We start from the raw sequence: 71,853 nt of genomic DNA, 5'->3' as shown, positions 1-71,853 counted from the left end.
CTGAGATTCTGGGGCTCAGGTTCATTATCCCCAATGATTGCTATGTGTGTGCGTAATATTTCTCTTAGATTGTTAGAGTGTGAGTAGGATATTATATGTGTTGATGTTTTACTTTGAGTGAACCTGCATTCAGTAAAAGCTGAGTGCATAGTATGGTTACCTCATGTGATTCTTGTCTGTACCTTGGTGCTGGGAAGCTCAGCAGGCAGCTAGTCAAGCAGTTGCCCAATGGACTTATAGGACAGACTAAATCATGAACATACACTTATGACACTTGTCACCAACAGAACATGCCAAGAGTGTCACTTTTTAGATAAAGTTATGAGAAAGTGTAACTTTTATCTTTCACTTGTTCTTCTTACTCATATGCAGAAAGCTGCCCGTGAAGAAGTCCAATTGCAACAAACACAACATGGCCATTATTCAATGGTCCCCAAGTAGCTGAGGCCTTCAGCCCAACAGTCCACAAGGAACAAAATCTTGCCAAAAGCCAAACAAGTGATCTTGGAAGAAGTTTATCCCATTGACAAACCTCAAGATGACTTGTGTTGTCCTACCCAAAGTCTGGACTGCACCTGAGAGTGACCTTGAACCAGAGATGCAGGAAAGCTCTGTCTGGATTCCTGACCCTCAGAAAATATGAGATAACAAAATGTTGTTGTCTAAAGCCACTCAGTTTAGGGTAATTTGCTATGCAGCAAGAGATAACTAATACAGGTCCTTTTTACCTAAAGATCAACCAAAAACCTCGTGGAATCAATGAGAATTCAATAAACTGAAAGGATGGTAGACAATATATTCAGCAAAACCTGTATTTAAAAATAATTAACCAGAATAGATCACACCAATCATAGCCAAAGCAATAAAATACTTAGAAGTAATTGTAACAAAAATATGCAGAGATATTTGTGGAAAATTACAAAATGTTATTGAAAAATATAAAACAATACTTGAGTCATCAGCATAGAGCATATTTTTGGATGAGTAGACTAAAGGCTAAAGTTTTATTTATTTTCAAATAGCTTTAAAGTAGAATGTAATTTATATCAAAATCATGACAGATTGTCTGCTTAACTCAGAAAGATTAATTCAAATTTACCTTATACGAAAAAAGTATGTAAAATAGCAGGAAATTGTTTTGAAACAGAAGTCCATTGTGGACAACTAATGTTATTAGTTACTAAAATAATATAAAGCTACAAATATCAAGAGGGTATGATTCCACCCCAGGCCTAAACAAACAGATGAACAAAATATACATGCCAGAAATATAACTCCTAAATCTTAACAGTTTTGTATTTAGTAGATAAATTTTCAGAATGTTCAGATTAGAGCACATATAAATTAAAACAAAGTAATGAACAAAGAAACAGACAGTATATAAAAACATGATGGGAATTTATTGCTGAGAAGTCATATTTGCAGCCAACATAGGAGAGGGTTGTTTTCATTAATGAACAAATGACACAAACAAATGAGTAAGAACAGTACCTGGACTTCTACAGAGAAGGAGAAGAGAGTATTTTTCCCATACTAGATATGCATTTGTTTAAAAAGCAATGGTAAGTTAAAACTCACCAGTCATCCAAGTCATTAAAAAAATTTGAATTATCACAATGCTATCTCATTGCTTAAACAGTATCAAATTTGCAAGAATTTTTTTTGCAGGTCAGTATGGAATGCTTTGAAGTGCACTGAAAGGTGAGAGATGTCATGCATTGCTAATTTTTGTGTAAATTGTTGTAAACCTTTGGAAGAGCAATCCAGAAAAGTACATCATAAGCTTTATAAATATCCATTATAGTTGATGTGATAGTTTCATTTCTGAAATGTGTCCTTAAAAAAAGAATAGATATAAACATATTCATCACAGCATTATTTGCAATTACAAAGATCTTAAAAGATTTTAAATGTAAACAAAGAGGGTTGATTACACATATTCTTTATTTTTAGCCATCAAGTGATATTTACATATGAATGTTATGAAAATTTTATCATAAATGACAACTTAAAGTAGAACATGCAGCTGACTATAGATATTAGACATGTATATATCAAGATATGTTATAGATACAAATATAGACTATATTTTCAAATGTAGCTTTAAAGAGTATAAAAAACAATAGCTATGAGCTTTATGTGTGCCCGGAATGGACTAAGATGTTCAAATCCTCACAACCCTACTGGGCAAGTGCTGTTAATACTTTGGACTCTACCATGTAGGCATCAGAACACACATCCAATGTCAGAGAGCTGCTTGGCATAACTGAAATCTGAAACCTGTCCTTAAACAAAATCCCATACTCCTAACCCATGCCTTTGGGCCTATGTATTTAGAAGAAATGAAAGAAAATATACACCCAAATAATAATAAGGACTATTTTTAGGAGATGGGATTAAAATGATTTATTATTATTAATGTTATTATTGTTACTACTATTACTATAATAATTCCTCAATATCATCTTACTTCTTCTATTTTCTCAGTTTCCTTAATGACTATGCATTCATTATTAATCATTTTTTATTTTGGGAAAATAAGAAGAATTAAGGGGAGAGTAGGTTTTTGGGATAAATTCTATATCTAGACATATGAGGAAATGTACAAAAAGGATTTTACTTGCTCTAACAAGCTCATAGGAGAGATGACATTAGCATGGTGACTTTGGGGTCTAAGGTGACAAAATTGTCTGCCTCCGAAGATTCATCCTGTGCCTCCCTTTTATCGCCTACACCCACAAATACAAAATGAAGAGGTTGAATCAGATGATTTTTCAGCAACCTTCCAACTCTGTCATCCCAGGATTCAAATTGTGTCATTTAAGTGCTAATATTTACTTTCCCTAATAGAAATTCATGTCGTGCCCCAATAATCACATAATTATTTTTCTACAAAAAGAGTGTGCACTTTTAGAAAATGAGTTGGGGTTTCCTATGCCGAGGCATTTTTCTTTGTGTTTTCTGTAAATTAAAATCTCAGTAACAGAAAAGGGATGGGCTTCGGAGTGTTGATTCATCTCTCCCTTAACATCAAGTGCCCATCAGGAAGCTGTCTTCGGGACCCTCTGTTTCATCCCCACAAGGGTGACTGTGCTCTTAGTAAGGACCATACACTATGTGCAGGGTCTGGAAGACATTTTCAAATAGGCCTCAGGCACGTCTGTGAACGTCCTGCCCCTGAGACTCCCTTAGTGTTTTGTTGACACCTCTCCCTTGGAGTTGAATAGCAGTGGTCTGTCGGGTGTCGTCTGAGCTTTGGGGAAACAAACCCACATTAATGACCCCAAATAAACTATTTTTGGCACTTGGTGAGATCTTTTCCACTAAATTATTACTGTGAGTTCAAGGAATTTCCTTTCATCTTTCTACAATTACTGTAAATGGGCATTCAATAAAATAGAAGCTCTAATGCAGTCAGTCATGCTCCATTATGCCTGTTTCTGGAGAGGGTGTGCACCGAATACCAAATGGTAGAATAAAAGATCAGGAGCAGGTTCACATGGGAAGGCTTGAGAGCTGCTTTGACCATGTTTTGTTTGAGGTGCTGGTGAGAAAATCCAAGTGCAGAGGTGGATTGGACAGCATGGAACTCGAGGTGCAGATCTAGAGTTGTCAGAATGTGAGTGGTTGGCTTTTTAAATTGGTGGAGGATGAGTTCACCTAGAGGAAATATGCAAAGACAAAAATATCCAGGAAAAAAAACTTGAGAAACTCCAATATTCAACTGGAAGAAGATGCAGGAGATGAGGCGCAGAATATGGGCATAGAGAGGGCAATGGGAGAATAAAGATGGAACTACGTCTCAGCCTCCAAAGAAACACAGTATTTCAAGTGAGTTGGTTATTTGGTAACCAATGAGAAATCAAGTAAAATGAAGACTGAAAGAGGTTCCTTAGATTTTGCCATGAAGGTATTACCAGAGCCTGGGGTAGAAAGCTATTGCTTTTTTTGTTTGTTTGCAATCTTCTCCTCTTTTCTGGAAACTTTTCTCTTCACCTGCCCCTTGTGAACAATCTCCTTTCCTCCCTAGTCAACCTGGATGCTCCTCTGGGAGGTATTCCTTGGTACAACCACCCCCCCCCCATCTCCTGGCCATAGTTGCTTAAGTCAATAATGAATACCTGGCCTAGAACATGCCAGTAAGAATGCTTGGCTGGAAATTAATATTAAATTAATATTCAATCTAAGCTTGGTTTCTATCTTAAGTTGAGAAGAAGTAAACCAAGAAAGTGTTGACTATGGCCACATTTGTTCCATCCAGACCACAGGGAAAAGAAAGCCTGTCTGGAGTGAGAAGAATACAGAACGGTGTAGGAATGTGTGTTTCTAGCTTTTCCTATGTTCTAGCTTCATTCTGGTCTCAGATTCCAGAAACAGGTGTCATGACAATAAATCCTCCTTTTTGCCTCAGTTTATTCAAATTTGATTTCATTGTTAGAAAAATAATATCTTGAACAATGATTTTATTCTATGATATTTAACACATATTGTTAGAAATGTGTCACACGATTTAATATCCTTAAATCCTCACGATAAACCTATCATTAACTCCATATCATAGATGGGGAAACTGAGGCACATAGAGGTCAGGCAACTTGTCTAAAGTCATGCAGCCAAGTGGGTAGTAGAGCTAGGACTTACCACATATACTCTGGATCCACAGTGCAAATGTAGTGATTTAAAACAATATCATTTCTTTGTTCTTTATTCCTCAGCTTGGCAGTTGAGGCTGGATTTGGCCAGATGATTCTGCCTGGCTGAGTGGGTCTCATTTACTATGTCAGCAGCTGGCTGGTAGTTTGCTGGCTCTGGATAGTGTAACATGGCCCAGTTTCACTTATGACATCATCTAGGGTGATAAGACAATTGGACTCTGTCCCTTTTATCATCTAATAGGCTTGTTCAAGCTTGTGACTTTCAGGATCCTAAGAAACGGAAGAGGGCAAGCCCTGACGTGGAGGCTCTTTTCAAGTGTCACTTGTGCTAGACTTCGTGACCAAAGCAAGCCATGTGGTCAAGCTTGGGCTCAGAGTCATTGAAAAAGCATCATTTTGGGGGCATTTCAATTAAAATGTCAGTGTCTGCTGCAGGCCTTCATTTTCTTGGAGCCCAGGCACTTACTTCCCAGAGAAGGATCACAGCACTGCAGGTTTTTCCCTTTCAGAAGTTGGGTCAGCCCACGTCTAGCAGTGCGCTCAGCTCCAGAATGACTATTGTGTTGACAGAGGTTAAATGTTTATGGAGAATGTGCTTTCTTTTTTATCACATAATCTTTTTTTAACTTTTATTGAATTTATTGGGGTGACATTGGTTAGTAAAACATAGGTTTCAGGTGTACGGTTCTACAATGCACCCTCTGTATATTGTATTGTGTGTTCACCACCCCAAGTCAAGCCTCTTTCCATCACCATTTATCCCCCTACCCTCTTCCCCCCATTCTCCTTCAGTCACCATACTATTGTCTGTATCCAAGAGTTTTTTCCTCTGCTTAATCCCTTCACCTTTTTCACCCAGTCCACAACTCCCTTCCCCACTGACAGCATTCAGTCTTTTCTCTCTGAGTCTGTTTCTGTTTTGTTTGTTAGTCTACTTTGTTCATCAGAGTCTACATATGAGTGAGATCATATGGTATTTGTCTTTCTCTGGCTGACTTAGTTCACTTAGCATAATACTCTTCTGGTCCATCTATGCTGTCACGAAAGTTAAGATTTCTTTCTAATTTTTAAATTCAGATTCTCTAATCTCCTTGATATGCTAATAACCTATGTTTCTGCTCTCTTTTAGGTTTTTTGATGGGAGTAAAAGATCTTTTTGTTCTCATCTATTTTATAAAGAATGACATCCTGGTGGGCATGATGACTGCATTAAAGGGTATTGCCAAGAATAGGAGTGGGAGAAATTGACAATGACCTATTCTCGATCCAGTCAAAGAATTGTTGGTTCACATAAGTTGGTTGGTTGGAGCAGAATGAGCAGTACTGGGCAAAGGGTTTGCACAGATTAATTATGACACTAGGTCTGACATTTCTCACTGTTGTGACCTTTGACAAACTAATCCCTCCGAAACTTATTTTCTTCATCACTAACATAATTTTTTATTCTTTGTTGCATGTGTAAGCTTCTTATTGCTGCTATAACATATTACCATATATTCACTGGCTTAAAACAACACATATTTATTATCGTATAGTTTAAGAGGTCAGAAGTCTGAGATGGACTGGCAGAGGTACTTCTTTCTGGAGGCTCTAAAGGAGAATCCATGTTCTAGCCTTTTTCAGCTTCTGGGTGCTGCCTGCATCTCTTGGTTTGTAGCCACGCATCACTCCAACCTCTGCTTCTATCATTACTTCTCTAACTCCATCCATCCTGCTTCTCTCTCGTAAGGACCTTTGTGTTTATTTTGGGACCTCCTGGATAATCCAGAACATATTCCCATTTCCTGATCTTTAACGTAATCCTGTCTCCAAGTCCCCTTTGCTGTGTAAGGTAACCTATTTCTAAGTTTTGGGTCTTAGGGCATGGACATCTTTAGGGGCATTGTTCTACCTAATATGTCTCATATGGTTGTGGTAAAGATGACAGCATCTTTGAAAACACTTCACACAGTGCTTGGCACACAGCAACATGTGAGTAGATACTGCTGCTGCTGCTCTTCCTTGTCCCGCTGCTGTTCACTATGTCCTCCCTCATCTGCGGGAAAGAGTCCCGGCTTCCCAGCCTGGCCTGGGCAGTGCTCAGAGACCCATCCTGACACTTGACATCTTGAGCTTCATGCTCTTTTCACTGAAATTTGATTATAGCCCATTTTATTCCCTTTCTTATCATTGGGGCTTCATGCTTTTGTTCAAACTATCGCCCACCTCTATCCACAGAATAATCTTCTCATCTTAATTAAATGGTAAATTCTTATTAATTCTACAAAAATCAGTTAAGGCCTTATGTTCTTCAGAAAGCCACCCTGCATCCCACACAGGAACCATTTTCTCTTATTCAGCTGGGCCAGGTGTCTCCTCTGAGCTCTACAGAGTCTGAGCTCTTGCTTCCCTTCCCTTTGTCGTGGGACTTTTCATGCTCTCTTGCAACTATCTATTAAAGGTATCTATTTTCTTAGTAAACTGCATTTTATTGGGAACAGGTCACCTCTGCATCCCAAGTACACTTCAATCTTTGGTGCACAGTTATCTCTCGACTCAAGTTTGTTTCTATAGACACCCTCAGGGAAGTGATGTGTTGTGTCACTCTCCAAGCTGTGCTCTAGACAATCAAATGATAGCAATGCTTCCAGCTAACAGCAGAAACAGCACTGGGGACCCAGACAGATTCACTGAGCTCTTTAGTATTGAGGCAAAAAACCAAAAAGACTAAAACCAGGCAATGTAGGACATAGGGACCCCAAAGATGTTGGCTGAGAGTCAAATCCCCTTCAGAATCACTGTGACAATGACGAAGGTGGATGCTTTTAGATACAATGTAAGTCAGTCTGTGAATTAACAAGATGTGCTTGAACATTCAACAGTGAACCCTCCTTGCCAGATAGGTAGTCTTTGTCTTCCAGGTGCCTATTGCCCCACTGAAGAAAATAAATATGCACAGGTTCAGATGGCAAGGAATGGTCCTGTGGTGGATGCAAAATAGCTACAACTTTAAGAAGGGCTCTTTGCACTCTACAGGTGTTATTCAGAGATGCAGCTGGAGATTCAGGACATGGGTTCAAGTGCCTGCCATGAGGAGAAAGCTCACTGTGTCTCCCACATTGCTGTGCACAGGCCCTGGGACCCTTAGAAAAGGAAAGGAAGTCACTCCCTAGGTGTCTGCCTATAGTATGCACACTGTTTTCTAGGCTTGATCTGCTAAAATGATTAATTCACAGAACAATCCAGTGAAGGGGAAATTTTCCTGATGATGATTACAGCCATGATGGTGATGATGACAATGACTGATGATGATGGTGGTGGTGGTGGTGGTGGTGGTGGTGATGATGGTTTGTGATGATGGTCTCCATTTTATAGATGAAGAAACAGGTCCAGAGATTCCTGGAGCTCTGAGAGATAAAGTCCCCTGCCCAGGTTCATAGCTACTCAAGGTAGAGCCCAGACTGGAGCTCACAACTCTGAATCCCAGGCTCTTGTGAAAACCTCACTCAACTTCAAATAGAAGTCTGTTAAATCAGTGACTATAGATTCACCTTACAAAGCCAAGCCTTCAACATCTTCAAAAAATCTGTGCTTTCACAGCCAGGGCCCAAGGTCCTCATGCAGGGCTTCACGCCAGCGAGAACAGATGAAGATACCCAAAAGGGGCCAGGAAGTGTGTGATGCCATCTGTTTCTCTAACAGTCGTGTGACACCAATATCTCATTTGCTCACTGAGCCTATTTTGCATTGTGTCAGCAGAGCCATTGCTCACACTTCTATTAGGGAGAGAGCAGAGGGGTGTCTGTACTGATATAGGTAGAGGCATCTGCCAAGGGCAGACAACATTTGATGTTTATTATTTACCCCATCATCCATACTCCCCTGCCCCACCCCACAGGACAGGCTGCCTGTGCTGTCCTTGCCCTGCTCTCTGGGACGAGGACAAAGCCCTCTGTACTCATCTGTGTGTGTTCCTGGGCAAGTCACTTTCCTTCTCTGAGCTTATTTTTTCCTCATCTGTAAATTAAATATCCTTATAGTCATCTGTAAGAATATTTTTCTCATCTGTAAAATAAAAGGATAACAATTTAATATACCATGGTGGTTTTGAGGGTTAAATAGGATGACTGGTAAAATGCCAGCTAGAAAGTCCACTCTGTCATGGTATTACCCTGTAGATTTGGCTGATTTTGTCATAGGCATTGATAAATAGGGATGTGAAGAAGAAACCAGGGGCTTAGAGCCAGTTCTGCACCAGGTCAAGTTCTTAGTCTCACTTTCCAGACTGGTGACATTGTCACCTGAGATTTCTTATTTGTCCTAAGGGATCTACAGCATGGCCAGTTCTGACCCCTGGAGTCTTCCATTTTCCACTGTTAGAAAGAATGGCTCTTCCACCTAAATCAAGGCTCAGTTACTGGCTGGGTTAATACTCAGGGCCCAACACTGGGTTAGCTAGATGTGGGTTTGTTCCAACCTGCAGCCCACCAGTTCCCAGGGTTATTGCGCATCACCTCTGACCGAGCCGGTCAAACACAGCACTCCCTTCTCCAGAGGCTGCAGCGCTGGCCTGCTCTTACCATCTGAGGATAATTGTTGATTGGCTAATGGGTGTGCATTACTGGGACACTGGGGTGGACTATACATAGCGCCTGCCTTCAGGAAGATCTGATTTTAGAAGAGGAAAATAGGAAAAATAGCAACAATTCACTGAGTGTTTACTGTTGGCCAGAGACAAAGCCAGCACCTTACTCACAGCCAGTTCTGATACAAGGCTCATTTTTATAATACAAATGTGTTTTGACACAATGGCTACATCAGGGAACAATTTGAGCTGGACGCCAATTTTGTGCTTGCTTAGCTGAATTTTTGTCCACAAGAAACACCATCAGATAAACAAAGAATACTGCATCCACCTGAACAGAGGCAAGTAAGAATACACAAAGCACACACACAACAGCTCACACGTTTTCCAGCTGCTTGGGCCCCCGAGTGTATCAAAAGCCACCCCCCACCCACATCCCACATTACAACTCTTCATCCAAATTCATGTCACTCCTCCACCACTTCACAATTGCTCACTAGCTACAAACCCCAGGTCCTTTGCAAGGTCAAGGGCCGTGTTTATTGAACCACTTTATTTCTTATCCACTTACTTGTGTGTAGAACTGAGCTGGCTTTATTAAGTCCCTGTCTTTTTCATTGAAATGTGGCAGTGATTAAGTTTTTGAGTGCTGTGCCAACAACTCCATTTCCCCCTTGAGCCCAGTCATGCATACTGTGATGATTTTTAGCAACTTATATGTCATATTATAGTAGAATTGGCTGTGTGTAATCTCATTTAATTTAGCTTAACAGTGGCAGGTGCGTATTATGTCGGTATTTACTATGTGGCTGTTATTTTTACCGATTTATAGATGTGGGAACGGGTCTCTGGTTGATCAAGTCACCTCCTACTACACGACAGAGCTGAAATTAAAACCTCGGTCAGTCTGAGTCCCAAGTGTCGCTCTTAGCCGTGGTGCTTCCAGAACTGAAGAAATCTGCCTTCTTGTGACTCAGGACATGCACAGAGTCAGGAGCAGCTTTTTGCACAGCCTGTGGAGGTTCCCAGAGGACAGTTTTAGAGGGCAGGTGCCGTCCAGGGGAATTGAGGGCGTGACACAGCCCACTGCTTCTGTTTAAAGTGCACGGCATCCTAGGGAATGGAATCCAGGTCTCCCACCTGGAAGAATGGAGATGTTCATTAGCTTCTTCCCCCAAGGGGTTCACGGCAGTTCAGACACTGTCAGGCACTTAGGTGCTGAATGAAGCAGTTGTCTCCCATGCTTCACTCAGGAGGGGATTAGGAGGAGACAGGCTCCAGGAGAGAGATATCAAGGAGGCTAAGAAAGGGAACCTTCAACCAGAAGAATGAGAGTAAGGTCAGAGACTGCTGGGCCCTTTTGTAATGTAAATGCAAAAATGCATAGACCATGGGTGAAGTGGGGGTGGGGGGGTGGGATGTTGCAGATTAAAAAAAATAGAGGCAGGGAGTCTAGGGAAACCTTTGGAAAAGTTTCATTAACAAATGGAAGTGTAATAGGTGGGGACATGAGAGTATAAGATCTTTTGGTAGAACTAAGGGACATAAGCCTGTGCAATTGCTGACAGGAAGATGGAGACTGAAGTCAGTGGAGAGGAGGGTGGTGACTGGTAGAAGAAAACAACACCATGTGAAGTAGGAGACAGAGCAGGTGATGCCCTAGAAGCCAGAAATTGCTAGCAAAGCACCGGAAAATGAGAGCGGGGCATGGAACAGGTTCTTCCTCACATTCCTTGGAAGGAAGCAAAAGCAACTCAGCTGATACCTTGACCTTGGACTTCTAGTCCCCATTTGTAGTACATTGTTATGGTGGCCCTGACAAACTGATCCAGCAGGATTCAATCCCAACTCTGTCCTGGAACAAAATGGTCACCACCCACCAAGCAGTAGGCTGAGAATGGGTAAGGACACACACACACTTCCACACCCTTTAAATTGCCAAGAGATTTCAGCAACTAGTTTACATACAACTCTCAAAGGACTGAGTCAGGCCAGCAGGTGGCACGTGTCCAGTTTTATTTTATTCACAATTTGACAATATATTTTCCAATCAGGGAGGAGATGAAAAGGAAGAGAAACTAACCTACGCCAGGCACTATGCTTATGATTTATGGTCACAATAGACCATGTCCATTGGACGAAGTGCTCATACTTCTGCTTACTTCAATACGCGTGATCTCTTCACTATTATAAACTGCCTCTTAGGAAAAAAATGAAAAAAAACCAGGAATTCCAACAGAGCAGGAGCCCAGAGTGATGAGAGGTAAGGTGCTGTTTACCTAAATATACCCTCGGGGTCCTACTGCATTTTAGTGCTGCATAACCGTACATATGATGATACCTTAAGACATGAACGTGAACATGCACATAATTTTCCAAGAATCTTGTAGAACCTAGGAAATCTGTTTTCTTGCTACAAAAGAATCCAGCAAAAAGGATATAATTATAAACACAAGAGCTTAAGTGAGCCAAGTTTTACCAACTTCAAAACATTAAGTCATTCTAGAAAATGTAATTCACTGGAATTCAGGAAGGTTAGCACTGGGCCAACTTACCTTGCCGCGTTCAATCTTTACCACATGACTTAGGCATGGCCACTAGAAAATGGTGAGAAAACATAAGTTACAGTGATTTAAACAGCACTCTCCAGAAAGTCTCAAGTTCCAGGGTCTCTGAGATACCGGGAAGGGCAGCTCCTCCAGTCCACATGGCATTTGGAAATAAAACATAATCTCAGCAATTATCTTTTATGAAGGTTTCTGATTTGATGAGTTATCAGAAACCAGCAGTAAACGCAAGATAAAATAGCCTTTGTTGACCATGTTGATCCCTCTTCCTGGAGCTGTTTCTTGATAGTTTGTAAGAGTCAGAATGAGGTTACTTAGGCTCCTATTGGCACGTGCATCATTCTGAGGAATGACCTTGGCTGGGCCAGTAGACCTTTCTATGAGCTTCTTGAAGATTCCTTGCTCCGACCTGTGCTCTTGGCAAGTGGGACCCATATGAACCCGCTCCAGGGCAAGCACTGTTCTGGGAGTGTCTGAGAGTCATAGACTCAAGACAGTGCTGACAGTAAGATAAACCTGATGTTTTGGGAGCAGAGGGGGAGATTGGATTAGGGCAGGTATGGGCAGATTGGGACGAGCCTTGCTGTATTAGCTTTTGTTAGGGCCATTGTAACTAAGTACCACAAACTGAGTAGCTTAAACAACATAAATCGTTGGTCTCACATTTCTGGAGTTTCAAAGTTGAAAACCAAGGTGTTGGCAGGGTCGACTCCTTCTGAGGCCTGTGAAGGAAGGATGGATTCTAGACCTTTCCCCTTGGCTGGTAGGTGGCCTGCTTCTACCCATGCCTCTTCACACAGTCCTCCCTTCATGCTTGTCTGACTCCAGATTTTGCCTTTTTATCCATTCACACTGAATTAGGCTCCCCCAGTGACCTCATTTTAACTTGATTTCTCCTGTAAATGCCCTATCTCCAAATAAGGTCCAGGGCTTAGGACTTTAACATGTGGACTTGGGGGGACACAGTTCAACCCATAGCACATAGTAAGGAGTGCTGAAGTTGGTCTAGACTTAGCGGGGGTTCACGAAGAGCAGTCCCAAGTGCAGGCTAATATATCTGTCACTCAGGCTGAGGTGTGAAGGGTGAACAGGAGGATGTACAGGAAGGTGATTGAAGCTGTTGCATTGTCTCGTAAGAAACATGTTTAGGGGATGGAGAAGGGTGCTCTGTTTTGAAGAAAGCATTTATGATCATTGTTTTAGCATTTAAAAAATTTTGAATTCCCATCAATTTTGTCTGGATACATATCAGACTAAAGTTATGCATGTTATTATCTCCCACAATAATTGGGAAATTTATAAAATGCTCAAAACCCAATAGAGTGAACTGAAGAGAAACAGAGTGTAATCATGCAATAGAAACAATTTTTACAGGACACAAATTTGTGTGCAAAAATTGGCAACTTCATTTTTTTATAACTCAACTTAATTTATATACACCTGCTGGCTGAAAATTCAATCCAGGCATTTCCGGGTAAACATTGTGGTATTACTTCTCTGTGGCTGCTCTAACAAAGCACCACAAACAACAGAAATTAATTTTGTTGTAGATCTGAAGTCTGGAAGTCCAAGGTCAAGGAGTCAGCAGGTTTGATTCCTTCTGTGGCTATAAGGAAAGTATCTGTTACAGACCTCTTCTTTGGATTGTAAACAACTTGCATTGAGAACTGATCACCAAAATTCATATGCTGAAGTCCTAAGCCCAGCACCTCAGAGTGTGACTGTAATTGGAGATGAGGTCTTTAGAGAGGAGGCCATATGGTTGACCCTGATCCAACGGATTTCAAAGAAGGCATTAGGAGACAGACACACAGGGAAGACCAAATGAGAACACAGGGAGAAGACAGACATCTATAAGACCAGGAGGGAGGCATCAAAAGAAATGAACCCTGCTGACACCTTGACCTTAGACATACAGCCTCTAGAAACCTGAAAACATGAATTACTGTTGTTTAAGCCAGTCAGCCTGTGGCGCTTTGTTACAATGACTCTAGCAAACCAATTTGGCATATTCTCCTTTCTTCTCTTCACATTATTTTCCCTCTGTATATGTCTGTCTCTATGTCAAAATTTCCCTTTTTGTGAGGATACCCATCATATCAAGGACTACTGTAATGATCTCATTTTAATCTGACTGTCTTTATACAGATCTGATCTCCAAATAAGGTCATGTTCTGAAGTATAGGAATTCACACATGTATTTGGATGTCACACTTCTACCAATAACAGCTGTTATTTCAGCTTTAGGCACTGGATAAAGTATTGTTAGCTCCAAGCAATTCAAGTTGGCCAATAAAAACCATAGGGATGAGGATTTTAGTTCCTTATTTATGAGGAACTGAGGGGAATGAACACATAGATCCTGAGCTCTGAACTTCTGCAATGCACAAGCACCTTTACCTCCCATAAAGTTTGCTTCGTTCCTATTCTGGAAAACCAACCCAACTGTGTCTATCTGGTGGTAAGGGAGATGGCCCTCGGGTCCTCCTTAACTTTAACTTAGAGTGATTCCAGGGCAATGAATTCGTGTTTATATCAGTGCGTTGCTGTGGGCTACTCAGTCTTCTTGGTCATGAGATGAGGACAACAAAACAGCCACGAACGGTGTTGTAGGCAGCAGGCTTGGGCGGCAAGTCTGAACTCAGGCAAACGCCTGCAGGAAGGACTTGCTTTTTGAGTCGGCTGATGCCCCTCAATCATGCCTGTTCCCATCGTTAATGTTGCTACGGGACTGGGTGTCACTGAGGATTCAGGTAGCCTTGGTTAAGTCCTTGATCTCAGAGCAACCTGTGGCCTATAACCCTGGTCAAGCCAATTAAAACTTAATGATTCCTATCCTCACTAGGGTTCCTATGAAAATTAAATGAGATGTGTTCATTGACATTTAGTAAACGTTACAAATGAGCCCTGGTTGGTGTGGCTCAGTGGATTGAGTGCTGGCCTATAAATCAAAGGGTTGCCAGTTCGATTCCCAGTTAGGGCACATGCCTGGGTTTGTGGGCCAGGTCCCTAGTGGGGGGCACACAAAAGGCAACCACACATTGATGTTTCTCTCCCTCTCTTTCTCCCTCCCTTTCCATCTCTCTAAAAGTAAATAAATAAAATCTTAAAAAAAGGAACCAAAAAACCCCAGCAAAACAAAAAAATATGTATCCTTCCCCTACTGTACAATTTACATGGGAGTCTTCACTGAAGCCTCTGTACATCCTTAAGGCAGTAAAAAGGAAAGGAGAAAACTTCTGCCTTCCCTCCACATTCAGTGTTCCTATATTAATAGTCTTGAATGAGGAAAGATCAGTAAAATAAGCCATTTAGTCATGAATTCATTTTTAACGCAGGGGAAGCTGATTAATTTGTTGCTGGATGAGTGTGCTCACTGGTTAATGAATTTTATAATGTGGTTAAATTCTGTACCTGCTCAATGAAGTTTTATTTTATATGCGTGTACTTAGCACAGACAGTCACTTAGTAAATTTCACTTCATGAATATTTATTTAGCAGAGTTTCACTTTTCCACATTTCAATGTATTTTGTGCCCTTGTGTGAATTTTGACATTCTGTGGGAACCCATAAGAACAGGACAGTTGCTGCCTGCTTTCTCCAGACCCCAAAGAAAAGCAAGGGCTCAGCTTCTCTGAACAATGGCCTGTAAACACACAAAACCAAAACCCAGTGCTAGTGAATGCATTAGCAAGCTGGTGGCTACAGGGATGAAAGAATGAACAGCCACAGTGGGCACAAAGGTGGGATTCTTAAAGAGCAGACTCAACATGTTTAATATATATATATATATATACATATTAATTTGCATGTATATTAATAAAAATAATACTACCCATAGGATTTTGTTAAATACTTAACATGAATTAGCTCATGTAATCTTTACACTGCTAATGATGGTGTGATAACCCTTTTACAAAAGAGAAGTGTGAGTTGCAGGTGAAATAAATTTCTGAGTTCACTAAGCAGTGGTAAGGCTCAGCATGGTCCCCTGAAGTCCGATCCAGTCTGCAGGCCATTGTGTTTTGTGCAAGAATGGGGGCAGGCTTGGGGCAGAGTCCATGGGTTTTGACTCAGTAAATTGGGCCCCTTGGAAGGAGAGAGAAAAATAAAAATGGCAAGTTATATTTCTTAAAAGTTTATTATGTGTTATGTACTTTACATGTAATACCCTGGTTGGCCCTCAAAATAAGCTATTGAAATAGGTATTAATATTCTTTTTTTTACAGATAAGAAAACTGAGATACAGAAACATTAAGTAACTTGCCCAAGTTCAAAGAGATAACAAGCAATGGAGGCAGAATTTCAGGATCATTGCCACTCACCTAGACTCCCTTTGGGGTTCGGGGCTGAGGTCCTGACATATTCCCACCTGCAACAGAGGTAGCTCAGACACAGGGACAAGTCTTGTTCTGAAACAAAGTCCTGGAGTCCCTTCAGGAGCTGGGATGTTGAGAAGACAGTTGGGGGCCTACACTTAGGGATTCTTTTTGGGAATCTGAAATAAGTTTCTTATTTGCCTTGTAGTTTATTTTTTGGAGGAAGACCCAAGTGAAAAGGAAGTAAAAAATGGCATACCGTGTATGCAGAAAAACCATGAGCACATCTATTGTGTAACGTACAACAGCTTTGTTATCTACTCACCTAGTTATGAGTACTTGGGCTGCTTCCAGATCTTGACCTGGAGAATATTATGCTAAGTAAAATAAGCCAGTCAGAAAAAGACAAGTACTATATAATTTCACTTATATGTGGAACCTAATGAACAAAATATGCTAACAAACAAAGTAGAAACAGACTCGTAGATACAGAGAAGAGACTGGCAGCTGTCACAGGGGAGGAGGTTTGGGGGCTGGGTGAAAAAAGTGAAGGGATTAAACAAACAAAAAATTTCTCATAGACACAATCATAGACATAGCATGGTGATTACCAGAGGGAGGCTGGGGGAGGTAGGAGAGGGTAAAGGGAGAATAAATGGTGGTGGAAGGAGACTTGACTTGGGGTGGTAAGCATCCAATTCAGTAAACAGAGGATGTGTCATAGAACTGAACACCTGGAACTTGTATAATTTTATTAACCAATGTCACACCAATAAAGTCAATAAAAAGAGAAGTGAGCTAGAGAACAAAAATTAAAACATTTTTAGAAACAATGACATATTCAATAAAATCACTATTAAGAAGTTCTTTCAATATGGTACATTATTCTTCAGAGTATAATATAATCCTTCCAGAACTCAGGGTAACAGGAAACAGTACCTGCTGTCTGTATTTCACAATGCAGGTCATAACTGTGGGAAAATGCAGTGGGACATTCCACGTGTTCTAGCATATTCCAACAAAGACCTTTACAGACCCTATAAGCGAGGATAGAAACAGTCAAAGGAATACTATGCATGACCTAAAATTGGATTTTCCCACCAAACCTGTATTTAATGGAGAGAATAATTCTTCTTATTTAAAACAAAACACATACAAAAAGGACACAAGCCTAGAGCAGTGTCTACTAATGAGATTAAATCATGAATGGAACTTGCAAGTGCTAACAGACCATCTTAGTCTTCACTGGAAGAGAAAGAGTGAAAATTTTCTCCTATAAATTCTTGAAAAGCCTGAAGAGCTTTGGATACTCATCAGTCTGGAAAGTAAAGAGTAGGCGTGGGTGAGCAACCCATGAAAACACCAGGCTTGCACACGCACGAGACTCATGCCAGTTGTTGAGGTGCTTCTGCTTGTCTGCAGAGGAACACTTGGCATCATTGCTACTTTTCATCTTCACCACAAGAAAGGGAAAGTCACCCTCACTCTCCAGTTGCAGGAAACAAATGCAGAGAAGTTAAGGAAATTGTCCAGGGCAAGGCAGCTCCTTAGCAGCAGAAATCCTCACCTGTGTTACTCTAAAGGTTATTCTATTCTTAGGGTAGCATACAGTTCTCATTTCCACTTTTGAAGAATGGCTTTAAAAATTGCTTGTTAACTTTTATGGATGGGTTCAAGTAAAGAATGATTAGAAACGGTTGAAAAGAACATGCTTTGTTGAAGATCAGATTGTAATAAGAACAAAGGACCACCCTGTCTCGTTTTTTTTTTAAATCTTGGAAAAAACAATTTCTGACATAGGGTATGGCAGTAACACAGGCTCCAGTTGGAACTTGACTGTGAAGTTCATGAGAAATTCTGGAAATGAGACAACCAAGCTGGGAAACCACACTGTTTTCTCATTCACAGGACTATATGAAGCAATGTCAAATCTCCTGATACATCCCCCAGAAATCTCATGATGAGGGAGGATGAGGAAAGGCCATCATGACCAGTGAAAGTATTTTATGCATTTTGGGGCAGCAGAGTCAAGAACAACTTCCACAAATAACTCATAAGATGGGTCCAAATAGGAGCCAGACATATTATTTATAAAAGGCTTTATGTATCAGCTGACGCCCTAGGCTCTTAAATGTTCACTCGGTGAACATTTTCACTGAGGGACCCATGAGTTAGGAATGGATATTCCCATTGTTTACACAGTTACACAGAGTCTCAGGGCAAGCCCATGTCTGAAGTTTCACAGCTGGGGATGTCGAACCTCATTTCACCTCACATCTGTCGAACTTGCCTCAGGAGAGTGAGAGGTGAGAGTAAGGGGGCATCTGAGCTCTGTACTCCCCTGAGGAATGAAAGGGCCAGAGACGCTTTGCTGGAGTGAAGTCTTGGGTTGCAACAGAGGTCTGACTTCCAGCCAGGCAAAAGAGAGCAAATCACACATGCTTTGCTTAAGTGAGGAAGGATGGTTATTCCAAATAAGTGTTCCTAGGCAAGCTAGGCAAGTTAGCAATGTCAGAGGCAGGGTAGCCTAGTGAATGAGCAGGTAAACCATAGAGTCCCACTACCTGGGTATGAGCCCCACTTTGCCATGCCCTCAGTCTGTGGGTTTAGGCAGACACCTGACACTCCTGATGGTCCATGAGTTCATTTGGGTTCATTGAGGACCAGGTGCCAGGATGGAATTAGACATATAAGAAGACATTTATTGGGAGTGTGGATTAGTATAAACTTGAAACGCCACAACAAAATGCCACAGAGTAGGTGGCTTAAAGAACAAAAATTTATTTTCTCCAAGTTCCAGAGACTGGATAGTCCAAGGTCGAGTTACTAGGCAGTTAGGTTTCTTGAGAGCATCTGCTTATCTAGTCTCAGATGGCGGCTTCCTCAGTGTGTTGAGAGAGAAAGAATCTCTCTTTTTTCGAAGACTGCCATTTTATACAGTTAGTGCATTATCCTTGTGACCTTATTTAAGTTTATTTACCACCTAAAAGTCCTGTTTCCATATATAGTCACCTTGGTGTTAGAGCTTCAATGTATGAATGAGGTGCAGGGCCAGGCACAGTGCACAGCAGGGAGGAAGTTGGGGAAGATCAGGGGAGCCTGCAGAAGTGTATATGGATCTGATAACTGTGAAAGGAGACATAGGGGACAGAGAGTTGAATAGGAAGAATCTGACCACAGCCGCTTTCAAGCAAGGCTTAGCCAGGCTGATAGGTGTTCCTGAGTGGCCACCCATCAGAGGAGTCCTGTATCTCACTGGAATGGCGGTGAAGGGCCCTGCTGTGCTCTGTTATTGGGCTGGGAGTAGCCCAAGAGAAGTGTGGCTTTAGCAAGCATGGTGATGGGTGAGAAGGGGCATCAGCTGGGACCATCAGCATGTGGTGTCTCCTGCTGCAAAAGATATGAGCAGTGCACCCTCCTGGCTGCTTTTGTGCATAGATGAGACTATACTGTGAATACTACATAGCCCAGAAGACTCTTGGCAGGATTAAATGAGTTAATATAAAGTGCATGGCTCAGTGCCTGGCACATGTGAACACCGAATACTCATTAACTCTTATGAAAATGTATTTCTCCTACACCTGGTCACGAGGTGACAAATGTAAGTACTCTAATTACACATTCATCTCAGGTTGTGTTTGTTGATCGTCAACACCCTTACTTCAATTAAATATGCCATTGGTTTTATTGCTTTGTAAAAGTCTTTCCCAGATAATCACCGTGGATGCTTGAAAAGGTTATTGCTTCATAAAAGGGATAAAGTGCTCAATTTTCCTGACTCCAGGCTGGTGACCGTAATACGCAGTCACAGTTGCCTTGGTTATTTATACGTTTCTAGTTCAGTGGAGCTACGTTAAAATTACAAAGTCTCAGATTTAAACGGAAAATTTTAAACCATCTGGTCCAAACACCATGCTCTACCTGGAGTTCCCAAAGAAATAAGGGTTCAGCCTCCCTTTACCAATGGTCATGATGGAAAACACACTGTCATAAGGCCAGCTGCTCCTTTTCTGGGCTGTGTTCAGTCTATCTTCTTTCTGACTCATGATCCATGCTCCGTCTGTCTCCACCCTACAGTAGTCCACGAGGCTGATCTCCGTGGACTACATTCCTCCTTTCAGTTGGATTTAGCCAATGTCCAACAGGATATGGGTGGGTGGGAGGTGAGAAGGCAGGTTATTCATTTCCTTGGGTCTTGCCCCAAGGGTCACATAGGGCAGGTTGGTCCCTGATTGAAGTCACTGCTGCTCTCAAGTGAATTGATGCTGGGACCTTCCTCGTCTGGTTCATTTTATTAACCCAGATGATGGCATTATCCCTGTGGTTCTTCTATGGGCCACAGGGCTTTTTAGTTAGTTCCATTGGTAAGTCCATGTCGAGTTATCTCAATTTCAGTTTGCCGTCTGTTTGTTGTTCAGACCCTGACTACACCAGACCACTTCTAACTAATTGAAAGATCTTCCTCATCAAGGCAAGGGGACCCCTTATTCCATCTGTTGGAGTTAGACACACAAGGTCCCATGCATCCCTCCAAACAGCAGCTGTTTAAACCTACAAGGTGGATCTTAGTAGAAACCTAAATCTCTGGACACTGCCACTTTCAAAGCCGAAGTTTTTGTGACAAAAATTATGAGAGGCATTCTGTGAAAAATCAAATTCAAAAGCTGAGTGCTCTCCCTAAGTATTTTGCTGAGCTCAACAATCCTTTGTATACTTGCCTTTGTACATTCAAAACAGTTCTCCAAGTCCTTTAATAATCTACTTATAGGTGTAGTCCTCACCACTTCCTAAGAAAACATCTTCCTTCCGTGTCGACACCAGACGGTCTCTCTGAGTGTGTCGAGTGAAGTGTTAGAGGCTTTAATTTGTGCTCAGTTGACTGTGCTCAAGTTCCCCGGAAGACACACGGTACATCTTTAACGCTCGTATGCGTTTATTGTCAGTGATCAGTAAAAGAGCTGGGGAGCAGGAGGTGGAGAAAAGGAGGAAACAGGGGACGAGGAAACGCAGGAATCTACAGCCTCACCTTGCAAACCCCTAGGTAACAGTTTTACGAATAATTCATAGTCTTCTCAGTGTACAGAAGCATATTTTTTACTATGGTAATGATATACTCTTTTTTAATCCTACCTTTTCCAATTAACATTATAAGCATTGTCTCATGTTTTCATGTAGCTCTCTGAAAAGTCCCACGTAAGACTCTGTGATACACTGTGGTGTACCATTGAGTGTCTGCACTACTATGACCTAACCACATCCTGTCAGCTGGTATTGTAGGTTGTCCCTACATGATTGGTTTATGAGCTCTGACTATTCTAAATGCTGTTACAATCTTTGCTTGTTAAAGGGTATCTTTGAATGTTAAGACTTGCTGTCATTTCCCTTTTAAACATTTTTCGTCCTTATGTTTCCCTCTCAATAATAGCCCTGGAGGCCAAAACATATAAACAATTGCCCATATCAGTAGCATGAAATCTATAAGAGTTTCCTCGTAACCACATCTTGGCCAGCAAGATGTTGCCGTCCCTGTCAACCCTACTAATGTTTCACTTCCAGCCATTCTGACATTGTTTGTGGACTTGTTTAATGCTGAAGCAGTTACAGGAATAATCACTGACCCAGACTTTCGATACTAACCATCAAACAGTGCTTTCCTCAGACCTGGATTTGTTCCTACCTCAATGACAAGGGCTGATGCTTGTAAAATATTAAGCAAGATCTCTCATTCTCTATATTTTAATATAAATCATGTTTTATTTTTATGTGTAAAATATTGCATATATACCTTAATAGACGGTTTCATTGCTTTCAATATCACTTTTATGATATAACTACTACAAAATCACTTTAATGCAATTTTTGTTCATAAGTCTTTGTTTCAGGTATTGTAGTTTTCTTAAAAAAATTTATTGCAGCAGAATTAGTCAGCTAAAGGCTCTAGTCATTGTTAAGGACCTTGATACATATTGTTAAATTGCTTTCTAGAAGGTTTTTACCATTTGAACTTAAAGTATGATCATGTCTTATTGATAAACCTTTATCAGTGTTAAACATTATGTGCATACAGATTATGTATATATATGTATATATATGTGTGTGTATATATATATATATATGTAATTTGATAGGTGAAGTAGTCATTCATTTCCCTTATGGTTAACTTAAAATATTCCTAGACTGTTTGACCAATTATCTATTTTTTTTTTGTTTGGTAATTATTTTACCATTTGGGAGGATATACTTTTTCTTTCCTGCGCCTAGAATTGTGGGCTTTGATACAAAGCTTCCTTACTCTGTTCATCTATTTCTGAAATTTGATAATACCCCTCACTTCTCAAAATATAAGGAACGGATGTCGCGGGAGCTGCACCGGGAGGACGCCCAGGTTGCGTCTGGTCTGTACCACCAGGTGCGTCCTGCCAAGTTCCAGTTCCAGCCCCTCTGGAATCATCTGTGGTTGTTCTCATGCTTAGTCTATTGCAGAAATGGCAGCTGACCCTGAGATCCCAGTTTTGAAGTGCAGCCCACTGTGCGAGATACTGAGCTGCTGGGTCTGATGCCTGCAAGAGCGCTAGCTCCCCTTTCTTGTTCTTCGTTGTGTACTGATGGCTGTCATAGAGAGGCAAAACTGTGTACATATTTGTCAAGTCACTAAGGGAATAAGTCAGCAAATGGACCCTTGGGAGAGTCCTACAGAAACAGGGTGCAGGCCAGAAGGGTTCGTGAGTGATCCAGGCAGGGACCTGTAGAGTGTGTGGGGGGTTGAGGTGGTCTGTGGGGAGGACAGTTGTGTCACTGACAATGGTTAGCATCACCTGTGCGTGGCAGTAATAAAAAGCAGGCCCACTGCTAATTGTTTTCATTACCATGTTTAAACTCTCTACTGACAACGCACTCCTCCCCGTCGGCTCCCAGGGCAGATGGCTCCCCTGCCCTGTCCTTCATGTGCTGCTGGATTCAGAAGCAAGTCCTCTTCTTAGTGTGGCTGGAAAAAGCGTTAAATGAAGACAGGTGGAGGAACACTAATATCTACCAATATCTATTAACTATTCCAATATTCTTTCATCCAACATTTGCTGAGTACATGCCAGGAGGACTGTGCTGAGTGAGGTGCAGGCTTCTTGTCTGGCTGGGGACTTGGGCCAAGGCCATCACACGGAATGCTAAGGCCTGTCCTGCAGGCGGCATTTTATGAAGTGCATTGGGGATGCTGTGGAGGTGCTCAGTTCTACCTCGGAGGACCAGGGGAAGTTAAATCTAGGAGGTGGTGTATCAGCTGGGCTCTGAGAGGCACATCAGCCACTGCCAAGTAGCAAAAGAAGAAAAATGTTTTGAGCAAGTCCCAGAGGCATAAAAAAGTGTGGCCTGTTTGGGAATTCAGGATAGTGTGTCCAGCACTTTTGTGGCTTGAAATGTGCCCAAAATGCAGAGGAGTGGAGAAAGAGAACAGGAAAGTCAAGTTGGGCTGTGCTTGCAAAAACCAAACCCCGGAGAGCGGATTTGCCTGCTGTCAGTGGGCAGCCACTGAAGCACAAGTGAGGATGCCTTCCCCTGTGAGGATCCAGCCCGCTGGCAAACTTGAACTTCTTGTGCTGCCATCCAGCCAGCTGCGGAGGTGGAGAGCGGGATGCCACCCACCTGCCTTCCCTGTTGCAGTTCCTGTCCTGTATTAACTGCCATGTCTCTTCACCTCCCAAAACCACCCATGTTTATTAATGATGGTCTGTAGCATGTAGTTAGTGTGACATTAAAAAACTGGAGGTTGTTTGAGTGACAAGATTGCCAAAGACACATGTTTGAAACCCTACAAGTCTACCAGCCCCCACAGCTTCCACAGAAAAGCTTGAAGCGTTTTCAAACTCCAAGTGTTGTTCACAGGAAGAGGAGCCAAGCACGAAGCACTCCGAATATTCGCTGTTGTTTTGCTCACGACGAATGTGTCAAGGTCTTCGGCAGGAAAGGCCCATTGTTTCTGGTGTAAGGAGAGCCAAGTACCTAGCATGACAGGGCTGTGCGTGTGTTGAAATGCTGCACAGCCAGGCACAGGACCCAGCATCAGTGCTGCATGGTGGGGAGAGAACTGGCCACAGCATGAGACAGTTCTGGGCTCAAATTCCAGCCTCGGTTTCCCTGCCCCTAAGGAATCATGGTCAAGGTCCAAGGAGACAAGAATACACTGAAGACATTAACTCTGTGTCCAAGCAAGGTCACATGTACAGTTAATCAAAAACAATAGTGCCATCGACCTGTCCTAGCTGGGAGGCAGGGCCTCGGTTTCTCTCATCCTCTCTGTTCCAGTCCTTTCTTGGACCCCCAAATGGTGTATGGCATGTGCCCAGAATTATCAACTCCTTGTCACTGCCTGTGGGTCGTTAATCTGGTTAGGCTTAGGTTGATTGCTTCATTCAACCTGAGGTTTCTACCGTAGCAACACTCTACAAGCTTTGTACCCCAAAGTTGTTTCTAGCTCACACAGAATCCATGGAGAGACAAGGTAATCTCAGCACAGTTGTCCCCAAGCCACTTGCCCCTGCTGTCTGCATGGCCACTCCACCAGGAATTCCACAAAATCTACCCTGAAACCAGCTCCCTCAGCTGCCCCTCCACACTCTCTCCATTTCTACAAGGATAAGTTTCAGTGTTCAAAACAGCCTAAATCAATGCTGTCTCAGCAGTCCCTGGCCAGGCCCCAACTCGGGACCAGGTAAAGCTGACTTAGTGGGAGGTGGGAGATAGGTTTACATCACCGAACCCTTCCACCGAAACTGGCGGGATGCGGGGGCAGGTGGGCTGTCCCCGAAATGAGGCGTGTGGACTGACGGCTGTCGGGGCAAAGGGAACATGGCTGCCAAGCACTCCTCCTGGTTCCTCCTCTGAGAATGTCCCACAATGGCTACAGCCCAGAAGAGATTATTATTCTGGCTTCTACCCAGAAAAATTTAAGGTATTCGTTTCAGTTAGAACAGCCTGTTACTTAAAATCTTGGCACATTAAAAGAAGAAGAAGAAGAAAGGAAAAGAAAAACGACTAAAAGGAAAGTGGAGGGAGGGAGGGAGGGAGAGAGGAAGGAAAGATGAGAAGGAGAAAAGGCAAGACGAACCTTTCTTGTTCAACCTAGAAGAAGTTAAAATGTTTTAGAACTTGCCTAGAACTTAAAGAACACCCAGTTCCATGACCTTCTTTGGAGAAGGAGGTCTGAGGCTCAGAGACGTGAAGACATTTGTCTAAAATCCCATCCTAGCGAGTAGATGAACTAAAATGTTGTGAACACACCCTGGATGTTCACACACCCTGGATGTTTAGATAAACAGCAGATGAGATGGGAGGAAGATCTTGCTGGGTGATTATCTCCCCCAGAGGGGAGATAAAACCAGAGAATCCAGCTGCCCATTTTTATAAAGTTACTTCATTTCTGTGAGGAGAGAATTGGGTTGTTTGAGTATCTGGCCACCCTCCAGAGAACTGGGGCTCTGGAAAGAGTTTGAGGTGGGGGGGACAGTGAAGGGGAGGGAGGCTCCCAACTGGGGTTTTGGGAGGGTGATCTTGGCTCTCCACTGAGGAATGCGTAGGAATCCTTCACAAGACATGGTTGAGAAATCCCTCCAGGATGGTCAACAACAGCAGGTGCCCAACTGCCGGCCAAGGATAAAATACTGAGGTGAGCAAAAAGTCAATTAAATGCCCCTCTTTGTTTCTCTCTTCTTCTCCACAGCCTTCTTGTCTTTCTTCAATAAGCCCTTATTGAAATCACCTTCAATAAGGTGATTTCATTGCTTCAGGTGTCTAAGCCCCTGGGTGTTTAGAGACCCCAGCATCTGTTTTGCATGGAGTGTGTGGTGGAGCCCACAGGGTAAAGGAACTTTGTATGTAACTGGGGTCTCTACTGATTTTTTCTTATGTCTTCTGGCCATGAATTGGCATGTGCTGCTCTGAACAGATGCAGTAGCCAGAGTGTGGCACTGGTGGTCCAATAGACCTGCAGTAGAATTCAGGCTCTGTCCCTCTCTGGCTGTGTGTCCATGAGGAAGTTATTTGATGTCTCTGGAGTCTCACTTCCCACAGCAGACCACAGGGTCAAAGCACAGACCACAGGGATTCACAAGGCTGACAAATGAGAGGCATTCCATCCCCTGTTCTTTGTCAGTAAGAGATCTGCTAACTTTGCCCTTCTTTTCTCCCCGGTATCAAGCCCTGTGCACAAAATAAATAGCTGATCAATCTGTTCATTCACCCACTAAGTTTTGACAGCACGGGCCAGGCACTGTCCTAGGCTCTGAGGATTCAGGAAAGAACTGAAGACACAATATCACTACCCTCCTGGAACTGGGGGTCTAGTGAGGAAAATCTATAAGCCAAACGCAAAAGAGAAGCTTCACAATGGAAAGAACTTTGTCTTTTTATTCACTGTTCCATTTCCCATCTGTGAACAGTGGCTGGCACATAGAAGAAAAATAGAATAAAAGAAATAGAAAGTAGTAAGACATTATAGGGTAGGGGGAGCCCCTGCTAGAGAGGTGACGTTTGAGTAGGGCTTTATGTTAAAGTGAGGTAGTGACCGTGGTTAACATTTATGAACCACAAAATTAACCAAGCACACTTCTTGGAGTTTACCATATGTTGAGTTATTCAGCTCTCAAATTGCATTGTAAAGGTGTGACTTTATCACTGCCATTTTAATGCTGGTGACACGAGGCTGTGGGAGTTAAGTGGCCTGCCCCTGGTCACAAAGACAGAAAGATTGTTGGAGATTTGACCGTAGTGGCTTCACTCTAGTCTGTGTCTTCACCCACAGTGGGGCACTGGCTCGATTTCATCAGGTGCAGATGCAGCCTCACACCTGGGCTTCTAAATCCAAATTAGAGAACAAAGGTCCAATCATCCTGTGCATTGCAGAAAACAGCTATGGACCTAAAAAAATTAGATTCCTGAGACCCAGCTCCACACCTGTGAACCAGAACCTGCTATAAGTGGAGCCTGGCTGTGCTCCTTAACCAGCCCCTCTGGGGATGGGCTGCATGTACAGCCATCACTGAGGAAAGCTTTATGTATTTAAGGCTCTACTGGAGGATAGGAGCTGTGGGCCATGGTGGGACAGAGGCAAACTCGGGTCAAATGTCCCCTGACCTGTGACGCTTCCCCCAATCCAGGTGACCACCAGGCCTCCTTGTCCGTCCTGTCTCTGTTCACCACTCTGTCAGGGCTTGCAGGCTGAACCTCTTTGACTGCTCCCTGCAGCCGTGGGCTCCTCCAGGACAGGGACTGTGTTTGAGCCGCATGTCCCCACTTTACATACATCAGAGGCCTCGTGCACATACTGCAAAAACGTCCAGGAGTGCACACACTAGGATTTTGGGGTGCAGGCTGAGAGATACAACCATGATGTGGAAAGACAGGGCAGAATGAGGTGGGGAGGGAGAGAACTGAGTGAGGACAAGCCGGGCTGTGCAGGCCCCATCCCTCCGAAGCTGTGCATTTATTGCATGGTGCTCTTCGTCACTCTCTCCCTCCGCAGGCCTGACAACCTGTCATTTACCTTTTGTCTCTATGATTCCCTTGTTCTAGATACGCCGTGTAATTGGCATCACATAACAGTCATTTTTCTGTGTCTGGTTTGTTTCAGTTAGCAGAATGTTCCTGAGGCCCCACCATGTTGCAACCTGTGTCAGAATGGCCTTTCAGTTTGTCGCTGAAGAACACGTCCTCGTATGGATTCGCCATATTTGTTCAGCCAGCATCTGTGGGAGGAGGCTTGAGTTGCTTCTACTTTTCAGTGACTGGGAATAAAAGTATTTGATTTTTTAAGAGAATTTTTTCTTTTTTTTAATTATGTTTTATTAATTATGCCATTATTATTGTCCTATTTCTCCCCTTCATTCCCCTCCATCCTGCACACTCTCTCCCCCATCCCCCCTTTCATTCATGTCCATGTGTCACAAGTTCTTTAGATTCTATATTTCCCATACTATTCTTGCCCTCCCCTCTGTCTATTTTCTACCTACTGTCTATGCTACGTAGTCTCTATACCTTCTCCCCCCTTCTCCTCATCCTACTCCCCTGTTGCTAAACCTTCATGTGATCTCCATTTCCATGGTTCTGCTCCTGATCTAGCTGTCCACTTAGTTTGCTTTTGTTTTAGGTATGGTTGTTAATAACTGTGAGTTTGCTGTCCTTTCACTGTTCATATTTTTTATCTTCTTTTTCTTAGACAACTCCCTTTAACATTTTGTATAATAAGGGCTTGGTGATGATGAACTTCTTGAATTTGATCTTATCTGAGAAACGCTTTATCTGCCTTTCCATTCTAAATGAAAGCTTTGCTGGATAGATCAATCTTGGATGTAGGTCTTTGGATTTCATGACTTGGAATACTTTCCAGCCCCTTCTTGCCTGTAAGGTCTCTTTTGAGAAATCTGCTGACAGTCTGATGGGAACTCCTTTGTGGGTGACTGTCCTCTTATCTCTTCCTGCTTCTCAAATTCTCTCCTTCATTTTAATCTTGGCTAATGTAATAATGATGTGCCTTGGTGTGTTCCTTCTTGGGTCCAACTTCTTTGGGACTCTCTGAGCTTCCTGGACTTCCTAGAAGTTTACTTCCTTTGCCAGAATGGGGAAGTTCTCCTTTATTATTTGTTCAAATAAGTTTTCCACTTGTTGCTCTTCCTCTTCCCCTTCTGGTACCCCTATAATTTGGATGTTGGGACATTTAAAGGTGTCCTGGAGGTTTCTAAGCCTCTCCTCACTTTTTTTGAATTCTTGTTTCTTCATTATTTTCTGTTTGGATGTTTCTTTCTTCCTTCTGGTCCACTCGATTGATTTTAGTCCCAGTTTCCTCCCCATCACTATTGGTTCCTTGTGCATTTTGCTTCATTTTACTTAGTATAGCCTTCATTTTTTTCATCTAATTTGTGACCAAAATCAACTACTTCTGTGAGCATCCAGATCGCCAGTGTTTTGAACTGTGCATCTGATAGGTTGGCTAACATTATGGCTCAAGAAGAAGAACAGCTCAAAGCCCCAGAGCCAATACTTCCAAAAATAAGTTTGAATTTTAACAAATAGATATGGAAATGGCTAAAATATTTCTTGAATTTGAAAACTCTTTTTAGTTTTCTTTTTGCAAAGTTGCTACAATCCCTGGGGAGAGGAGGGCAACGAAATAGGACATTGTACACTGAGAGAAGGGAAAAACTGAATTTTGTTAAAATGAGAGCAATGACAGCTAATTGAAAAATAGTCGCTTTATGTCCTTGGAAAATAGTTAGGAGCCTTCTTTACCCAAACAAGAACATTTGCAAGTGATTAGGAGAAAAAAATTTCTATTCAAATTACCTTTAATCTGCATCTGTCATGTGTACAGAAGAAAGGAACAAAGAGCGACTCAAACTTTTCTTCTTTTTCTTCATTATTTGAATATTTCAGAAAAACATAAAGATCTGTACCATCCAGATAATTGCCTCAAAAACCATGTTTGTCAATGGCTTGGATTTTTTTATGTTTACAAGCACACACACACAAAATCTCATAGACTTGACTTGGAATGTGTTGGCCTTGACATTTACAATGGACAGTGACAGCAGAAGGACTGTTCTAACAGCAATAGTGAGTTTCTATTCACAGACCCTGTGGATGTGTCCACAGAGGGTGCATTAAAAAAAGGATGAATGCATGTGTATTGTGTGCCCATGTGGCCTGGCTGTGCTCACGCTTGTAAGATGTGCAATGATTCCTTAAATAAAGTTATAGTCCCATTTAACAAATGAGCCAACTGACCCTCTGAGACAGTTAATCAAAAGCATCCAGAGTTACCCACGTTTTAAGTGATAATGTCAAGATTCAAACCCCAGCTTTCTTACTAGGATGCAGATAAACAGAGAAAAAATGTAAATTACAGCTGAATTGGATACTTGAAGTGTAAATTAGAACTAGGTACAGTCTTTAATTGTGTGGAAAATGTAAATTGCTACTAAAGATAGAACTTCCAAATTACAGAAAGCGGAAATGGAATCTGCCATGCGTTCTTTTTTGAACTCCGTGCTCAGCTTTTAATATGCAGTGTTAAATGCCTCAGCAGCATTCTTTCACATTTGATGAATTATCCCAGAGCTCTCCTAGGTTTTCCAGGGTGGGGGGTGCAGGGTGCCCACGTAAGACAAAGTTTGCCAAGGTGACCCCAGGTCACGGCTCTTTTTCTAAGAGCATGTTTTTCTCACACAGTTTGGAGGGGCTATAAGAAAATACAGAGGGAGCAATGCAGTGTCTGTGCCTGTACTCTACTTATGAAACAAAAGATGTTTGCAAAGTCACGTATTCACCGTCACATGTGATGAAATGATGGGACTGAATGTAGTCAAATGCCTTAGGTCAAACTACTTGAAATTACATAGCAGGCCCGATGACTTCTAATAATGATAGCTTACATTAGTCTAATGGACTCCTGAGAGCTGACACCTGTATTAATCTCCTTTTCAAGTGTGACCAAGGATCCATTAGCTGGGTGTTCTGTCCATTTTATTGTCAAGGAACAACCAAGAATAGGACCTGGTCTCCTCCAAAGAGGGCCCCCGGGAACTGCACCTCCTATTATTCAGCTCCTCTGGAGGTGCCTTTCGGCGCTGAGTCTGGGCTGGCTGCACTGAAACAATGGAATGTGTCCGGAGACTCACTGTCTAACACTGGCAACTTCTCCTTTGGTCTTCTGGAACATTCCTTCTGGGAAAGCCAGTTCCATATCCAAAGTCCCATCAGGGACCCTAAGTCTGCCATGCTGTGAGGAAGCCCAAGTTGAGGGAGAGAGAGGATGGTACCCAGGCAGCCCCTGGGTGTTTAAGTCACTGAGGTATCAAACGTGTGATTAAAGCAACCATCATGGACACCCTTCCCAGGCTAACCCCCACACAGCTTTGGTCCTTGCCACCATTTGGCTACAACCAGGTGACCATCCAAACAAGACTCGCTCAGCTGTTCCCAGCCCCTCACAGAACTATGAGAGACACTAGATCATTACATTAAATCACTAAGTTTTGAGGTGGATTCTTACACAACCACAAGTAACTGGAAACTAATCTACCTAGCTTTTATCATTTTTCCCACTGCACCAAAAACACTGGTAAGTGAGGAATATGACTTCTATCACAACCATCAGCTGGTATCGTTTCCATGCAAAGAACTGTGGACCATTGGTTCCTACCTGGGGAGCAAACTGGCCAGTGAGGAGTAAGACAGTAATTAGACAACAAATATATAGTGTAAAAAGTACCAGGGAGTAAGTTCTGAGTGCTCATCTCTGCAATTCAGGGAGAATAAAACACCTTTCTAAGTTGACTGTGTTCGACTGGATGTCCTAGAAGCAAAGCTTAAAATGTGTATTTCTGTATTCTTGGCAAGTCATTTGCTGGGAAGTGGGTTACAGAAGAGATAGGTAAGGCACTAGGGACACAAGATAAAGGGGAGGAGCTCTGCACCATGGGCTGTACCCCAGAGGTTTTCCTGCTCTGAGACCAGGAGGTGGGGCTGCTGCTGCACAGCCCCACCCCTCTTCTCCCCTCAGTCAATCATTAGCCACAGGCAAACTCTAAGGAAAGTGGAGAACAGGGTGGACATAACTTCCCAGGCACCTCCCAGAAGACAGTGCAGGGTGAGCCATTAGCCATAAGCTCTTCTGGTGGTGGACTGGGGGGCCCCTCCCTGGTAAATGGGATCTGGAAGGGACACTCCCAGCAGTGGCTGCAGCCCCAGCACTGGAACTAGACGGGGAAACAAAGGCAGTAGGTGCCTGCTCTCTGGTTCAAACAAGTTTAGGCTTGTCTGCCAAGGTCCCAGACCCTTTTAATCATTACGTCACATACCCAACATGTTTATAGTTTCTACCTCCTTGAACTTATTTAATTTCCCTCAAACAGTTAAGTAAATATCAGCCCACTAAGATTGACAAGCAAATTGAGGGTTTGAGAACATGAATTTAAGGCCACTTGGCCAGTGATCAATCAGCAGAGGTGGGGTTCACCCCTAAGTCTCCTGGCTCTAATTGCTTTTCCCCTTGGGTTACCTAATTGGGAAATTGGGAGAACGTGGATCTTGATCTCAAGGTGTTGAGCCAAGGCCATTTCCCATATCAAAATATTTCTGTAAGACAACTCAGTCAAAGTCTCTGTTGTTTGGTCCTTCTTGCTGGCCATTTGGAGAGCTCAGTTGTGTTGCTCTGGTCTCTAGGTCAGGTTTGGGCTTCCTCAATGAACTTGTGCAAAGAAGGAGTGTGCTTTGTCATGCACCAGTTGTCTTCAGTGCCAGCCAGTCTTTTGCTTGAAGAAGGTCTGGTCTAGTTTAGCCCTTTCTGTGCATCCCCACAATCTGTTGCCCATCATTTCCCTTATGGGCTCTGCCCAACAGAGAGATGCTCATGTTGTACTTCTTCCTCTTCTTACCCATGACTGCACAGAATTTACTGGAGCAGGGCAAGGACATTGCAGACTGCAGTCCAATAATAACAATCAATGGCTCTGCCATTGTGGCGAAAACCTTTAATCTCAGATTTTGAGTTTCTGCCTCTGTAAAATTAGTACTATGGCATTTCCTATTTAGAACTGTCATGGGGATTAGAAGCAACATATTTAAAATACCAAGCACATAGCTGGCATGCAATAAGTGATAGTTATTTTTATGTGACAGACACACCTGCACAGGAGACAGAGACACACGGGTGCCTGCCGAGAAAGCTGCTACTACTTGGAAAGTAGATGTCAAGGCCACAACTCTCTGATGTGTAGTTTCTACCCATTTGCATGCCCAGTAGACAAGTCACTGGCCCACAAGGCCCCTACGTCCTTCCCCTCCCCACCACTGCTCTCTTGATGCCTCAAGCTGCCTTCCCCCAGAATGCCCTGCTCTGGTTACATCCACCGCTCTCCATGCCCTGGATTCCTAGCACATCCTCCAAGAAGCTTTTCCGTGGCAACAGCAGGTTCTTTGTGGCCCGTCAGCTCCAAGTGATCTGGGTCACAGCTCTGCCATATGGTCTTTAGGAAGACTGTTCATCTGTTACTACTCCTGAGTGTTGGCATTGTGATTGACCTCTCTGTCACCTCTCCACCTCTGTTTATGATCCCTAGTGTCAACATTCCCCATCTCTAGGGTAACAGTTCCTGTAGCGTGAGTGGCAGTCCTCTTCCTCTGAAAGCAATCAAGGTAGGTCCCTTTCTACACCTCAGTTTCCTCCTCTCTGTCTTGGAGCTATTCATATGTAAATCAAATGAGAAAGCCCTGGACAGTTCACGGCATCACTTTCCCTGCCCTCATGGCCCCTCCATGTTTTTTTATTTAAACTGAGAACTATTAATAACTATTAGTTCTTGTTGCTGCATTTTCTTTTATACCTCTAAGGGCTTAATAACTAGTTAAACACAGAGTAGGGGCTTGAGAGAAAAATACAGTGTTAATGAACATCTATACTCTTGGTTATGACCTCTGATGCCCCTGTGAGTGGCAGGCACCCTGGTCATGAGTTTCTTCTTCCTACTCTTCCCTTTAGCCTCTTGGGATAGAAACAGCAGCAGGGGCTAAGCATAGTTTCTGCTGAATCTGCAGATTTTCACAAGCAGTGTTAACAAGGTTTTGGCACTATCTGATTCCTGAGGGAAGGGAGGGACGGGGGCTTTCTTGACTCAGAAGCATCAAGTTCTGTGAATGAAGCTTTCACAACATAATAGCTGAGGTTCCACACAGCTGCTCTGGCTGCCTTTCCCAAAAGACGCCACCCAGAAGCCCCCAGGTTGTCCTGGGCCTGGACTGGTTCAGGCAGGAAGCTCACACTCTCCAGTTGGCATCTCTCTCTGTTAATGTAATTGGTATTGGGTGTGTTTGGGGAGGAACCAGGTGCCGATCTGGTGCCTGAGTCATGGCATTTGGGCTTATAGTAAGGTGGGCAAAGGTCAGCCACAGGGCATCCTCTGAATTTGACCGGGCTCACATGATATCTAAGTGCTTGGGCCAGGTCTGGAGTGAGGGTTTGTTACCCTTGTGCCTTCTGAATAGTTGTAGCCACTGGAACCCGAACCCCTTGCCCAGGGCAGACCTCCGTGAACACATCCTTACTCAGGATCCTGCATCCCCAAATCAGTGATTATTGAATTCATACCCACCGATCGTTTCAGACTGGACAGCCCCCTCCATCGACTGTGCCAGCCCCAGCTGTTAGATCATGCTCCCGCTGCTTGGTCCTTCCTCCATTCCCACCTGCTACCTTTCGTCCAACACTCCCTGCCTCCAGAATAGCATCCCCATGACGGCACAGGCCTTTTGCAAAGGTCACCCCTCTTGGGAGTCAGAAACCTCACACTGGGGTCTCCACTTTGTCACCAAGTTCGTGGGCAGCTTGGCAACTTGATTTAACCTTTCTGAGCCTCTCATTTCTTCAGCTCTTAAGTCGGGGATGATAAAAGCAAGCTCCGGGGCTGCAGAGGGAAGCACCATGCCCACTGCAGCATAAGGGGTAGCCAGTTTCAAGGATTCTTGCCATGCCCTCTGGGGACCTGTTTTTTAATGACGACCTTGATGGCTTCTAAAGAGGAAGGTCTCTCTGTTCCCTAGCAGGGCCTGGGGTGCGGGCCATGCTCGGGTCAGGCTGGGCTGCAGGTGCTGAAACAGAACCACCGGGACTCACGTCCCCACGAGCACTGCTGAGGACGCAGGCCTCTCCTCGCCTGGTCCCTCTGACCCAGCATGCCCCTTGGGATGGACAACCTTTGGCACCAGGGAAGGAATCTGTCTGGTGAAGTGAAAGAGAACTGTCTCTGAGCCTGGGACTCTTATTTTGGGTTCAGAAAGAGTTGTGTAGAAAGCAAGAAAATGTGTGCTTTAGCCGTATGTGGACTCCAAGCCCTGGCTTACTTACAGTCAGTGTGAACCTGGACACATTCCTTATCTTCATGCCTATTTCTTCCTTTTTGAACTTGCCATAATGATTCCTACTTCTTGAGGTTGCTTGGGGAAAAATTTCAATGAGTTTCTGTATGTAGAAAATGATCAATAATGTCCATTTCACTCCTCTGCCATAAGTATAAACTCTGTCAGGAAATGGCTTATTTTGCTTGTTTGTATTTTTTGTTCTACGGTAATGAATATGTTTTGCTTTCATGAGAAAAGTCCAATTGATTTAGCCCTGCAAAAGGCTGACTGAAGGAAGGCAGCAGGAGAAAACTGGGGCTCCACCAATAACCCAGCTGTTCGGACGGAGGCAGAAGACAGGACGGCACTGTGCTGATGGCCAGAGGAAAGGGGGTGCTGGGTGGAGGTGGCAAAGGGGGGGACATGGTATCTGCAACAGTATCAACAACAAAGTTTAAAAAAGAGCTGCAGTAGGCCTGCATATGGCATTTATGTGTAAAAATGCAGACTGAGGTTTCAAGACATAGACAAACCAAAGCAAAAAGGCTTTCCTTTAGTCAGTTTTTCACAGAATCTGTGCGATGCGGACACACAGACACTTCGTAATTCCTCCTTTCTATCCTGATTTGCTCTGCAGAGACCCACGGCTACTGGGGGCAGTAGACACAGGCCCAAGGTCATTCTGAAGGCCAGTGCTGTAAACCCCTTTATTGTAGGATTTGCCCACCTTTATTGTGGGTTTCTCCCAGTGCTGAGATGGGGAATACATGCACGTAGTCTCTGGGGCACAGGTGTACCCCGGGGGGCATCTTACTAGTTACTGACTGCTTCTCCAGGCTTACCACTGCTCTGCCTACCTTGGGTTTCCATGATGGGGCTACAACCCACACTCAGGGACCTGCTAACGTCGGGAAGGGGTGGGACCGCCTCCTCCAGGACTAATAGGGCATCTCAGTGAAGATACATCTTACTAGGCAAGTAAAAAATAAATCGGATGATCACAGCAAGATATTACAAAAAAACACAAGAGAAGAGGGAGGGAAAGATGGACATAACAACCATGACTTTTTTTTTTTTTTTTTAGTAACAAAGGAAAATGGATTCTCCAATGAGTTCAACATAGTCAGGGGCAAATTAAGTATATTTTAAAAAAGACAGCATCTCCAGAATTTGTTTCTTTCTTTTTTTTCTTTTTTTGCAGTGAAATCTTTTAGTTCCTTCATATAGAGACATATTACACAATGTTAACAACCATGAAAAACAATACAAAATGCCCTCAATTTAACAAGTAGAAAAATATAACTAGTATATATGGCAATTGTGAATCTAATACTGTACAGAAGTAATTTATGGATTTTACAAATAAATTATAGCTTAAATGCCCTTTTAAAATTATTTCCCCCCTAGATGTACCCCAGAACTTACAGTAGGAAAGGCTCTGAGCCTCGCTTATGACAAATCAGTGCCAGTCAAATGTTCTGCCCACAAGCTCAAAGAACTTCTTATTTGGCTCGTGAAAATATTCGTGCAATTTATTGAGGAGTTTGGGGTCCACTTGAGGGTGCGCCCGGCCTTTGGACTCGTGTAAGCAGCGGTCCCGGCCGCTGTCCCGCAGGCAGTAAAAGCCCTTGGTTTTGTTGAAGTAGAAGTTCGAGGCGTTGATCTGCGGCGACAGCTTCAGAAACCTCTCGACCTTCTGGATCTCGGGGAAAGGGTCCCTGATGAGGCGGTCGCCGTCCACGATGTGGATGCGGCGCAGTGGAAAGAAGTGCAGCCAGTTGCGCATGTGCACGTGATAGAGACTGCGGTTGAGTGCCTTGTAGTCCACGTTGAGCCGGCCATCTCGCACCAGGAACTCCTCGATGGACGGGTAGGGCTTGCGCTTCTGCACGTGGTTGTACAGCACTTGCGTGTAGTCCGACAGCACGCGCTCCGACGGGTCCCGCAGGATGAGCAGCAGCCGGATGGCCGGGTTCATGCTGTGGACCCGCTCAGGCACTTTGGGCGATGTGAAGTATGCGGGGGTCTTTTCCACGGTGAGCTGGTGCGGGGCGGAGAGGGGCATCTGGCTGAGATACCAGCCCAGGCCTTGGCTGTAGTGTTCTTCCCAGTCGAAGAAGTGCACCTCGTTTTCGGCGGCCGCCACGTCCGGGTGCAGGCTGAGCATCTCCAGCAGTGCACGGGTGCCTCCCTTGCGTACGCCGATGATGATTGTCTGCGGCAGTTGCTGGGCTGAGCCATTGGGGGCCATGCCATCTAGGGCCCCGTCCCGGAGGGTGGCCACTTTCCGCACAAGCTCCTGCTGGCCTGGCTCGGCCCCGGGGCGCGAAGGCACTAGCTGGAGCTGAGCCACCAGCAGCACTGCGCCCAGGAGTAGTGTGGCCATGCTGGACACCACAGTGGCTTCGCTAGGCTGGACGTCGCAGGGTCATGAAGCGTTCCCACAGGAAATGCCTCCTGATCAGTGACACATGGGTGTCTCAGGTAGCCAATTACTAGGAAACAAAGAAGAGAAAATATTAACCCCAAATTCACAGGTTTAATGGAGCGAAGACTCTGGAGTCTTGGGCAGCACATTCACCTCGCTGGATCCCTCTCAGTTTTTGATCCTACGGAGCAGAGGGTGGCAAAGTTTTGTGCAAGGCCAGATAGGAAAGGGTTGGGCTTCAGGGACAGAGAGTCTCTATGGCAACTCCAAGTACACTGTTTTGCTCCAAAGTACCCATAGACAATACACAAAGAAATGGGTGTGGTTGTGTGCCAATAAAACTTTATTTATGGACACTGAAATCTGACCCTCACATAATTTCATGTGTCATTAAATATATTTTTGTTTCCCTACAGTTTATATGTTCTCTGTTTGCAGAGAGAGAGAGAGAGAGAGAAAGAGAGAGAGAAATTTGGCCCTGCTGCCATAGTTTGCCAAACTGTTATAAAGGGGACTTGGGAGGGCCTTCTGGACCTCAACAAACATCATTGGAGGATCCAGAACCTGCCAGCCCCAGGTGCAGGGGCCAGTGATACAGGGGCAGACATCATTCCTGCTCCTGCCCACCAGGAACTCCTGATCTAATAGCGCAGGTCAACCTGTACAAAAGATTGTTTGCTTCCAATTCTTAGGCCTGGCCTGCATCCAGTCCTTGCTATGGCCTCGTTGTGAGGGGAAGGTGCTTCCCAACACTTTGATCTGTGTTTGGCCAATGCCTTGTGGGCATAAATGACAATGTGTCAGTCCCCAGCACAAGCCTTAAGAGGCCTCGTGTATCTCCACTGGCCCTCTTGCCATACGGAGAGTGTGCCCTGGTCAGTCCCTGGTCCCAGGAGGAGGAGGAGAGACAGGTAAAGCAGAACCACGTGGCTGGTAAGTGGGAAGCATCCTGGTGGTTTTCAGCTTCTGCGTTTTGGTGTGGCTTGTGGAGCAGCACGTGTTTGGGAAAGGCTCACTGATGCCACCTGGCTCCCGGGCACGGACAGGATGTATGTTATGATCATAATTTAGGCTGGACACTGAGAGGGCATATGTTCATTCATTTAGCCTGAAACAGTCTGGGAGGGCTTCACAGTAGAGGAAATGTTTGAAGTGGGGCCAGTGGGATAAACAGGTGAGGTTACTAGAAAGATCGAAAAGCTTTTGTGCGTGCAAAGCCTTACTATTTATAAAGTGGCCTTGGAGTCTGCTCATCCACTTGTCACCACAACCCTACACTACAAGGTAGGATGGCAGGATATTTATAGATGAGAGTCTTGCTCAAGGTCACCAAAAAGTTCATTTTCAAATTCAGAGCCCACATTCAAAACTCTAAAGTCAGGGCTGTCTTTCCACAAATGGCTTCCTTTGCACCTTCTCCTATCTACCCATCTGGGATTTATCACAGTCAGGCATTTGAGTCCCTCAAGCACACCGGCAGTGCTGGGCAGGAGGGTATCCAGTTCCCAAGTACGGATGAGTTACGGTTCATGTTTTCTGGGTGCTGATAAACAGTCCATGTTTGACCCTCTCCCAGACAGAGGAGAGTGGAATCTGTCTTTTGAGTGATCCCTGCCTAACTAAACACAGTTAGGGAGGGCTTAGAGACATGGCTGGCTTGGGGACTTTAGGATTTCTAGGACCACTGAAAATGTTCCTGTCAAGGGGGCCCATTATTTTCTTTAGACCAGGTTTAAAATTCACTTCTTTAGTCTGAAACTTGTCCAGAATGTATAAACAAAAAACCATACCAGGGCCAATTGATCTATTTCCCTCAGATGTTAACTGTATTAACTGTTTGGAAAAAAATGTATATTAAGGAACAAGGAATTAAATAGCTGGAAACCTTTAGAGAATCAGTGAATGCTGGAGAAGACAATCTGGCAACATCGAGTGGCATAACTGTTTTGGGAGAAATAGGGAAATATTTAGGGATGGCTGGCCAAACAAGATGTGGTTCAAGGTTGGTTCTACTGATTGGATAAGCTCAATTTAATGGGCCATTTGCTGTAGTCAATTGAACATTTCAGTATGTTTCAGGCAAATTCCATTTCCTTCTCAACTGCTCATGTGGGTCTACAGAATGGACCAGCTGCGCGTGCCTTTTCCACTTGTGTGTGTGTACGTGTATGTGTGTGCCTGTGTGGGTCTGTGCATGCAGGAGCGTGGGTGCGTGGGTGCACCTGTGCAGGGAATGGGTTGGGTGAAGCGGCGGGCGGTGCTGTCTCCATCTTACTGCTCTCTATTCCGACTCTGGAAACCACTGCTGGTCCCAGCCCCTTGGCACAGGAGTGGCAGAGTCGGAGGCCAGGGTCTGAGAGCCCTAGTGCCCGAATGTTCTTCCCACTCTATTAGGAGGCATCCTGCCTAGCCCGGGGCCCTTCTGAGGTCTTTTTCCTAAAGTAGAATTGCCAGCAGTCATAGAGAGAAGAAACTAAATATAGTGCATTCTTTCAAAAATAGAAATTAAAAAAAAATAAACTGGGCAGTTAGTAGTTGAAAAGCTCTTCATTTCTACTTTAAATGTTCAAAAAATGTATTTGCTTATTGTTAGCTTTCTACATTCCCAAAATATTTAATATTTGAGCTATATGGAAAATAAAAGCTTAGCTAAAGTCTCAGACTGAGAGAGAAGCATGTATGTATGAGCTATAGAGAGAGAGCCATGTGTACAGCATGTACATGTATGAAACTAGCTATGTTATATATGCACACATACATTATGTATATATGCATTCACACACATATGCGTATCTAATTGTATGTATAAAATATATCACGCACCCACATCCACAGTGGCCATCAAGAGCCAACTCCTTCCTGAGGTCATCTGCTAATTTGAATTTCTCAGAGGCATAGTCAGAATTTCTGGGCCTTTTAGAAACACTCTGAGAAAAGCAAAGATCTCCAAGCTGATAGGTGAGTCTGTGAGCCAGGACATCTGAGCCACACAGATCTTGACAATGGGATTACGAACATCAGAGCAAAAGAGGGTCACTGAGTCCCTACCTTTTGTTGCCTAGGTGAGCGGGCCCCAAGATGACCTGCCCAAGGCTATATAGACATCCCAGGCCTGGAACCTGTGGCTCCTGAATTCTGCTTCTCTGCTCAATCTGCCATTACTGCTGCCTCCCCACTAATGGCCCTGTTTTGGGGGTCCTAAACAAGAAAGCACCCCCAAACCTATCAGCAGTGACAACCCCTGGCCCCCAACTCCAGAATCAGCCTATACATGGGGTATGAACAACATGGGGTCAAACTCATTCATTTGTTCTATTTAGTAGAAAAGTCAAGACATTGTACAGGCTACAAGTGAGGAATCCTTTCTCGGTTTGACTTAACCTCTCCTAGTCTCCAGCTCCCATCTGCAACAGGGTAATAATTCCACCCCCTCAGTGGTTACCTTGAGACTGGGTGTCAGTGAGCTACTGTGAGCCGCATTTCTGTGTATCACCGTACTGTGTACTGCGTATTTGTCCCCAACAGAAATACAGTGGGAGCCACACGAACACTTTTTCACTCATCAAACACATACTTGAGTTTGTGGTACATAGTTAACATTTTAGTCTAACATTGAGAGGAACTCCTCATTTTGCCAATGCCTCTGTCCTCTGTAATACCACCCCCAGCTTCCCCCCAGCAGTCACACAGTGGGGGAATTGTGTAAACAAAAGCATAGCACAGTTTTTGCACTTTCTCAGAAAAACGGCAGTCTTCTCAGGCAATGAGGGGATCTCATGAGGGTAACGGTGATCCTTCCCAAACACGACAGTAATCACTATTGATGTGTCTCTGGTACTTTGTCAAATCTCACCCTATGACAAATTATGCATTGTTATTACTTTTATTAGAAATGTTAAAATGACCCACTCATACACTTAAAAATTTTCTAGAAGCCACGCTGAAAACAATGCAACTTATTGGACTATAGAACTGTACACTTGAAACCTACATGATTTTATTAAACAATGTGACCCCTACAATTTTTATTGCACTTTACTGCTTACACTATTATAGTTGACCCTGTTTTTCCTTATAATTTAATACAATTTTTAAAAGAAATATTTAATGTAAACCAATATATCCAGAATTTTATTGCCATATGAATTTAAGAAGGTATTTTTGCATTGTTTTGTGTATTAAGTCTTCGCAATCCAGTAAGGACACGTTTATTCTTCCAGCACATCTCAAGGCCACGTATGGTTGGTGGCAACTGGGGTGGACACCATGGAGACACAGAGCACTGAGCAGAGTGGGGACTCTTAACCTGGAAGCCCTAGCAGTGTGCAAAGTGCTCTCTTACAGGCAAGGTCCCACACCCGGCTCACAAATTAGGAGCTTCCTAACCAGGGAAAGGACCAGGGAGGTAAGTTTGAGTTTGCAGGCAGCACAAAGACAAATTCGTTATTCTCCCACCAGAACCAAACCAGGTAATACTGAGCAAATGGAACCTTCTGAACGTCTGATCCCTGAGCTGGCAAAGACATGCACAGGGTGCTTGGTAGAACCTGGAGCCCAGGCCACATCCCTCGCCAAGGGCAGTGGTGGCAGCTGCTCTCTGTGGCACTTGCTACTGAGCAGACTCCAGTCTGGTGACTTTGCACGTAGGGCCCCTGGGAGGCTTGGTGCAAGTCCTCAGGAGAACTAACAGCATCACGAGGGAGTGAGACTGAAGAGAAATTAGGTGAGAAGCTCAGCCTGGGCAGGCAGAGCCTCACTGCCCCCTTGGGTCCTTGGCAATGGCCAGTGAGAGCGGCAGTAGGTACTGGGCTCCTTGCTGTGAGCGCCTGGTCCCGTTGAACCTTCATGCCTGGCATCGGTTCTTTGATGAGCCAGGATTTCCTAGAAGGACCTCAGACTGGGATGCACAATCTCAACCCCCTCTTTCTTGGCGTGGATGGGTGAAGAAGGCCCCAAATGTGATCCAGCCCCCTCTCTGTTTCCTCCCCTGGACGGGGAGGCTGTTTTCTTCATCCTGTGGGGATAACAAGTCCTAAGTTTCAAGGACTCAAAAGAAGAGAGTCTGTCCCATCAGCAACATGAGGCTTCCTGGGCCCCACTGTGAAGATGCTGACCAAGTGCCAGATGTGGGGGACATAAAAAAGGCATGGAATTTTCTAGGTGGAGGTTCCACTGTGCTTGGAATTAAATATAAACTACTTTCCAGGCCCCGGAGGCCCCTAAGATGGGACTTGCCTGCCCTTCCAGCCTCAGCCTGCTCTTTTAAACCCAACTGTAGCCTCACTGACCCTTCTGTTCCTTTGTACACAAGGCGCCCATTCCAGTTCTGGGCCTTGGTGTTTGCTGTCCCTCCCTTTTTCCACGTTTCTGAGCCTGGCTCTTTCTTGGCATGTGTATTTCATTTCAAATACTGGCAGTCCCTGACACAGGAGCCCACCTGCTCTCTCTTAATTGCTTTCTTTACATCATCCATTTTATATCCCTCACATACTCTCCGAAATCATATCTGCTTGTTTACGGTCTGGCTCTTCAGCAAACAACATCAGTTCAGTGCTGGCTCCTTGTTAGGATGCAGGCCCCTGGCTGCACCACAGGCATGGCTTCAGGGACACAGGGGGTCCTGGGGAGCCTGCCGGCTGAACGGCCCTGCTGAATGCAGTGGCGTGTGAGGCAAAGGTCCGCAGACACTGAGAAAGACTTTTAGTTCAATAAAAAAGGAAACTCAATAGTTTGTCTATGAAAAAAACTACATAAAAAAGCTAGTTTTCCATCCCTAGAGAGTCAAGCAGAAACCAGATGTTGGGGTGGGGGGAGGCAACATTTCCAATGGTAGTTGGGCAAAGTCACCTGAGTCTAGAAAATATTTTAATTAAAAAAGGAGGGGAAGCAGTGAAATAACCCTTTGAACATATTTTAATTTTGCCCTTCAGTCTTCTTATTCCATGATTCACATTGTGACCTAGATTTCAAATGTAATTAACTACAATATATTCTCCGAGTCCCACCCCTGGAAGAGTCATGGATAAAATGAAATACCGAGAGAATTTCACAGGAGGGACATGGAGTTCATGGGGGACAGTGGTGTCTGTGATCCATCTGTGGACAAGTTCCCAGCCCCTCGACGAGAGAGAGAGACATAGCTGTCACAGGCTAGAGTCTCTTCCAGAACAGGGACAATCAAAACTCTCCACCACACTTCCTTTGAGGGATTCAGTAAAAGGATCAGCAAGGAAGAGATTACTTACTGAGTGCCCACCGTGTGCCAGGCGGCAGGCCCTCATGTATAAATTACCCTCTCTAATACTTGCAGCAATCCCAGGAGGTGGCTGCTCTAATTTTGTTTCCCCTTTTTAAGCAATGAAAAGGTAGTAGACAGTCATAGAAAAACAAAGGAGATTTTGCAGTCGGACAGATCCAGGCTGGAATTTTTAGAGTGAATGGACCTCCAATGAGCTTCTTGCCTTTCTGGGTCCAGTGTGCATTTCTGCAGAATGGGCTAAATGTACCCTCTACGTGTGCCTTTGTGGTGAAATAAGATTCTCCAAGCCAAACAGACAGCGCAGTGCCTTTCTTCCTATGACAAATAGGAAAACATGCTCTTCAAGTGGAATGATCTTCTCAAGGTCACAGACCCAGGAAGGGTGAAAAGTAATATTCCCCAGGCCACCTTTAACCCTGCTGCCCTTTTTCTCCTGTGACTGCGATGCCCCCTGGGGTGGTGGGAGCATTCCAGGCAGGGGGAGTGGAGGAAGCAGAGAGGACCAGAGCGATGCTACTGCAACCTGGGGCTGCCTCCCTCCAAGCTTCGCAGGGCACCGAGTGATTTAATTTTCTGGAATATACTGTACTCTGATTAAAGGCAGTTTGGACAACAGAACTATCATGTTCCTATCCAACTAATTTTCAGAACCATCAACAGGGTAAGATCATTTGTTCCCTTTTAAGAGTCAGGCAGGCCTTCACTTCCATTGCACACAACTACTTGTGAACACTTGGCAGTGGGGTCAGCTTCCTCTCCTGGCAGGTCCTTTTGCAAACCAAGACAGAAGAAACAGATCCAGCTCATGCCTGTCACTCTCAGAAAGGACAGTGGATAGCTCAAGCACCCCAGAAACAGTTATTTTCCAGAAACTGCCTACACAGTTTCTGCAACCTAGGGTGGTATGAGCTGTTATCTGGATTTACTTTTGGTAATTGCTGTGAGGTAGGACAGGTGGAAAGAGTTCAGCATAGAAAGGACCCAGGGTCAGTCCACATAATATTCATCAGTGTCCCTGGCCCACAGTTAGTGTCAGGGACAAGGAAGTGTGATGGCCCCATTTTTCCTCTGGAAGAAGGGTAGACTCTTCAAATGCATCCATGCAAGGCTGAGAGGTGCCATATTTACAATAAGGTAACTGGATAGTGAACATATCTCCCCAGGATGGAAGGAAAGCGGTACCTCGGCAAGCCAGGGAGGGAAGCATGGTGTGGGGACAGGAGCAGGGATTTGGGGCTGGAAGAAAAAAATTGCAATGTCTTTCTGAGCCTTTGCTCCGAACTCCATGGTAGGATGAGGATGAGCAAAGCAGCTCGTCCCACACGCGCTGAAGTCAGCCCAGGCAGCCTTCTCCAAATTAGATGGGAGATTCTGGCCAGAGGATCCGCACTGGGAACTGCAGGGGGAGGTGACTGAAGCTCCCCTCCCAGGAGCTCTGGCTGCAACTATCCAGCCCAGGGCTTTCTAAACTCACATGTGCACACCAACCCACCAATGCCCTGGAGGTCCACTTCAAAAGGCAGACTCTGATCCGAGAGGTCTGGAAGAGGCCTGAGTGGTTTGTGCTCCTAACGAGCTCCCAGGGAAAATGGCTGCCCTTGGAAGGCCAGGGCTCTGTGAACTTGGAACGTCTGTGGCCCTTTGGAATTGGATTCCAGTTGCCTTGGCCTTGAGCCAGTGTGGCCCATTTTCTGCTGTTTTTGTTTCTTGCTGTTGTTGGGCAGTTTGTTTTTAATTCTAGGATGAAAACAACAGTGGTAGACAAACTAGAGGATTGGTCTGGCCACAGGGGTGGTTTTATCCTGGGGATAGGGGAGCAAGGGGAGATGGTGGATTTCATAAAAGAGTTAGAGCCCCACAGCTGGCTCAAATCTCAGCCCCGTGACGGAATATCCTGCCGGCAGCATCGAAACGCGGAGCATTAGATCGAACGCACTGGCTGTATATTCCAGCTGCGAGGAAAAATGGAATAGTCTAGTGGACGCTGAGGATATTACTGTATCGCCTGGCCTGTGGCAAGACCGGAAATCACCGCAGCTATTTTGTCCCTGAAAGAAAAAGGCTATGTGGTTGGTGCACACTGATTGGGGTGATAATTGGTCAAACACGTTTGTACACAACCCGAGCACTGCAGTGACTCGACCCCACAGAGGCTCATGGAGGAAAAGACAGCAATGCCCAGGACGGGAGCCAGGCTCTCTGTTCTGAAGGCGAGCAGTGAGCGGGACCTTCCTGAGCACCTCGCACGCATGAGTGTTGGGCAGCCATGGGCATGCAGCCCATGAGGGACCAGGAGGAGGAGCTACCTCTCTGCCGCATGTTGGATCTGTGCTGCTGTGCACAGCAGGGCGGGTGACCTCAATACATCCTTTGGAAGAGGCAGAGATTCACCAGCACAGGCAACGCACACGGAGCTCCATGTCAGGAGGGCGGCCAGGCCTCTCTCATCACTGCATGCAGCCGGGTGGAAAGGGAGCTGTGCCAGCAGACAGGGAGCAGGAGCTGGCCACCCTGGTGCATGCCATCGTGTGTGGCCTCAGTGCCTGCTCCAGGTGAGAGCCAATGGCCACACAGGTGCCCTCAGGCTGTGGGCACCTCATGGCTGGGTGGCCAGTGGTGGTATCACTCCATGGATGGTGAGCTCCCATGAGTCCCGCCCATCTCCCCAGAAATAACCAGGAAAGACACACTGGGGTGTTAGGTACCAAGGGCCACGAGCCACCGTCTAGTCCCGTCCTGATCCCTGCAGAAGGGAGAACTGAGGTAGTCGGAGAACAGGAACGCCAAGCTCAAGCATGCAGGGGCTGAGCTGCATCAGAAACCAAGGTCTCCTGATGCCTGTCCCACTGGACTCCAAGGCATGGGAATCTGTGCTTCTTTTGTGGTGGGGTATGAAACATTAAGTAGTTTGCAGCTGAGAAGAAATACATACAAACTGAAGTAAGTTCTTCCCCTGGATTGGCAAAGGTGGGGAGGATTGGCCTCATTTCTTGAGCCAACATGGACTGAATGTGTCTCCCAAATGTGTGTGTTGAAGCCTTCGTGCCCAGTGACATGGTGTGTGGAGGCGGGGCTTGGGGAGGGAATGAGGGTGAGATGAAGTCATGAGGGTGAGACCCATGAGGGGAGATGAAGAAAGACCAGAGGTCTCTGTGCTGCAGGAGCACGCGAGCAAACGGCACCACATGCAAGCCAGGAGAGAGCTCCCAGCAGAAGCCGAGTCTGTTGGCATCTTTATCTCAGACTCCCCAGACGCCAGACCTCTGAAAAATAAATACTTGTTGTTTGAGCTGCCCGGTGCATGGTATTTTGTTACAGCTGCCTGAGCAGACTAATATACAGCTCTCTGAAGAAACATAACAGTAAGGTCTCTGCTGTGTAAGTCCGTCCGGGGGTGGTGCTCACCTGTCTCCTGGATTCGGGCAGGTGGTTCCCCGGTAGGGGCTGCAGCCAGAGGCGCTGTTTGGGGTTTGCCTGAAAAGCCAGCTGTTGACAGATCTGCAGATGCTGTCAGAGGTGAGGGACCAGTGTGGTCTGATCTTTTGCTTTTGCAAGATTCAACCATGGATAATGATGTGAAAACTCTTGATTTTTATATATGTAATAAAGGAGTTTTACTTGCCATGTAAAGCAAACTTGAGAAAAAATAAAAGACTAAAGGGTAAGTCTCAGAGACGGATGCCTGAGTTCTACACTTTGCCCGCTCATGATTTGACAGGGCATCTCCGAAGTTTCTAAGACTGGATGGAGTTGCTGGGGATACAGACATCATGCAGCCACTGTCTGAGGGAGCACCCAGAAAAGGAGAGCCACACATGTGAGGAAACCACAGGGAAAGCCACCACCAGGCTCCACGTGAGCCCAGATCCAGCCCCAGCTGCGCACGAGTCCAGCAGAGAGGGGCAGAGCCGTGGAGGAACAGAGAGGGCCTGCCTGGCAGGATTCCCCAGGAAAGGCCATCGATGTTCTGCAGGCAGAATGTGGGAGGAGACGTGGGGTCTGCTGGACAGGAAGTCCCACAGGGACATGCGTGCAGACAGAGTGTGCAGCAGGGCGGGGCTGGGCAGGTGCTGTGGTCGGTGCTGTACACAGTCTATGGGGGGCGGGGACATGAGGCCGCCCCAGCCAGCAGATGACTGGGACAACCCGAGACAGATACACAGAGGACAGTCAGAGTGGCTGTCATAAAGAGTTAGCAGTAAGAGTGCCGGAGAGGATGAGGAGACAGGGGCACTATTGTTCAGCGTTGGTGGGATTGTAAATTCGTACAGCCACTACGAAAAACACTGAGCTTCTGTCCAATCCAGCAACTGCACTGCTGGGTATTTCCTTAGCAAAACAACAACCCAGAAACACCAGTTTAAAAGATACACGCCCCCCAGTGTTCACTACAGTTATAGTCAGAAAAGCTTCAACACAGAGGCAACGCAAGTGTTCACTGACAGAGGAATGGACAAAGATGGGGGTAAGAAACACACGATGGAATACTACTTGGCCACGAAAAGGATGAAACCGTGCCATTTGCGACAATATGGATGGACCTAGAAGGTATTGCGTGCTGAGTCAAATTAGTCAGATGAAGACAAACAAATACCATCTGATTTCACTTATGTGTAGAATCTAAGAAAATGAAATAAATGGAAAAAGTAAACAAAACAGAAACAGACCCACAGATACAGAGAACGCACTAAAGGTTTCCAACGGGGAGATGGGGTCACGGGGTGTGTGCGAAGAAAAGAGCAGAAGGAAAAATGGTGGAAGGGAAAAGGCACCGTGGCGATGGGCTAAAGCACAACATCCTGAGCTTGAATCCCAGCCAGGCCACGGCCAGGCCACGGCCAGGCGGCAAGCTGGGGCCAGGTGAAGGAAAATCCAGGAAACTGCAGCTCAGGCTGGGCCCCAGGGACGGTGTCTGCCTTTCCTGTCCAGCACGTGTGTCCTTGGCTCAGCCCGGGCACTCGAACACAGACGTTTCAGCGAGCCCTCAGTATTGACACGCACAGTGAAAGACAGGAGGGATGGAACAGTGACTGCCAGGTCCCTGCCTGCACAGAGCTGATGGAGCTGACGAGGAGCAGGCACGAAAACAAGGGAAGCACAGCGCCGGACTGGTTTGGGTTCCACAGCGCCCGGGGGGCTTCCTTTTCTGAACCGCACTAGTGCTGTGCATGGGCCAGCCCTGCAGACTCTGAGCACGCGGCTTCTTCCTCCCCGCCCCACATGCATGCAGGCGAGGCTCTGACTTCTCTTGTCCCTTATTTGAAACATTTTAAAAACAGTATTCAAGTTGAATATTCCCAAACTCCTAAGCTCCAGTTTCGGCAGTGAATTAATATTTCATTTCCCTCTGGTTTGAGCTTTAACTGAGTCGAGAGTGAATTTACTTTAAACAGGGAATGCCTGCCCGATTACCTCACTCCTCCTGAAATGTCTCGGTGCCATTTAACCTGCAGGAGAACAACGTCTGGGTATCGCGCTTAACGCAGCATCACCGTGGTCTCCTGTTAACTCTTCCTGTGATTTCAGTGTCTTCAGATTCCATACAATACTGTATGTTAAATTAAATCATCTCCAGATTGATCATTTATTCTTTCTGAATGTTGACACAAAATGATTTGTTTTATACATTTATAATATTACTTATTTATTATAACTTAAACTATGTGAAAGGAGCTGGTGCCAGAGGGACACATTCAGGAATCATCGGGCTGAACCGTGACAGCTCAGAGGGGAGAGGCTGCTGGTTCGAATCCCAGCCCCACCCCTTACTTTCTCTGGCTGTCCAAGAGCAAGTCACAAATGAGGCCTTTGCGTGCCTCATTTTCTCACCTGAAACATGGGACTGGTAACAGTATCAGCTTCCTAGAATTGTTGTGAGAATTAAAGGAGATACTACTACCTGAAGTGCTCAGAAGAGAGCCTGGCATAGGGAAAGCTGCCACTAAATGTCCCCGTAGTCAGTGTCAGATGTCCGCCATCCATTGTTGTGGCTGATGAAGGTTGTATTCGTATGACCAGCACCACTAACATGGGTCATGCCAGGCACACAGAAGGCATCTTGATGACGTCTCTGCTGCCAGGGGCCGGCGCACACGAGCGGGCAGGCTGCTGGGCTGGGCATGAGGAGCTGGGGTCTGGTCCCCAGTCCTGCCTGGCCTGGCCTCTGTGGGACCTTGGCCAAGACTCAGACGTGCCCTAAGCCTCCTCTACAGAAGGGAATGGTCGTGTTGTAAGTTCCAAAGCCATCTGCCTTCTCACATCTTTCTAGAATGCGAAGGCATCAGAGAATTAAGGAGAATGCTCGTACGTCATGGCAGGGCACCATTATCCCAAACTCCACCAGGTCAGAGTGAACCCTGAGGTTTCCGTCACTTGTGTGGGGGTCACTGGACCACTTCGTGGGCTAAAGTTTGAGACACACATTGTGTTTCTACATGGCGGAGGCTTTTGTGATGAGGGGGAAATAATACAGCTTCTAGGAGGAAAGACGGTTCCTTTGGGTCCAGTCTCCCAAACTGCTGTTGCTGTCCTGCTTACAGAGCACATCTCGTGTTTATTGAGTAGCTGAACCTCGGCCATGATTAAGGGGTAGACTGGCTAGATAAGGGGGCGGCCTAGAAAGGATGCGGAGACATCACTGGGACCACAGAGGAAGAAAAACAGCATTATATACAAAGCTTCTCAGTAACAAAAATCAAGCTCAGAGCTTTTAACTGAAGTCCAGCCAGAAAGACTTAAATGGGAAAGTCGAGAAATAAATGAAATGTGGTGGGAAGACCATGCAAGTGAGTTCAGATCTCCTGCAGCTGAAATCCTGGCTTAGTTGTTTGCCCACAGAAAAGCGTCTTTCCTCTCCGAGCCTCAGTTTCCTCATCTGAAGGAAGGGAGTGTTTTCTGCTCTGCTGGGTGGCTACAAGAATTAATGAAACGTCACAGAGGAAAAAAGGTGGCCCCCTTAACAGGACACGGGGAGAGCCTCAGGACATAGGAACCAATGATATTAGCTCAATTGCCGTAGCCTGATGGTATTATCTTGAAGAGAAAAATAAAAGGGCCATCATAGCAATTATTTATTTAGATTTTATACCAACTAGTCTGCTTAAATAATTATAAGAAAGAAACTGCTACATTCCAAAAATTGACGAGTAAGAAGAAAGCATTCTTCGGGAAAAGCAGAAAATTAGGAGCATTGAGAGCGTTGCAAAGAGAGCTAGATGACAAAAAAACAAAAAAGAGCAGAACGAAGCCTAAAGTGGCTCTGAATCCAATGTTTCCAGAGGACAGTGACTATGAGATCATTAGCCTTTGTACCCTCTTTAGCAAAGGCCCATAAAGAGCCATTCAAGTAAGAAAAGGCAGCAGGTGAGGGCAATTCTGAACACAAGGGACTGTTTAACTCAGCAGGGCCTGGTGGCCTGTGGCACCAGAGTCCCAACAAATGGCTCGATGCCAGCAGGAGCCATTCTGCTGCTCTGTGCCATGACGAGATGGTGGCTGGGGATCAGGAACAGGCAAAGGCATTCTTCTCCGTCAAGACCACAACTGCACACATGTCCCTGGAACAGGGGCCTGCAAGGCTGGGGGAGATGCACACAGACCCACCGTGAGCGAGTTCCCAGAGGACACAACACGGGCCCAGGGGACACTTTCTCGGGGGGCTTCCAACCCCTTGTGGAGGAACAAAGGATGGCTGCCCAGCTGAGCTCAAGGCACCTGAACTGAGTCACTCTCCTGTCCCCGAAGGCTGATGTTTCTCTGTTTACAATGCTGGCATTCTCATTTCTCAGCTGCCAGGACCCGAGGCCCTCCGCCCTCACACCACATAAATCCACATTTCAGGCAGCAATCCTGCGGAACACCCTGGACCAAACCTGAGGGGGGCAAAGCTCCAGGAGCCCTGGTTTGTCCTGCTCTGGGAGTGGGGTGGGGGACGGTGAGCTGTTTCCTGTGTGGTAAGGCGTGGTCCAGGACAACCGAAAACAGTGCCTTGCTGTGGCTGTGCTCGGCTTCGCTGAGATCAACGCACCCCAGTGCCTCCGCCCTCTGCCTGCCTGTCTTCCGAGGGTTGGTGGTGCGACTCCGCTTACTCAAGTCTCTGAGAAACCCCAAAAGACAGGACACCTGCTGACCTGAAGCAAGCGGGTCACCATGACACAGGGGAGAGAACCCGTGCAAAGCAGGAGTGCCCCTTACAGTTCCAGGCTAGATGGGACACACTTGAACCTGCACAGCCCACAGCAAGTCACAGGGCTGCTCTGACCTCCAAATAGAAGGGAAGATAAAGTCTATCACATGCCCAGACCAGAGATCCTCTCCCCAGTGCCATAAACACCGAGTTATTTATTCTGGGATGGGGAGGAGGCGGGTCCGGAGAACATCGAGACAGACCTGAAAGAACAATACAGTCTGAACCTGAGGACACAGGGGACAGGTGCAGGGATGCGAGGCTGAGGGAGCCGCAGATGGCAACAGAGGAAATGCCCATGTTCCTGACTTATCTGGGCAACAACAGGCGTCAGTCCTGAGGTCAGACTATGGGGCGTGTGTGAAGAACAAAACAGGGAGAGAGGTCGCTTCAAAGAGGAGAAAGTGGCTGCCAGGCTGAGGACTTGAATTTCATCCTTACATCCACTGTGAAAAACAAAGCAGGCCGAGAAGAGCCTGCTGTGAACATCCCCCGCGTGCCTTCAACACTCTGTGCGAATCACTGTGTTTAATCCTGACAGCACCAAGGAAAAGAGTGCTGGGGTCCTCGGTTTTTAAATTTTCATTCAACAATTATTTCGTGGGTTCCAGGTACTCATTCAAGTTTGATCCATATTTGGTCGCTTCAAATGTCCCCATCCTCCTAAAATTTAACCCACTAAAACAGATTAAACAGGAACTCGATAAGTGTATAAAAGTACATCACTAAAAACCATGAAGAAAACGCGAGGTTTTAAGGAATCAGAACCTTTCCCACCGGGATATGGCGAGGAAGTGGCGTTGTCAGGGCTCAGCTCTTGTGGGGAAGAGTCCTGATTCGGGAACTAATGGAGGGTCCACAGGACACTCTGCATCAGGGGACAAGGCAGGGACATGATTATTTCTGCAAGGTTTGCTCAGGTCAGGGGGAGAGATGAACATAAATACAGGGGTCGGCATAAGTAGGCTAACAGTCGTGAGTACACAAAACAGGATTTATTTCATTATTATTTATGAATTATTGTATTATTTTCCAAATGAAGAACGGTAAGCCTATTTTTTTTGCCCACACCCGTATTGCAGATTGAAAATGATGGTAAAAGTTATGAAGCTAGGGAGGAAAAAATGCTAAGCCAGAAGAAAACCAGGTTTGTATTTCAGCTCAGGATGACGATAAAACAGAGCTTATGAGGCTGAGCAGGATCGGTCGCCAATTGCAATATGTCAGCCTGAGTGTAAAGGTTGCTCAGAGGCAAGAGGGGTCAATTAGAGTTGCCGTGTCCCCCTAACCATCCTCTTCCACTGTTTCAAATGTCTGCGTGCCTCAGTTTCCTCTTCTGTCATTCCCTGTGCACATGACCAAGTTACTGGGAATCTGGGGGCAGACTCCCCCACCCTTGCTCTGTTCCCACGTCACAGCAGAGATGGAAAGAGCTGCCAGGGGACACTATGGTCCTCTCTACAGGTGGACAGGGTCCACCAGGTGGACCGGCAGGACTGGACAATATTCCACAGCTAGATCCTAAATGGCATTCTTGATCTCCTTTTCAAACCAATTCAGGCTTATTAGAGAGAAAAGCTAACAATGACCACTAAGTGCTGCGTTCCAGACACTTGGTACCAGGCTCTCGAGTGATGTTTGATGTACATTATGAACTGTGATTCTCCCAGCCAAAGTCCGTGAGCAGGTGTAATTTCATTCAGCAGGCGAGGCAACCAAGCTGCGGGAAAACAAAATCCCTTCCTCAAGGTCAAATGCCTCAAATGGTGCACGCCCTTCGGGCACAGAAGGCATTCTCCAGTGCTGAGTCACCAGGAGTTCCTTACTGCCTCTGCCCCAAGGAGGGTTCAGCCCCCCAGATCTGGTGGGGTTCTGTGACCTGAGTGAAGATGGCCAGGAGGGAGGGTGGCATGTCACAGGGCAGAGTCAGGAAAGAAGACAGGGGCCCAGAAACACTCTTTAGCAAGAACTGATGACTAATAAACAGAAATTTAAAACCAAACTGAAAGGAGCAGCCCTCTGGAAGTCAGAGGAGGACAGTGAGGGGCACTGTGGCCAGTCCCTCCACAAGATGGCACTCAGTTCCCTCGTCTTCAGTTTTTATCTGTGATTTCACACTTTTGTATCACCTGCCATATTCTTTGCAGTTCGCCATTCCTGTCTTTGCCACGTGCCCTCAAGGTTATGGGCATTAAGTTGGAGTCCTGGGAAGCTTCGGGAGAATGAGAGGGTGTGGACTCACTCGAATGACTGTATCTGTATCTGTAAGACTCAATGAGGGTCCCTGGAAAACTGCCTTCTACAGAGTGCTACTGGGTTTCCATGTTCTTCAAATCCTTTGGTCTGCTTGCAATAGTTTTTTTTTCCATCTTAATCCCACCACTAAAGTTTAATCACTGTTTATGTTCAATTCATAAACAGTTAATTGTTGTTCAAGTACAGTTTTCTGTCTTTTACTCCCATTTCAGCCCACTCCCCAGTGCTCCCCACCTCCCTCCCATTTCCACCCCCCTTATTGTCCATGTGTCCTTTATACTAGTTCCTGTAAATCCTTCTTTTCCCCCTGAAATTCCCTCCCCTCTCCCCTCTGGTCACTATCCCCCTGTTCTCTATTTCAGTGTCTTTGTTTTTATTCTGCTTGCTTGTTTGTTTTGTTGTTTAGGTTCCTGTTAAAGGTGAGATCATATGGTATTTGTCCTTCACCGCTGGCTGATTTCACTCAGCACAATGCTCTCCAGTTCCATCCATGCTGTTGCAAAGGTCTGCTTGCAACAGTTTTCCTGCCCTGTCTTCTCCGCGGTCTCCTCCTCCCGCCCTCTTCCCGGGCTCTCTCCCTCCTTCCTTTCCTCGCTCTGTATCTTGTGTCTTCCCCAAACAGCTCTTCCAGACCCTTTCTAATTGCTGCTTCTAATCCGTTGGCCCAGAAAATGAAATCATGAGGTTTGCCTCAATTATATTAATTAAGACTAAAAAAAAGGGCAAAGGACTCAGACATTCTCCCATGAATACAATGCATGAGATCCCCCCCAGGTCTCTGTGACATGACACTGAGTTTGCAGCTAGAGGCCTACATTGCTTTTGTCACCTTATTAATAGCATCCTTTTTAAAAATGCCGACTGTGATCCAGGCGCTGTGTAAATGCTTGACATAACTTGCTTGGTTTAAATGTGCACTGAGTGACCTTCTGCTATAATTTAAATTGTGTCCACTTTGTAGAGGTGGAACCTGAGGCCTCGAGATGAGGAGTAACTCACCTATTACGTGGCTGAGACGTGGGAGGGGGGCCCTCACCAGGTCTCTCTCTGACTGGTAAAGGCTGCACACTGACCGACAGGCAGCTCCACCCTCCTTCTGGTCCGTACTCCATCTGAACGCACGGCCAGGGAGCAACCAGGGTTAGGTTGGGAGCTAGTAGTAATGTTACCCGCAACAGACACTGGTGATTTCTGCAAGAGGCAGCTCTCACTATTGAAGAAAGCATGAAATTCTTCTTTGGAAAGGCTTGCATGCAACCAAGGCGCTGTTAATTTAGTTCCCCACCAGGTCATTACCTGAAGTGAAAACATGCCATTTTCACAGCCACCCTCCGAACACCACACGCCTGAAGTCTTAGGGGAGAGCTCGGTCTCAGTTTACAACCTGAGGTCATCTCCTTGGGAGGAGCTGGTCTGAAAGGCCTTCTCACAGTTTTATTAGCTTTGGGTCCAGTCGAGGAGGGAGCAGTTGCAGGTGTGAGCTTTCAAAGCACAAAGTACCCCTTCAGTGAGCTCAGTGGGGGCCCTGTGTGAGCTCCCTCTCTGCAAGTCCAGCCCTACAGCCATGTTTGTGTTGAGTTGCGGGCAGGGCACTGCCCTGGTGGCCTCACGGGTCTGAAATACCTTCTTTCCAAAGGGTGTTGGGTGTACCCTGTCTGTGCCTTCAAGACACGGGAGAAAATGTGGCTCACTTAGTCAGTGCCCTGAAAAGTTTGATGGGGTCCACAATTCTTTGCTGCTTTCAGCAACAAACAGCGTTGCCTTGGTTTGCTCTGTTACTCAGCCCATCAGGGCAAGCAGTTCCTCCTTCGCCTCTCAGACCAGACCCTGGCTAAGTCCCTTCACCTTCAAGGTTACTGAAGTCTCTCCTCTGTAGCTCCTTAGGGTTCTAGAACTTTCACTAATGGCTCACAACTGTCACCACATGAATAGGGGTGCTTAATAAAATACAAGACTTCCAGTTGAAAATAAATTAAGTAATTTCTTAATACTTGGTGTCTGGAATATGCCTGTACTGAAACATTCCATGTCGTTTATCTGAAATTGAGATTTAACTAGGTGTCTTGTGTAGTTATTTGGTACATCTGGCAGCTTCACAAGAGAAGAATGTAAGTTTTTTCTGAGCATTATGTTAAACATTTTATATTGGAAGTCTCCTTTAATCCTCATTAGAATGTAGAAGAGAATGAGGTCCAGAAAGCTTGTCTATCTCTCAGGATGACACAGTCAGTAAGCAGGAGATGAGAAATTCAAACAGATGTGACTTCAAAAGCCGTGCTTCCCCCCCACCCCACAAGAATAACTTCAAAATCAAATCTGGAAATCTGTCATTGACACCTTCTCCCTCCTTCCTACCCAGGACGCTGGAAAAAAACCCTGGTTTAAGACACAATTTAAGTAAAGAGCAAGCAAGTTTTGCAGAAGAGGCGCCCAGCCGCTTTCTCTCCCTGCCACTGAAGTGTTTATTTTTCTGAGCACAGCTCGGCGAGCTCGCCTTTCATTTCAGCTGCATCTGCAATCCACCTTCTCCCACTGTATTTGAACTGCTGATGCAGGACTCTGATTTACTCTCCTAAACCAAAGAGTGAGGACATTTACATAAAACCACCTACTGCATGGTGCGCCTAATCTGCAGGAATTCTAGGGGAAGTTCAAGGAGCCTCCAAATGGGGCTGGAAAGTGCTGAAATGGAAGTTCTCCATGAATACAAGGAGACGGAGGTCAGTGTTTTGAGTCTAAATAGATTTCTTCACTTACAGAAAATATGGGCCACTGGGTCCTCCGGGGATTCCAGGAGTCTCCACCTTGTGCCTCTAACTCCCGGCTGGTGCAGAGTCTCCGCCCTGAATCCGGGCTCTGCAGCCTTCGTTCTGAGGGTCTGAGAAAAGTTGCTTGGCTTCCAGACCTCAGTTTCTTTAAGCATAAAATGACGAGGCTAAGAGCTTCCACCTCCTGTGGAGGTCTGTGTACGGAGGGAAAGGAAGATAGCCGGTGTTACCACACTACACAGAAGCATGGAATGACCACTTTCATCCCTGTTATTCTTTTTTTTCCCATTGTTCTTTCATTGGTTTCATTGGTTGGCACAGTCAGAATCTGCGCAGTGAAGGCTTGTGTCAATGTGGCAGCTGTTCATCTGGGCGGATCCCACTGGGGACCCCTGAAGTGGACAATGAGTTCCCAACAAGGGCTTGGGGGCCACCAGCAGTTCTGACTCTGCTTCATCCTTCCTGGGCTTTTTCTCCATGCCTTGCTCTTTCCTTTCATATTTCTTCCCTACATGAAGCCTTTCTGAATTTCCCCAGGCCGAAGATTTCCTCTTGTTTATTTTCTGAGCAACTAATTACTGGAGCCAAACACAGTGTTCCAGAACCTGGTGGGAGAAAGAAGCCCCCATGTCCAGACCCTTCTCCAGGGCACCTGTTGTGCAGGGGAGCCAAAGAGTAAGAAGATAAGCAGCATCATAATAAAAGCTGCCCTGGGAAAAACTGTTGCAATGAAAGCGATAGATGGGTGATTGGGAGAAGACAGGTTCTCACGGAAAGCTCTGCGCAATCATTATGCATTTACCCCTCACACATAAAACCTTGTTTACTTTTACCTGACTGGCACACCACACCTCAAGGTGGAGAACTGTTTCTTACTTTCTGCACAACATGTCTTCCCTGGCAGCAACACTCAAGGACAGAGCCCGGGCAGATTTGAGACAGCATGTATCAGGGGTTCAAGGGCACATGTACATTTCACACATAGAATACATCTTTAAAATTCTTCATTTTTGTTTGCGATCCAAAAATGAAATTTGGTAATAAGACAAAATGTCCCTGCCAGGTAAAGAAATTCAAGTTTCAAAGTATCCTCACTAATGATAGGGCCAGGGTCCAAGCTGGCTGAGGCGCATGGACCTAAACTTGGCGCCACCCAGACACTTGAGGAAAAAGATGCTGAGTGTCCAAGTTTTGAGTACCAACATCCACCCTCCTTCACACACTCCTCGCTCACCTTAGTTACCTACACATTGGTGGTCATGTATCAATGTCTTTCATGCTGGTCTATGATTCCCTTGAGGCCTGGCCCTGATTGGTTTTGTGCATTAATGGATTCTAGCACTTAACCCAGTGCCTGGCACATGGTGAGTTCTTAATAAATGTCCTCAGGGGTTCACCCACCATAGCAACTCCCAGAATATAATCAAGAGTCCAAACACCCACACTGAAAAACCTCTCGTGTTGGACCATGAAACTTGACTTTGGTTGTACTGAGTCAGAGGCTAAAGTCTGAGGCTTCTGGTTTGGCCCTGGCCCCCTTCCATTTCATGGCCCTTCACTGATTGGCTACCCTTGGCACATCACTGTCTAACACAGGACAGGTTTCACTGGCCAGTCTCACTTGGAATGGTCTCCTCCACTAGCAGATATGCATGGGGCAAGGATTCCCACCTGTCTTACTTCCTATAGCATCACCAGTGAGCAGAACATCAGGAGGTGCACAGCTGCCACTCAATAAACATCTGTTAAAAGAACAAGTTTGATCATTGTAACCCCTCAGTAGGGTGAAGAGAAGGAACATCACAAACAAACTCGCTGAGAATGTGAAGGTGAGCTCACTGGAATACTGTCTGCGCTCCACTCCGGGCATACCCTTCCTTGCCTTTATATTCTGGGCAACTGATTTCTTCTCTATTCCCCCAACCCCAAGGCCATAGACTGGGGGCCTGTGGGACAAATGTGAGGCCTACGTACAGAGGTATTTTGTATGGCCCACATGGTATTATTTAAAAATATTGAATTAGCTGCTGGCATTGAGAAGTCAATAGATTCTATATAAAATTGTGAACTAATAGCCTATCTTAAAAGCAAACAAATGAATCAATCTGGCAAGACTGGGCCTGAGGGCTCACTGGTAACCCCTGTGCTAAGTCTGAGCTGTGACCCTTTTTACCCTGGCCCAGGCCCCAGGCCTGCTTCCAAGGCGGTTCATTGCCTGGCCACTGAAATGCATTTGAGTTTGCGACCCCTACTGGAAAGCCACCAAAAAACACGCGGCCTGGAGGGAAAAGCAAAGATGCCTCTTGGGATCTATTTCTGTTATGTTCAGGCTATTCCTTGGAAGAGTAATGTATTCATTTTTCTAGAACTCTCATGGTTCCCCATAACTATTGACAAACTGTGACCCACTAAGTATTATTCTGACAGCCTGAAAAAGCGAGGGGCACATTCCCTGGGGGTAGAGGAAGCTGAGAATGCCTCACTCCTGAGGCAGGCCCACAGATGAACCGGAGAAGCTGCCGTCAGCTGATTATAGATCAGGCTAACTCGCGGGGAAAGGGAATCGACTTGGAGGCCAGGGGCTACCCCCAGGAGTGGATAAGAGGCGGCAAGCCTGGGCTCGGAAACTGAGAAGGATAAAGGGAACCCAGACACCGAGGAACATGCCAGGATCATACATGAAAACTGTACCCCTGGGACATCCAGGGACATCCATGCTGCTGGACAGGCCACCTGATTCACGACTCACAGTAATTAGTAAGTACTCAACGGCCCTTGTGTCCTTTAGCTGGTCCCTCACGATTCCAGGTCCCAGGTGAGATCACCAACAGAGCCCTAGCTCAGAGCCTGGAGTGATGGACAAGGAGACGGAGCCCCTCCTCCCACCAGAAAGTCTCTCTGTGAGACGAGGGCTGTGCCACCTGAATAAGAGGGTTGTTCGGTTGCTGGGCACCTTCCCAAATGTGGAAGTGCTCACGGGTCAGGAGGACTCTAAGTGGTGGAAGGAGAGAGAAGGCCATCCAGCGCCAGCCAGGGAAGGGCGTGGAATGAGAACAGGCAGACCTGAGCTCCAATCTGGGATGCTTTCTACCTCCAGAACATTCATTAACTTCTCTGATCTGCAGATTCCGATTCTTCAAAATAGAAAGGATGCCATCTGCCTGTGCGCAGCACTGGGTTTCTGCGAAAGTTCAGTTCAAGCATCCGTTCATTATTTCAGAAATACTTATCAATCCTCTATTACTTGCCAGGCACTGAGCTATGTCCTGGGGACATATTTTGAACAATGCCGAAAATGCGATCAAGAGCCAGTCTTTTATGCTGATGACAAGGGACACCCAGGTCATCTCCTGAAACCCGTCATGTGTCACTTTTCCCCAATGGATACGCTCATTCTCAGCTTCCTTTCTTTTTTGATTAATCAGTAGCAGACCTCTTCTTCTGAAACTATATTTTTTAAGATGTGCAAAATGCATTAAGCTAAAAAGAAAAAAAGCCTCTGAAACATTTAACTCCGAATCTAAATCCAGAAACTAATGGTTCTGAGAAGCAGGGAGGCCTGGTTCTGGTGGGTTTCAGGTAGAGTTCTCACAAGGAGTTGCTGGAGCCTCGTGTCACAGCTCCCCTTCACTTAACGTTCCTTCTATGTAATTCATACAGACACACATAAACTACAATTAGCATTAAAATAGACAGAATGACATTTGCGGGGAAAGAAATTAGGTAACTCTGGACCTTTCTTTCCAGCAGTGTTTTGGAATTTCTAACATGCCCTTCACATGCACTTTTTTTCACTTTCTCATAATAATCTTCCAATCTCTGTATTGCAGAGAAAGGACCTGGGGCTCAGAGAGAGAAACATCCTCAGCTTAGGGTGCCTGGGAAAGAAGCTCCCCCATTGGGAAAGGGAAGCCAAGCTAGAGAGCACTGCACCGTTAGTGAGATCTGAAGAAGACAGGTACTTACGGCAAAGTGATGGGGAACTACCCAGGTCTTTTCCAATACCATCAGGAAAAGCATGGCTTTCCACAATAGCTGGAAAGTTACTGCATTTCCCACCCAGCCGCCAGAAAGTTGTAACTCCTCACCCCTCCACAACAGTCTCTCATGCAGGCACCCTGGCAGAGAGGCACGGCCTGGAACCTGGAGTCTGAGCCATGACCCCGGGTTCTGGCTCAGCTGCAGCAAGACACCAGCACATTCACTGCTCCTCCCCACAAACCCCAGCCTCAGCAGAGGGAGCACAGCTCAGCAGTACTCACAGCGGGCATGCCCCACTCAGGGTGGATGCTGTGGTCTTTGAAAGGCGGCGGGCAGGGATCAAGCAGTTTCCCACCAGCCAGTCCATCTTCCGAGCCTCTTGCTAGTCACCATCACATTTTAGTTAAAAACAAAGAAACAAACTAAAACCTTCCGCATTGCTTTTCCTTTCAAAGACCTCAGTACTTTTCCAGGAAGAGAATGTCTTCTTTTGACAACGAAAGCACAAAGCCCGGCTGCCCTGTGGAGTCCAGAGAAAGGGCTCCCGGGACATCCCCGGACATCAGTGTGCAAGACACTGATTTAGACCATTGGACTTGAGGCTGCCAACTAGGCACACCTGCATCAGAGCCAAAGGGCCCTGGGTTTCTCCTGATGCCATCGCAAGTTCAAGGTACCACTTTCTCACCAGTGTTCCAAGTCAAATAAATAAATAAATAAATAAATAAATAAATAAATAAATAAATAAAACCTTCCGTTTTAAAGCTACAGTACCTTGTACACCAGGCAGCCTTGGCCTGGATCCGCAGCCCAGAAAAACACTCCAGAAGCCTCAGTAAGGGCTCCTCCTTGGACACTATTGTCCTAATTAACTGCTGGCTTAAGAGTGCTTAGTCACGAAGTTGTCAGCCTTGTCAAACTCTGCCGAAAGAGTTAGAGGGACCTACTGACTCCTGGAAAGGATTCTTTCTTGATCCTTCTCTCTGCCTAGCTCTGGGGAGAACCTTATGTAACACAATGGTCCATTTCAATACGTAATTTCTGCAACCCTATGGGGAGGGAAACATCTAAGCATTGGAAATGCGAAGCCTAACGTGGGGATTTGCAGCTGGAGGGTTCATCTCTTAGAATTTCACTAGGTCAGGCTTATTGTAATTGTGCCCAGTTGTCACTGAGAGAGCAGAAAGAAAAATAAGAATTCCCGGCGCCGAAGGATGGACTTTAAAAACGCAGGAAGGCAGAAGTTGGGTCCTCTCCCCCTCCTTTTTATATTTTTTAAAGATGTAACTCCTGCAATTAACCCTTGAGTGGAAGTTGCTAATTGCGTTTCAATAAATTATGGTGAGATTTAGCTGCCAAGCGAGAACGCGCAAGTCAGACCCAAAGGATCCTGCGTGCGCTCTGGCGGTAGCTACATACAGAAGCCGGCAGAGCACGGACGCCGGGACGAGGGGGGTTAGGTCCAGGGAGCGGCTCTGAGCCGGAGAGCGGCGGCCGGCGAAGCGGAGCAGTTGGTACCCTGTTCCCAGAGCTCCGGCTGCTAGAGGAGGAGCGGGCGCACTATGCTTCTCTTAGATACCTTGGCTGTTCCCTGCTAGCAGGGGCCACTTCTGGGAGCTCAGTGCGAGAGGGCAGTGGATTTGGATTCGCCTCCCCAGAATAGACGCCCCCCCCGCCCCCCAGCATTTTCGTACAAGGACTGGATAAAAATAGCCGGCGGATAATGCTGGGGGAGGAGCAAGACTCACGCAAGGCGAAGCAAGGATGCTACTGGTCTGCAAAGTAGGGGGCCGAGAAGGAAGGATACACACCCCACTTGCCCTTTGGAGAGAGGGTCCTGTGTGTGCAAGGAAGCGTGGACGCTGGCCCGGCGGGTCCAAAAGGTGTAGGACAAAAAGCACCGGGAACAACTGCGGCGCGGAGCATACGCCGAGCCCTGCATCCCGGCTTCTGATCCCGCGGCTTCCCCATCCCATCGCAGGCTCTCCAAACCCGCGCTCCGGCTCCCCAGGCTGGTGGGGCCAGGAGGGGAGCAGTGCGCGCTGCGTCGCCTGGCTCGGAAAGAGCACCTGGAGATGTCAGATTTCTGGAGGGTGCCCTTCGCTCGGAACTGGGGCTACGCGCTCCCACCGCGGGTTGACGCCCCAGCTCCCCTCACCCTCACCCGCTGCCGCCACCCGTGGTGCTCGAAATAGAAACAGAGGCAGGAAAAAAGTGGGGTGGGGGGATAAAAAGTAACAGGAAAAATCAGGACCGTGTATAATTGCCATTGGGGAAAGAGGTCACTTACTGTCAGGCCCGGAGTCTCAGTCTCTGCTCCCGAACATCCCCGCCCCTAGGGAAATGCCCCATCTCTTCTCCGCTCCGGCTGAACGCAGAGGCCAACTCGAATCCAGGGCTTCCCTGCCCTGGATGCTCCCTGGACCCACCGAATTTTTGCTAACCGTGTCCCTGCCCCAGTTCCCAGCCCCAGTGGTACCCGGGATGCGCTGCGCTTTGCGCTCCAGCTTTCCCTCATGATACCAGGGAGCAGTGGTGGACGAGATCGAACCTCCGACTCTGCTAGGGGTTAACATCCAATCCACTAAGAGTGAGAAACCCAGATACCTTCCCTGCCGGCAAAACACAAACAGTCCCTCGGGGCTTGCGGAGCTGGGGGGTGGGGAGTCGAGGTGAGGAGGGCAGGAAACCCCCGTGTCTCTCCTTCCTCGTCCCCCTACATCCACTGCATTTGCTCCAGCTCCGACTCACCTTGGCTTCTGCTCTTGCCCTAAGTCCAGGACGCCAGATCGGGCCACCACGATCGCCCCACGTCCTGCCACTCCCCAGCTTGGTGGCCCCAGTTCCGCCCGCTCCGCACTCACCTGAGCTGCGCCGCGGTCCAGCCAGTCCGGCGCCCGAAGTCGGCTCTCGGGCTGGGCCATGGGGCAGCGCCGTCGAGCACCGGCGGCCGGCGGAGGGAGCTTCGGGGCACCGCCAGACAGGCGGCAGTGAAGGTGCGCGGGCACCCAGAGACCCGTCCGCGGCGGCGGCTCGTGGCTGCCGGCACGCTGGAGACTTTACAAGCGGGAGACGCGGAGCTGAGTCCCGCCGAGGGGCGGAGCAGGAGGAGGAGCAGAAGCAGGAGGAGGGGACGCTGGAGGCCGGGCCCCAGGGAGACCGCGTTGGGCAGAGGAAGATCACGAGCGCCCACTGCTGCCAGGCCTGCTCAGGCGCTGCCCGGAGCCGAGACCGCCAGGTGCTCCGCGCGCCGCTCCGCGCCAGAGTCTGCGGTGCCCTGCCGGGTCAGCGGCTCCAGCGCACAGGTATGGGCGGAGTCGGCCCCGCCCACCTGGAGCTGCGGGAACCCGCGCGGCCGGGAGGGCGGGGCCAGCTGTGCCAGAGGTGACTTCAAGCCGGGGGCGCCCGGTCTACTCCCTGCCCCTGCTGGGAAAGGGCAGGTGCGAGCCCTGAGGCCACCTTCCTGCTCTCTGCAGTCCCGCAAGGTGCCGGGTACTTGCGCCCTTCCCTGGTGTGTCCACACCGCGTGCGTTCCCTTTCCGGCAGGTGACTCACCTTAGGCTCCGATTCTCCCCGCGCGGCCCGGGAAGCAGGGGGAGCCATCCTTCCGAGCTCACACCGCAGCGGGGCTGGGACGCCGGCGGCAAGGCAGCCCGATGCGGGATCCGGGCGAGAAGCCTGCTCCCGAGCGCTCCTTGCCGCCATTGAACACGCCCTCTCCCTTCGGTGTGGAGTCCCGTAGTAATGGACGACTCACCCGGAGAGCGCAGAAAATTCAGCTCGGCTCTGCCAGTGCACCGGACTGCAAACGTCATCTGTGAAACCAAGCAGGGTCCCCCTGTCCCCTCCCCCAGTTCCGGTAGGTGGGGAGTTTGGTGTGAGAACTCGGCCGGCCTTCAGCAGTTCAACTTCAAATTAAGATTCCCAGGGCCCTGGGGTTGGAATCTCCTCGCAGAAGCTGGTCTGCCTGTTCACCTGCCCACCCGGAACAAAGCAAGTCACTGCAAAGGCAGGTCAGCAAATGCGTTTTTAAAAAAAATGCCAAAGGAACATCAAAGTACAGTCTTTTTTTTAAAGAAGAAATTTCAGTAGATCTTCCACATCTTAAATACTGGAACATAAATATTTGGAAGAATTCGAATGTGTCACTTGAGTTTTGAAAATCTTTCATTAACTTTGTTTAGTTTACGGACACCCCCCTCCCCCCGCCTAAGGAATGGCACCCACAGGACAGTGACCTCTTTACTGGTGGAATGCGACTGGCTGTCCTTTTAGAAAGCAAAGCAACGACCAGCACTTTCTGGCTATGTGATGAAGCCAAAGACAGAAACATCAGTGAGGCCAAAAACAAACCTTATTTTGGAAAATAGGCTTTTAGGGGTTTTAATGATTCCGGCGACTTCTTTGAGCCGGACTACTATTGACATGCCTATTTTTAAGATATAGATGGATTTTATGTATGTGTGTATATGTGACGTTTTAAAAGTCAATTTAAAGCCCCACTCTGAAAAGTCGTGGTGTTTCTATTGACATCAGCTTTAAAAGAAGGGCCTTCCCCCATTCTATGAAGTCATGTAAAGTCACGTATGAGGTTCCAGGTGAAATGTTAGTCTAAGGTCAACCCTTGTGTCCACTGGTGTCCTCAAGCTCCTGCCAGCAGCTAAGCTCAATGCAGGTCATGCATTCTTCCAAACAGGGGGAGGCCCTGATACTCTGAGTTGGTATGACTACTTGTTCATGAGAGTTCACAGTGCTTTCGTGCCCATAGTATGATTCTCACAACCCATTCGCCAGATGCGGAGGAGGGCTGGCAGTGTGATTTGCACCCACAGAGCCCCAAACAGGTTAATTAATATGCTTAGTTCCCAACAACAAGTCCTCAAAAGGAGCTAGAACCCGAGTTGCAGCCCTGAGTCTCTGTTCGATGCCTCACATTCAAAATGTGACTCCAAGCCCATCTGGCAAGTGACAAGAATTTGAACACTGGGATTTTAGCTCTCTTTAATTTCTCATGCTCTTTAATTTCAGCCAACATTCACTGATCAATGATCGGTGTTCTTATGCTTAGATAAATAAGGCAGTATTAATTGGCTCTTTTGTTCTTATTTAGTTTTATGTCATTTCTCCTTAACCCCCTTCCTCGACCTCTTGTAGACGTGAGTTAGGTTTCCTTACTGGCATTTACATATCACTGAAACTCAGCTGTATTGTAACAGGAACACATTTTATTGAAAAGATCTGCTTAGAGATCTGTCTTCCTCACTAGATTGGAAGGGCTTTGAGCTTGGGCACCATAATTTGGTTATCTCCCCCAAATCTGGCATGGTATCTGAAACATAATATGCTCTTTTTAAAAAAGTCTTCTAAACTGAGCTTCCCCCAAGGAGTCATGGTTCAGGTCGGACAGGTTTCCGTTTCAGAAAGGGTTTTCGTAGGAAACACGGCGGTAGTAGCCCAGAAGTTTGGCCGTCACTCTTCATTGTGTGGCCCCAGACCCTCTCACTCAGTATCATCAAATGGAACTTGAGAGGGTTTTAATCAGTGACCTCTAAGCTGCCTATATTCAACCATGCAAAGCCTTTATTGGGCACCTAGTCTGTGTTCAGCACCATGCCAGCCCCCCTGGAAAGTTGGGGTATCACCACTCCCCTAAGGGCGCAGAAAATCAGATCTCAAGGGGAAACAAGATGAACACCCACAACCTATTTCGTGCTCCCCAAACTCACTGACATCAGTTAGGCTGCAAACCCTGTTCTGCAGAAGATATAAAGGCTGAAAGAGTGAAACAGAAACAAAGCAACTGACCTATGAATTTGGTCAGTGATCAGTCCTAACACCCGCTGAGAGGCATTCAAGGCTTTTGTGCCAGGCGCCGTGCAAAATGCATTACATGAGTTCCACGTTTTGTCCTTGCACCAGCCTTCTTAGGAGCTGTGATTTCTTCACTTTACAAAAACGAAGCACAGAAGTTCAAAGCCGTGGCATCAGTGTGGGGGAGTAGTTAGGGCACCAGAGTAGGAGGTCATTTATCCAAGTAAAAGCTGCAGTGATTTTCTGTAACTGACTAGTTCCTTTATATTTTCTTTTGTTGTTTCTGGTTGTCTCCCTGGCCAGGTATGTGAGGGAAGGGGGGACCAGGAGAAAGGGGAGGTGGGAAGGGGGCAAAGGAGAGAAAGTTTGGTCCTTGGGCAGACGTCCAGGATCCCCAGTCCCTCTACCTGCCTGGGCTCAGTGTGATTTTATCTGTAACTCTGGTCTGTGGGGCTTGTCTGTAAAGCATTTCCTCCCATAATGGCTGTTTGAATCTTTCAGGTTAAGAGCATGAATATTAAGCAGTCCAGTGGGATTTTTTTTTATAAGCAGAGGAAATTGGAATCAGGTTAAAAATCGAATTTTAATAAACTTTCCAAGTCCTGATTTAGATGGTGCACTAATGGCTCTTCCTGCTGAATCACCTGAAAAGTCAAGTGCATTTTTAAAAGGCCCTTGTTGTATGGAAAGCTTGATGCATCTCGTCGAACGGTAATTGTGCTACCTGTCTTCATAGACAAGATCGTGTGTGAAGCTGATGGGAGCAGATAAGAAACGCCACGGTCGGTCCATGGAACTGTTTGGGTGCAGGGGAGGGAGTCGGGTTTGAAAAATATTTTCCACTCTTTTGACCAAAGCAAAGAGACCATGATTACACTGTGTGAAAGTGGTATCTTCAATTAACTCCCCTAATTTGATGGTGCTGAGGTCTAGAATTCTTTCTGTTTCTTTTGATTTGCTCATGAGCTGGAGCAGTACACTTGTGAGAGAGAAAATGAGGGTCATATCCCCCAAACATGTGGTGTGTGAAGGATTGTGGGTCTTCCTGACTCAGCTCACCCATCACATGTCTCCCCTACCAGCCTGGCCTGTCTCCCCCAACTTTACCTGTATGTCCATGAGAAGAGTCTGGCCGCGTACGATCAATAGATTGCTTGATGTTTTTCGGAAAACAGGATTTTATCCCCTCCATGTCTCTGATCTACTGGGTGGAACTGTATTTGCCTTTGGGGCACCTATCCTTCACCAGAATAAATAAATGAATGGAAAACTCCATATCATAACAGCATTGACATAAAGATGAACATATTGTTGTTTATTTAGATATTTTCTGAGACCTGGAAGCTCATTTCTCTTCTGACTTCAAAAGCGATGAGAACATTTTGGAGAGGCCCTGAAGGCGTCTTGGGGTCTTCTGTCATCTGAGGCAGAGGTTGGCCCTGGCGGGTGAGGACCTCACAGCGGGTGAAGACCTCATGGACTCAGGTGAACTATGCATGATTAACGCCATCGCACAAACAAGGCCAGTGGTCCCTTTGTTGTGTTGGGTAAACAGGTCTAGACAACTCATGGCTCTTTTTCCTGACCCCTGCCCAGCTCTGCCCCAAATCACACATATCAGTGTTGCAAGAATTGCAATACTGCAGACCTGAAGTGGCCACCTTGTCCAAATTATTCGACCCTGCTGAGTGCGAAAATGCTTCAGAGCAATGGGAAATGGGGGCACACTCTGACGTCAGGTTTGCGGGGACTAAAGGTGACTGGGGCTGTCATGGGCATGTCTTGCTGCTTTTCTCCTTAGGACTTACTCAGGTACTGGGAGGTTCACCCTCCTCACACGCACCCTGTGGTAGGTACATGGGCACAGACTTATGGAAATACATTGAATATGTAAGATGGTTTGTTTTATTACATTTAATAAAATGGAACCTCTTCCCTGAAGGAGCTCACGGATATGCAGGAACAGAATAATTACCATTCATTCTGATCATTGTTAGGAGCTTCATCTTCTGTACACAAGGAGGGTCAAAGCAGCATTTGGACTGTGGTGCCCAGACTCCTACGTTCTGCCCCGAACTCTCAGCTTCAGGCCCCGTGTGATTTTTCTAGCAGCTCTTTCCTCTTGGAGTCCCCACTGGAGTCCCCTGGAGTGTGGCCCTGTTGTCCTCGAAAACTGACAGGGCCACCTTGTCCTTTCTCAGCCTTGGTTTGATTCCAGATGGAAAAGAGAGCCGAAGCTTTGAGGGGTCTCTCTTTCCCCATTTTTTGATACACTTTCCTAAGGAAAGGGTTTACAATGACACTCATAGGGGCTAACTAAGGATAGGGGTTTCTCCTTTATGTAGAGCTACATCATTCGCACAATACCTTGACACTCAGACAATGTAGCTCTTCAATGAAAAAAAAAACAACCCAGCATTTTACGTTTAAAATGATCAGGTATCAATGTTTATTATAAACTAATATATAATTTTGCAAATTCTGGTGCTTTATTTCAATGTGATCACATGGTATTCGGTGCCCAGTCCTTTCGTTCAGTGTCGTTTATGAAATTCAGCCACTCATCGCTTGGAGCTCACTGAAGTTCATTGTTGCTGTGAGTGGCGTTATGCTGTGTCATACACTGAAGCTGCTCTGGCAGCCTGCTGTTGGTGGCATTTGGGTCGTTTCCACCCGAGGGCCTTCCCAAGTCATGCTCCTGTGAACACTCTTGGGCATGTTTTCTGGTGCACAAGTGCAGATATTTACACTTGCTCTACGCTTGGGGGTGGGACTGTCACCTCACAGGACTTGCAAATGCCCAGCTTGAGTAGTTAACGCCAAAGTGTTTTCCAAGGAGGTTAAACCACTCACTCCCACCAGCAGCACAGGGGTTTCCATTGCTCTGCTCCTTCCCCTGCAGTTGGAAGCATCACGCATTTAATTTTAGGCACTCTGTTAAGGATGCAGCAGTGTGTCATTTCAGTTTTAATTGGGACTTCTGTATCAATGAAATTAAGCACACTTTCTTATGTTTGGTGACTATTTGGATATACCCTTATGAAGTGCTTATTTATGTCTTTTGCCCGTTTTTGTTTTGTGCTGTTTATCATTTTGCTATTGACGGATGGAAGATCTTTCTATATTGGGGAAGTTCCTGTGCCTCCATTTTCTTGTCTATAACACGGGAGAATACTAATGCCTCTCTTACGCAGTGTTGATACATGTAAAAGCTTAGCTTAGAACCTCATGTGGAACATGGCAGGGGCTCAGTAATGCTCACTACTGAGTCTTGGCCATGAGCCAAGATCACAGTGCTAGCAGGTTGTGGACACAAAAGTCTAAAGAGGCCTCCTAATGTCCCTTCACCAGGCTTTGCCTTGGGCGACGGTGACTTCACACACCCAGAAGGACAGGAACTCACCATTGTCACTGCCATGCTGCCCACCCAGGGCCGCAGGGGCGGTTTTGCGGAGGAATGCTGAGGGATTTCCTCCCACCACCACACTACCTGCTGGTAGTGAAGCACGGAGACTGTTCTTTCCCTCTGAGGAGAGCGAGGTGGCATTCAAACCAAACATCACTGAAAACCCTTTCGCCTCATGGCCACTGCATGGTGCAGTTGCCATTTGGCATATTGATTCCAAAAGTTTTAACAGAACAATGTTGAACCAGCAGGTTAACAGAGACAAAACCTCTCGGAACTCAGATATAAAGTGTATTAAAAATTAATGGACCTGCAATGGGAGCAATGAAGTATTTTAGGCTAAGTGCCCATTTCTGCCTCATCCGACGTCCCTTGGCATGCCAGCCACGCTTAGAAAAAAGGGGACCATTTTTCTCTTATCCTACTGAGAATGACTTCGCTCACCGTGCCCATGGTGGTTGAGGATTTCTTAAAAACAAATACACAAACTGTATTCAGCCTGCTCTCGCTCCCTCCATGTGTGAAATTTCCACAGATAGATTAAATAAATTCTTTTTTTGAGGAGGGGAGCATGAGGAGAAGCATAATTTAGGCCTTTCCAACCCCAAATGATAGGCAGTCTTTCCTTTATGATTCCTCCTGGAGAGTGGCCACCGGTAGGGTCCATTGAGGTCCCTTACTTAAATTGGTTTCTCATATTTTTCTCTTGATTCACTGTCTTTCTTCCCTGGATTAACCTCGTTCTTCACAGTTGTAATTTCTCCACTGTTGAACTTCATTTACCTAATTTAAATGTCTATAGATTTCTTTCCCCAAGTGGAAAGTTTGTATATTCCGCCCCACCGCTGCTTCTCTCCCCAGGCAAGCCAGAAAACCTTCCCACGTAGGTCAGAGCTAATAATTTACAAAACTTCCCACTGAAATGTATTATCCCACTAATAAGTGTATGGGCATGGGCAAAAGTAGGTGTACAGTTGTGAGGATGTGGAACACAGAGTTTATGTTTGTGTTATAATTTATTAAGTATTATATTCTTTATTTGTATTGCAACTAGAAAACCTACTGTTGCCCAACCCTGGATGCATGCATCGGGGGTGATTTTGGAAAGGGAGAGTGGTTGACCCCAAGACTGTCAAGATGATGGTCTTGTCCAACCAAGAAATCTCTTCTGAAGAGTTAAGTCTTTCACAAAACCCTGTCCTCTCAACTCTCACAGGATGTCTCCAGGGGTATTATAGGAAACCATATTATTTTCAGTTATGTTGCCCTTCCTTTTTTCATGGTCATTCATTCTTGCCTTACTGCTGTTTAGCGCCCCCCAGGGCAACACTGCACCTCTCTGTTCATTGAGCTTGGGCCTGGCCATGTGACATTCTTCAGCCAATGAAATGTGAGCAGATTAACATTATCTGAGGGAATGCTTTCTCAGGGGCTTCAACTTTCCACCAGCTTTATTTCTCTTCTCCCACCCCAAGTTCCTTTACCCTGGTTCTCAGAATGAGAATGCACCTGGAGTCACACGTGGCATGAGCAAGAAATCAGTGCCTGAGGCAGTGGGGCTTGTTGGCTACTTCCAGTCTGCCATTGAAATAGTGAGTTCCCTTGTCTTATTCAAGGGCCACATCCTGAAGACAGAGAATGCACCTTCTTTGGTGGGTGTCTGTATATAGTTTGGTGCTTGTCAGTCAGTAGGAACTAGTAACTGTTTGTTGAGTAACTAAGTGACCCAATGAAGGCCTCCGGTGATACCTGTCTATCCTTCACTACACCTACTG

General features: G+C 46.1%; 1 protein-coding gene across 3 annotated transcripts; it reads right to left on the bottom strand.

Moving 5' to 3' along the window:
- Positions 1–36,118: 36,118 nt before the first annotated feature.
- Positions 36,119–64,745, bottom strand: HS3ST1 (heparan sulfate-glucosamine 3-sulfotransferase 1). Of its 3 annotated transcripts, none has more exons than XM_037127003.2 (2): positions 64,417–64,745; positions 36,119–37,479 (listed from the first exon to the last, which is right to left on the bottom strand). In XM_037127003.2, exon 2 carries the CDS (start codon positions 37,368–37,370, stop codon positions 36,444–36,446), a length of 927 nt encoding a protein of 308 aa, XP_036982898.2. In that variant the 5' UTR covers positions 37,371–37,479; positions 64,417–64,745; the 3' UTR covers positions 36,119–36,443. The 3 variants fall into 3 exon arrangements, with proteins under 3 accessions (XP_036982898.2, XP_036982897.2, XP_036982900.2); XM_037127002.2 differs by lacking the exon at positions 64,417–64,745 and adding an exon at positions 63,726–64,118; XM_037127005.2 differs by lacking the exon at positions 64,417–64,745 and adding an exon at positions 56,870–56,888.
- Between the last annotated feature and the right edge of the window lie 7,108 nt (positions 64,746–71,853).

This window comes from Artibeus jamaicensis, unplaced genomic scaffold, assembly GCF_021234435.1.
Source record: "Artibeus jamaicensis isolate MK-2021 breed Jamaican fruit bat unplaced genomic scaffold, CSHL_Jam_final contig_76, whole genome shotgun sequence".
Lineage (NCBI taxonomy): Eukaryota > Metazoa > Chordata > Mammalia > Chiroptera > Phyllostomidae > Artibeus > Artibeus jamaicensis.
Note: the sequence above shows the minus strand (reverse complement) of the source record. Positions and strands in the feature narration are given on the sequence as shown.

What these genes read in the sequence shown, in the direction of transcription:
- HS3ST1 (XM_037127003.2), bottom strand. Translation starts at nt 37,370, where the DNA reads ATGGCCACACTACTCCTGGGCGCAGTGCTGCTGGTGGCTCAGCTCCAG.